This window comes from Carassius carassius, chromosome 9, assembly GCF_963082965.1.
Source record: "Carassius carassius chromosome 9, fCarCar2.1, whole genome shotgun sequence".
Lineage (NCBI taxonomy): Eukaryota > Metazoa > Chordata > Actinopteri > Cypriniformes > Cyprinidae > Carassius > Carassius carassius.
In genome coordinates this window covers 31279127-31351215 of record NC_081763.1, presented here as the reverse complement: position 1 = coordinate 31351215, position 72089 = coordinate 31279127, and the positions used below count along the sequence as shown (strand labels likewise).

The 72089-nt window shown below is 39.1% G+C and overlaps 4 protein-coding genes and 2 long non-coding RNA genes across 6 annotated transcripts; 2 read left to right on the top strand and 4 right to left on the bottom strand.

Annotated features, from left to right (window-relative positions):
• Window positions 1-17440: 17440 nt before the first annotated feature.
• Window positions 17441-20592, top strand: LOC132148684 (uncharacterized). The gene is made up of 7 exons (XM_059557384.1): window positions 17441-17589; window positions 17712-18032; window positions 18134-18442; window positions 18572-18655; window positions 20132-20179; window positions 20294-20374; window positions 20463-20592. The coding sequence occupies exons 1-7, from the start codon at window positions 17529-17531 to the stop codon at window positions 20516-20518; spliced, it is 960 nt and encodes a 319-aa protein (XP_059413367.1). The 5' UTR covers window positions 17441-17528; the 3' UTR covers window positions 20519-20592.
• Window positions 20593-32447: 11855 nt separating this feature from the next.
• Window positions 32448-34770, bottom strand: LOC132149622 (uncharacterized). The gene is made up of 5 exons (XR_009435043.1): window positions 34674-34770; window positions 33265-33514; window positions 32902-33000; window positions 32603-32621; window positions 32448-32493 (listed from the first exon to the last, which is right to left on the bottom strand). It is a non-coding gene; the product is annotated as an uncharacterized LOC132149622 (long non-coding RNA).
• A 1893-nt stretch (window positions 34771-36663) lies between these two features.
• On the bottom strand, window positions 36664-37733 carry LOC132149624 (uncharacterized). The gene is made up of 3 exons (XR_009435045.1): window positions 37653-37733; window positions 37308-37388; window positions 36664-36715 (listed from the first exon to the last, which is right to left on the bottom strand). It is a non-coding gene; the product is annotated as an uncharacterized LOC132149624 (long non-coding RNA).
• Window positions 37734-41363: 3630 nt separating this feature from the next.
• Window positions 41364-44322, bottom strand: LOC132149620 (butyrophilin-like protein 2). The gene is made up of 7 exons (XM_059559011.1): window positions 44019-44322; window positions 43578-43925; window positions 43072-43176; window positions 42867-42962; window positions 42539-42631; window positions 41748-41822; window positions 41364-41654 (listed from the first exon to the last, which is right to left on the bottom strand). Exons 1-7 carry the CDS (start codon window positions 44269-44271, stop codon window positions 41596-41598), a joined length of 1029 nt encoding a protein of 342 aa, XP_059414994.1. The 5' UTR covers window positions 44272-44322; the 3' UTR covers window positions 41364-41595.
• Window positions 44323-49519: 5197 nt separating this feature from the next.
• Window positions 49520-50305, bottom strand: LOC132148683 (dual specificity protein phosphatase 26-like). The gene has a single exon (XM_059557383.1). It carries the CDS (start codon window positions 50303-50305, stop codon window positions 49721-49723), a length of 585 nt encoding a protein of 194 aa, XP_059413366.1. The 3' UTR covers window positions 49520-49720.
• Window positions 50306-53716: 3411 nt separating this feature from the next.
• On the top strand, window positions 53717-57481 carry LOC132148682 (lipopolysaccharide-induced tumor necrosis factor-alpha factor homolog). The gene is made up of 5 exons (XM_059557382.1): window positions 53717-54120; window positions 55002-55034; window positions 55126-55158; window positions 56027-56174; window positions 57087-57481. Exons 1-5 carry the CDS (start codon window positions 53862-53864, stop codon window positions 57190-57192), a joined length of 579 nt encoding a protein of 192 aa, XP_059413365.1. The 5' UTR covers window positions 53717-53861; the 3' UTR covers window positions 57193-57481.
• The last annotated feature ends 14608 nt before the right edge of the window (window positions 57482-72089 follow it).

Below are 72089 nucleotides of genomic sequence, written 5' to 3'. Positions count from 1 at the left end.
CCTAGCATAGAAAAGCACTTCAATTGTCCATTAGCTTAGAAGCCACACCCTTATGTCTGTCATTTCACCACTTATCAAAAACACTTAAAGGCCTCAAAAATAACAGTCGGTTCCAAAATCAGCACCACACAGTTATAGCAATAAAAAATGATTTCTTTAACATGAAAATTATTAGTGATAATTTTTTTTATTTTTTTTTGCAGTTAAAGGATTAAATTTCAGCTTATCAATTCATTAACACTATTCACAGAAGTCATACAATCTTCCCCCAAAAACATTCAAATTTATATTCACAGAATCAAATAATAGTCTCACAATTATAAGAATATCTGAAGGTACCAAAAAAAATATTGTGTTATACATTCAAATCAGTTCAAGTCCCTGTTCGGGCGCCACTTATGTAACGGTGGCATGCCCTTGCAAAAGGATTTTTTAAATTAATTAGGGCGCCAGGTAGAATTAAGGTCTACCACCATAATAATTTATACCGGGATAGCTCGTAAGCCACGAGTTACACAAAACAAATTGTATTAATCTTCACAAAATATCCCACAAGAAAGATTTAGTGTAAATATTTATATTATTCTTTTACAAAACAAACAAAAACCTTTTTCACACAACAGAGGTTACAATAACGAATCACAATGACTTTGATGTAGGTCGAGTGTTGTAGGCTCGCAGTAATCAATAGTCCATGATTTGCAAAGTTTAACTCAAGATATCACACTCATATGCAAAATCGTCACGCTCAAAAATAATCATACAAAACAGGAACAAAAGAAAAGCGCTCGCTCTGAGCGTATCTTGAAAGAGTTAGAATATGTAGTTGTGAATGTTCGTTTGTGTGTGTGTGTGTGTGTGTGTAACGTAAGGTGCGTTTATCACTCACTGACGTGACTGCACAACACCACAGAGGAGACTTTCCAGCTTGAATGGGATGGATTTGGAGTGAGTACCTGAGGTAAGGCTTTAAAACCCGGCAACGCTCGGCAGCTGGTGTCTGAAGGTTCCAAAAATGAGGCGATTAAATCCCTTTTGGCTCGTTCCCTCTGTTGACTGAAAGGCTACCAACTCGTAACCGTGTGCGTTTGGTAAAGTTCCACGTTTGGGCTTGACTTGACTTGACTCATTAGCGTTACTAGTAATGTTCACTTCCACGCAGATCTTTAGTAGCAGATGAAGGATTCATGCAGTGAATGAAAAGAACCGTGAGCTATGACTGTCTGCTGTCGGTCCCCCGCAGTCTTTACGTTTACCATCCCTTTTCTCCATTTCCTTACCGCTTCCTTTTCATACCCTCTGCATCATCCTTTGTCGGTCTCCTGATTCAGTTCATTCATGTGATCGTAATTAAAAGGTGCAGGTTCATCACGAACTTGTCACAATATATATATATATGTATATGCATGTATGTGCATGATTGTGTTTTTGAGAAAAAAAAATATTATGCATGGTTAGTGAAAAACTAAAAATGTTAAAACACTTGAATAAGGCAAAAAAACACATAAAGAACAATGGTTCCCGGGATTTTAGAGAACTGGTAGCTTGTAGCCTAGAATTTTTCTTTCTAAATTATGTGAAAATCATCTTGTTTACTCACTCACAGAAAACAATATATTGATTTAAATTTTCTAAGACACTTTTTGTTGGTAAAAGTCATATGCGAGTAGGCGTCAACTACCATGAATATCATTGTGATTTACACCTGAGAAGACAAAGACCTGCATAATGAGCTGCATAATGAGCCATTCAGTCATCTGTGCCACTGAGAGTAAGGAGTTACAAGAAAGAATGTGAGAACAAAATAAATCTATATAAATCTATATAAATCTGTCGGAAATATTTAAGGAAACCGTAAAGTGACAAATATGGCTGGGGCATAATTTATCAATGTTTGCTCTGAAAATATCTTTGTTTATTTTAACAATCCTGGTCATACGATTCCTTAGCTTTTTTTTTTTTTTTTTTTGTGGATATTATTAGCCTAAATAAGCTGACTAAATACACAATTACTGTAACTGGTTATGTAAGCTGGCTAACTTATTTTACAACTTACCTTACAAAATCTAAACATAGCCTATGGTTTTACTATTGAAATGAATTAATTGATGAATACATTTATTATATAAAAAAAGCAAACAAAAAATGGTTACTGTAATCATGCACAAATTAACCATGGATTTACTACTCTAACCATAGTTTAACAATGGTATTTGTACAACAAATGGTAATCAATACTCCAAAAAAAATTGAGCATTTGCAGCTTGTTTTTGTATTTCGTTGTGTTGCGAGTATTTGCAGCACGTGTGCTGTCAAACTGATGAAGATCTTTTCTTAATTTGCTGGTGCTTTTTCTATTTGAACGCATTTTGTGAAGCTGCAGCGCGTTGAGCTCTCTCGGCCACCGTGCCTTGCCCCTATTTTGAAATCTTCACCCCACAGGTACATACGCAACCATGGCAACGACAATCGCAGAAACAAGCGAAGATGACACACAAGCATTTTCAAACAAAAGTCAACATGGATAGGTTGTGTGAAACAATGCAAAATCAACGTTATGTCACAGCAGGGATCCAATGAGGCACGGAGATAGAACCAATTGCGAGTAAGTCTTTTATTAAGGGCAATCCAAAAGGGTAAACAGTCCAGGCAGAGGTCGATACCAAACAAAACCAAACCAAACATAAACAAACAAGGACACAAGGCAAGAGCACGACAAGATGACGGACATGAATTAACAACGACTCCGTGACACATACTAAGACAGACCGGGTTATATACACAAGGAGAGACAATTGCTAATGGGAAACTGACAGGGTGTGATGATAGGTAATTAGTGACAGCTGGGTGCAATGATTAAGCAGGGACGTGAGGAATGTGATTAATGAAGTGAAAGACACCGTGGGAAAAGAGGACATCTAGTGGACACCCAGGGAACACATCCCAGACACTGTGACAGTACCCTCCCTCTACGGAGTGGCTCCCAGATGCTCCACGACAAGACACAACACAAAGACAAGGAGGGAGGCGGACAGGTGGAGGCTCAGTGGGAGGGACAGAGGGCCAGAAAGGAAACATAGGAAACAGACACCAGAAGTGTAAACACAAAACAGGGAGACCAGGAGGGAGGAGGACCGGAGGAGGTCCAGGGGGAGGGACAGAGGGCCAGGCTAACAGAGGGGAACTGACAGAAAACACAACAGAAAACAAAAAAACATAAGTCCATGAAGGACTTCACGTGGCGCCCACGAGGGCGGAACAGAAGACCACCACAACCATGTGGTCAAGGCGGAAACCCTCCAGGGCGGAGCAGAAGACCACCACAACCGTGTGGTCAAGGCGGAAGCCCTCCAGGGCGGGGAAGACGACCACCACAACCCTGTGGTCAAGGCGGAAGCCCCCCAGGGCGGAGCAAAAGACCACCACACCCCTGTGGTCAAGGCAGAAGCCCCCCAGGGCGGAGCAGAAGGCCACCACACCCCTGTGGTCAAGGCAGAAGCCCCCCAGGGCGGAGCAGAAGGCCACCACAACCTTGTGGTCAAGGCCAGAGTTCCCCAGGGCGGAACAGAAGACCACCACATCCTTGTGGTCGAGGCTGGTGTTCCCCAGGGCGGAGCAGAAGACCACCACCACCATGTGGTCAGGGCGGAAGGCCCCCAGGACAGAGCAGAAGACCACCACCCCCTGTGGTCAAAGCGGAAGCCCTCCAGGGCGGAGCAGAAGCCCACCACTTCCGTGCGGCCGGATCAACGAGAGGACGAGACTCTGGTAATTCCATGGTGTCTCTACTGGACTCCAGAAAATCGGTGCTGGCCTGACACTGCTCATGAAGATCATTGGTGACTTGCCTTTGTTCATGAAGATCAGAGGTGACTTGCCTTTGTTCATGAAGATCAGAGGTGACTTGACTCAGATCATGAAGATCAGAGGTGACTTGACTCAGTCCTTGAAGATCATCGGTGACTTGACTCAGTCCTTGAAGATCATCGGTGACTTGACTCAGTCCTTGAAGATCATCGGTGACTTGACTCAGTCCTTGAAGATCATTGGTGACTTGACTCAGTCCTTGAAGATCACCGGTGCCTTGACTTGACTCTGAAAGGTCAACGGTGACTTGACTTGACTCTGAAAGGTCAACGGTGACTAGCCCTGACTCTGAAAGGTCAACGGTGACTAGCCCTGACTCTGGAGGGTTAACAGTGACTAGACTTGACTCTGGAAGGTCATCTGGAACCCGACTCGACTCTGGAGGGTCATCAATGACTAGCCCTGACTCTGGAAGGTCATCGGTGACTAGCCCTGACTCTGAAGGGTCATCGGTGACTAGCCCTGACTCTGAAGGGTCATCGGTGACTAGCCCTGACTCTGGAGGGTCATCGGTGACTAGCCCTGACTCTGGAGGGTCATCGTGACTAGCCCTGACTCTGGAATGTCATCGGTGACTAGCCCTGACTCTGGAGGGTCATCGGTGACCAGCCCTGACTCTGGAGGGTCATCGGTGACTAGCCCTGACGCTGGAGGGTCATCGGTGTTTAGCCCTGACTCTGGAAGGTAATCGGTGATTAGCCCTGACTCTGGAGAGTTCCCTGGCACCTGACTCGCCTCTGGAGAGTTCCCTGGCACCTAACTCGACTCTGGAGAGTTCCCTGGCACCTGACTCGACTCTGGAGAGTTCACTGGCACCTGACTCGACTCTGGAGGGTCAACTGGCACCTGAATCGACTCCGGAGGGTCAGCTGAGACTCTCATCCTGTGCAGCGGCGCTGGGCAAGCAGCCATCTTGGGCCATGACTCTGGACAGGCGGCCATCTTGTACTGTGGTGCTGGGCTGGTGGCCATCTGGGGTTGTGGCACTGGACTGGCGGCCATCTTGTACTGTGGCGCTGGACCGGTGGCCAATTTGGGTATTGGCGCTGGGTTAGCGGCCATCTTGTGCAGTGGCGCTGGACTGACGGCCATCTTGTGCTGTGGCGCTGGACTGACGGCCATCTGGTGCTGTGGCGCTAGGCTGACGGCCATCTTGGGTTGTGGAGCTGAACCGGTGGCCAATTTGGGCATTGGCGCTGGGCTGGCGGCCATCTTGGGCTGTGGCGCTGGAACGGTGGCCAATTTGGGCATTGGCGCTGGGTTAGCGGCCATCTTGTGCTGTGGCTCTTGGCTGGTAGCCATCCTGGGCAGTGATGCTGGACTGGCGGCCATCTTGGGTTGTGGCGCTTGGCTGGTTGCCATCCTGGGCAGTGGTGCTGGGCTGACGACCACCACGCCAGAAGAGACAGAAGTGGCTGGGGCATCCCACCGAAGCCGATGCTGCAGGTAGCGAACAAATTCCCAGAATTCCAGTGTCTCTAACTGCGCCATCTCCTCCTGAGACACTGGATCATCCAGCCCGCCATTAAAATAGTCCTTGAGGGCCGCATCGTTGTAGCCCATGCCCTCGGCCAGGGACCAGAACACCTGAGCCAGGGCACCCACTTCATTGCCCTCTTGGCGGAGGGCGATCAACCGAAGGTACTTGGTTCGCCGCTCCGCCATCTTGGCTGGGGAACGGAAAAATGACATACCGCTGGTTTCTAGTGTGACGGAGTCATTCTGTCACGGCAGGGATCCAATGAGGCACGGAGATAGAACCAATTGCGAGTAAGTCTTTTATTAAGGGCAATCCAAAAGGGTAAACAGTCCAGGCAGAGGCCGATACCAAACAAAACAAAACCAAACCAAACCAAACATAACAAACAAGGACACAAGGCAAGAGCACGACAAGATGACGGACATGAATTAACAACGACTCCGTGACACATACTAAGACAGACCGGGTTATATACACAAGGAGAGACAATTGCTAATGGGAAACTGACAGGGTGTGATGATAGGTAATTAGTGACAGCTGGGTGCAATAATTAAGCAGGGACGTGAGGAATGTGATTAATGAAGTGAAAGACACCGTGGGAAAAGAGAACATCTAGTGGACACCCAGGGAACACATCCCAGACACTGTGACACGTTACTCACATATCAAAAAGAAACAAATAAACTTCGGCGTCCGATTCGAGCCCTTCCCAATCCTTGAGTTTCTCTCCACCGCTGGAAAGCTGCTTCGATATTTACGCGGGTCCTACCTCTTGCCTGATTGTAAACCCTCTTTTTTATCTGCCATCTCTCTCAATCTGTAGTCGATCTGCTAATATGCTAATTTTGAATAAAAGCATCTGCTAAATGTAAACGTAATGTATTATGCGTCCTGTGCACTCAAATTGAGCGCTCTCTTCTCGCTATGAGGACAAGACACGCCCCGTTACCGGCGATTGGCTACAAGTGTGTTTTGGGACTCGGTCAGACACTGCGGTCAAAAGCGTGTTTCAAAAATCGTTTAGTACACGTTTAAGGAGCGGCTGGCCGGGTCGCCACTACTTAGACTAATGTATATAGCGGAAACTCAGATTAATCCTCTGTTTACCAATAGAGCCTTTCATCGAGACAGTGAGGGGGACAGATCAGGTCACTATGAATTTGGGGGGGTCATGTCTCCCCCGTCCCTAGTGCCATCTGCGCGCCTGTACATTTAGTCAGGAATTATAGTTTGGAAAAAGTATTTGGAAAAAGTCTAACTAGTAAAATGTTTACACGTTATGTGAAAACTAGTACAAGTATATAAATAAATAAAAAGAGACTTAACTCATGTTTATGATCTCTGCTGAATAAAGTGCTTCAATCTTTTTTTTCTGAGGAAATCCATTTCTCAAATCCTCAACCACATCACTTATTTTCATAATTTATGTCTTATTCCTCTCATCGCGAAGCAAACAGTAAAATAAAAACTTGAAGAACAGTCTCGCTGCTTTTTCTTCTGTGTGGGCGTATTCAAGCCGCGCGCTTCAGTTTGAATCTGAATCTCTCATGTATTTTCGTTGAGTATTCACGGAGTTACAGTTCATTTAAATGACGTGTTTGTAAAAGAAGATCAGCGCAGACAAATGCTGCAGACAGCGCACCTTGTTTGTTATCTTTATTTTATAAGTGCACAAAGTTTTGTTGTTATTATGTCTGTATCCAAAAAAAAGTAGACCCTTTACAGATTCGATTGATGTATTGCTCTTATCTGTACGATTAAAACTGAAAGTGTAATTTAAGTTCTTTTCGGGGTTATCAGGAGAAAATGACTCAAAACGCGTATGCTTGGATTAAACAGAGTTGGATTTGATACGTCAGCTCCAATAAGTAGCATCAGTCTATGAGGCGTCTACGTATATTATGTCCATGGAGGTACTTGCATGGCTTTGAGTGTTTGCTCAACTTGGTAATGCATGAGACCCTATTATGAGGAACCTTTTTGGTTCTGCAGCTCAGTGTAAGTAATTTATACATTTTGTAATCCTATATGTTTGTTTTCTGTGTTCAGTTGCATATTTAGATTTTTTTTTTGTATATTTGTTCAGAGGGTTCCCTTTCAACTGCGTCCTCTAGGGGGCGATATGGGGAACACCTCGTCGTGACCCGTGTCTGAAGCATACAATGAAAAAACACCAGCGGTTGGCCAGCGACAGCTTCTTACGTCACTACCGGCGCGACTATAAATAAGCGCTCGGAGAGCATGTCATTATCTTCTTCGTCTTCATTGACTGTTTTGTTTGAAGCGTGCATTCTAAGAGAACGACCACGGTAAGAGCTATCTTTCTCTGTTTATCATAGCATCCAATAGTAAGGCATTTAGACAGTGTGTACATCCGTGTCGGCATTATTTGACACCTGATGACACACACAGTCTTTGCGTCTCTTGTTTGGGCGAAGATCAAGCACGCGATGTCCTTGAGGGGGCGATCTGCGTGCACTGCGAACGTTTTTCGAGGAAAGAGGGACAGCCATCTGCTTCCCGCGGTTCAGGACCCGCCGCTGCTGAGGCACGGAGGAGAATGAGCTCGTGGGGATCGCAGGTGGAGCTCGCTGAGGAGTTTAGAGAGGGACTTTCCCTTTCGCGCTTTTTGGCGGCAGACTAGAGTGAACTTAAGGAGGAAGATGTGTTGTCATTAACCCTTTCTGATACTGAAGTTAGTGCTCTGCTGGGTTCTGCCCAGGAAGAGCAGGAGATGTTTGAGGGTGGCGAAGAAGCTGAGCCTCCTCAATCCTCCTGCCCTGCGTATGTGGAGCTGTTAGAGGTTATGGAACGCGCAACGGCAAAGTTGGACTTGCCATGAAAGCGTGCCAGCAAAGTGACGCCACAAGGTCATCTCGACGAGCGTTATTTGTCTGACCATAGCCCTCCAGCCCAGGTGAGTCCTCCATTCTTGCCTGATTTACATGCAGAAATTGAGAAAGAATGGAAGAGGCCGTTTTCTTCTCGAATCCATCGGTTTCAGCATACGAGTTATGCCAATATCGAGACAATGCGCGAAAACGGCTATGAGAGGATGCCCCCTATGGAAGAGACGCTGGCTAGCTATCTCTCTGTGGGGGAAACATCCTCTCTTAAATCTCCCTCTTTGCCATCTAAGCCCCTCCAGGATACATCCCGCTTAAATGGCAGAGCATACGAAGCAGCAGGTCAGGCTGTGGCTTCGTTGCACACGATGGCAGTGCTTCAGGCTTATCAGGCTGACCTGCTGAAGGACCTGGATGAAGGCGAGGGCCTTTCAGCTGATCAGGTCGCCGAGCTCCCAGACCTCTCTCTTCGTGCTACCAAGCAGGCCGCCTCCGCCTTGGGTAGGTCTATGGCGGCCATGGTGGTAACGGAGAGACATCTGTGGGTGAACCTGGCAGACATTGGGAGGAAAGAAAGGGGCCTTCTTCTCGATGCTCCGGTCTCGCCTTCTGAACTTTCCGGTACCTCCGTTCAGATGGTGGTCGAGAAGTTCAGGAAAGCAAAGGGCGCGCTCAGCTGCCTTTAAATCCTTCATTCCACGAAGGTCCAGGTCCGAGCTGGAACAATATAGGGGTCCTGGCACCTTACTGATGGTCCGGACTAAAAGGAGGCGCCCCTTGAAGGGGGCTCCTATACAAGAGGGTGGGTAAGTAAAAATGTAACCCTTTCTGTATATACTTATGTGTATTAAATTGCTGGTGGTTATGTGTCTACTAAAAAACTCTGTGAGTTTCCTTTACAGTGCTCAGGTATTAGGCGGCCGAGGTCACAGGCTTCTGCGGGATCCTCGCTGATCATCAGAGCTAGCTCAGCACTGCAGGGAATTTCAGGAGGTCACCCTGCGGGGCCTCCTGGCCGCTTAAGTCCCTCAACGGTGGTCCCAGGGTGAACTCCTCTCGCTGAAAGCAGTCACATTCCTGGGCATCTTAATATGGGAACAGACATCCTGTTGAGGCAGGGGCCGAGGCCCGGTGAATGGTGGCTTCACACTGAGGTGATGAAGCAGAGTTGTAGGGGTTGGACAGACTCGGGTGGATCTGTTTGCGACTCATAGAGCATAGCACTGTCCCCTCTGGCTTCCTCTGACTCATCCAGCTCCAATGGGGCTGGACGCCACGGTACAGACATGGCCGAGGCTTCATCTGTACGTTTTTCCCCCGATTGCTCTGCTCCCGGGAGTTCTGGAGAGAGTGCGCCGGGACGGTGTTCGGCTGCTGTTAGTAGTCCCGTTCTGGCCGGGTATGATTTCTGGGCCCGATTTCTCTTTTTGACGGTACTCCATGGGCGGTTCCCATCAGGAGAGATCTCCTCTCGCAGGCGGAGGGTGCGCCCCCGCATGGAGCTTAGAGGCTGTAGGTGTGGTCTCTGAGGAGGCACAACTCTTAGCTTCCGGTCTCTCAACCGAGGTTGTTAAGACCGTTCTCCAATCCAGAGCTCCCTCAATGTTGAGGGAATTCCTGGGTGATTTTCATGGTAGCAAGCAGCGCTCCCCTTTTTCCAAGAAGGGTCGCCTATGAGCGCGCTACTCTAAATTCTGAGTTCTCCTCTCATATGAGACAGAGTTCTCTGTTTTTTTCCCCCAGAGCGCTCAGATTGGGTTGATGACTCTCAAACATACTGTTTTGAGATGCACCATTCCATTTGTGAGAGGCTCGATCAGAGTGCCACGAGAGCCCCTCCTTTGAACAGTATTTCGAAATCCATGTTATGTCACGCGAAGGCTTTGTGCACTTTCTGAAATCCACACTGTGGTAAGTTCGCATGCTAGTGCTCTGCGTTCTTTCTAAAATCCTTCGCGCGGTTGCTTCGTGCCCTTTCTTGAGTTGGTAAAAGCCCCGTTCATCTTGGGCGCCACTCCACCCATGTATCCTCGGATACCTATCTAAACAGGGTGTTACTGCTAGGGATCTGTTGAGACAGAATTTTCAGCAAGCTTATGCGAGAGCAAGCGGTGACCCCTGTGTGACAGGCGAGACCTTGTATAAATACTGGGTTCTTAGCCATATCCCTATAGGAATCCTTCTTGATTCCAAGCCTTGAGCTCTACCCTGGGTCGAGGCCCCAACAGGTAAGTTGGGTATGTAGCCTAGGCCACTGGCCGTAAGGGATAATGTCATGGACAGCTGTCTAAACGTCCCAGGGACGCTTGCTTCGGAAGCAAGCTTCAAACGAAGAAGTAAATGACGTGCTCTCCGGGCGCTTATTTATAGTCGCGCCGGTAGTGACGTCAGAGGCTGTCGCCGACCAACGGGTTGGTGTTTTTTCATTGTATGCTTCAGACACAGGTCACGACAAGGTGTTCCCCATAGTGCCCCCTAGAGGACGCAGTGTATCGTTCCCTACTCAGGGAACCAAGGTTACATTTGTAACCTGAGACGTTTTCTTTAGGCCTCTTTTGACAAACAAAGACACTGCATCTGGACTATGTGATCTTTTTCTACACCTTTGCTTATTTGGACCGATATTTGTTTATGGTTTGGGACACTGTATGTTGAACTTTTGTGGATTTCCAATTGAACTGTCGGAATGTGGTGAGATACTCATTACTTACCTGACTATGTGGGAGTTGTGAGAAATGGACTTTATTTATGATTGAACTCATCTTGTTGTGGTTGGGCTTAAATGCTCTAACAAGATGTGAATTTTCTTTTCTTTGAATGTTTTGTTGATATTGGTGCTGTTATGGGTGTTTGCTCATTATGAGTGTTACAGCATACTGACATACATTTTGAGGTAATAACTTCTCATAGTCACACTGCCTGTTAGGAGCTATAAATACTATTAAAGTGTGAGAATTAACTTGCACTAGTCTACGGATGCTTCAGATCAAAGCCTCAGCGGTCTAACAGGCTCGTCAATGTCAAAATGACTGAGATGGCCAATCAAATCAAAGTAGGCGGGATTTACTGTTCACAGAAGCAGAGCGCGAAGCGTCAGTTTAACAATAAAGACAGCAAGGTAAGATGAAGCTGCAAAGATGAAGCTGCAAATTAGTAAACGTTTATAAATATGTTTACGATAGAAGTGTAAAATAACCGACAGCTATATCCAGTGATGCAAACTACTAAAATTATTGTTCTTTCTCAAATATGGCCATCTGAGAGAGAGAGAGAGAGAGAGAGAGAGAGAGAGAGAGAGAGAGAGAGATGCGTAAATTGTCTGCGTCTGTCTCTCTCTACAAACAATGAAGCTGAGTTTAGTTACTTAAAAAAACAGCGGCTTTACCTCCTCGTTGCTGAGAAATATAATGTAGCGATTCAGTATCATTAATAAAATTTGCATTGGCCTTATCACACACATAAATACAGTGATATTCAGTATGGTCACACTGTATATCTGTTATTCAAGAAACTTTTGAAAAGTTTATAAAACAATTCATGAATAAATCTTCAGAAACTATTTGCATGTCAACCATTTTGCAAAATCAATCCCCTCTGTGAAACGTCCCCCACCCCCACCCCCACCCTTACCATCCCGTTTAGATTAATAATGATAAATAAATAAAATTTTAGTCAAAATCACAAATCTTGACACAATCCTAACAGGATCAAACAAGATCCTACTGGATAAACTAAACGTTTAACAAAATAAACTGAAAAAAATGTATTTTCAGTTTGTCTAGTATTGGGGTAAACTAATTAATCTGAGGTTGCTGAAACGATCCTGTCTATAATGTGGATCAAAGTTTATGTAGATCAAGTTATTCATTGATATTTAACAAAACTATATGCTTTTATAATTTATAAACAATGCTAGCATTTCATTTTTGTCATAGCACATGTTTCCCAACAGCTGTCGTGTCAGAGTCTGTTCTCCTCTGTTCCTGCATGTTAGTGGTTATTGTTATGGTTAGACCGTTTATAGAAAACACAGGAGGAACTGAGTTCAACACAACACACTATCAGTCAGCGCTCGGCTCTCGAGGGAAGATTTAACCTGTTGAGATGTTTACAGAATGAATGTACATTAAAACCACCTGAACTGTTACCACTGAACATCAACCACAAGTGAGGGACTGTTCCTATTACAGTATAAGTGTACTGTACTTTAAATTTAAATAATGTAATTAATTTATTAAATAAATATATCAATAAATAAATGTATCTATTTATTTTGTAAAATTCCATAAAAACACAACATGTATTGTTTAATATATTTCACAGTATCCTCTTTCATAGACTATTATTGTCTCTAATTATCTATTAAATTACACAATTTTTGTCACTTTTTTATTGTAATATAAATCGTAAAAATACTACATCATACTGCAATGTTAACATTTTTAATCATTTTGAAGTACACAGTAAGAGATCAATGATGAAACACTCACCTTTACAAACAAAGATACGTTCATAAAATAACAGCTATATTTTATAAGAGTTTTTATCTTTATAATTGTTTGGTTTACTGTATTTTTATAATAGTTTGGTTTACTGTTTCCTAAAGTCACAACCCATTTAACACAATTAACAATATGATTACATGGTAATATACATGCAATTTATATGATAAAATATATTAATTATTGTGGGGACATCGTGGCCTACTGGTTAGATAGTTTGACTCCTAACCCTAGGGTTGTGGGTTTGAGTCTCGGGCCGGCAATACCACGACTGAGGTGCCCTTTAGCAAGGCACCGAACCCCCAACTGCTCCCCGGGCGCCGCAGCATAAATGATGAACTGCTGTGTGTGTGTTCACGGTGTGTGTGTTCACTGCTGTTTGTGTTGGATGGGTTAAATGCAGAGCAAGAATTCTGAGTATGGGTCACCATACTTAGCTGATTGTCACTTTCACTATTTCACTATAATTATAATGTATTTGCAATAAGAAAGTTAGTAAGCATTCAACTTACCTTCTCGTTTTGTCAGCTTAATTATTTAAAAACAGCAGTCACCATAGGTTAAATCTGTCCTAAGGAAGTTTAGACAGCAAATATTTGTTGTACAAAACAAAACAAGTTTTTTTTTTTATCTGAAAATTCGGTGTCCCCTCCTCCACTGCGAACTTGAATGATTGACACATGACACTGCGCTTCTTAAATTCCCCGCCACGGAAAAGATGAAAGAGCGCCATGAAGTCAATGTGTGGCCAAAACTGTATTGCAATTGTAGTGTTATGCACTGCTATAAACTCAACCGCGGTGCGCGGGGGGCACGTCTGCCTTTTACGCTGGTGACCCATGTTCGAGACCCACTCGGTAAAAACACGAGGTGTGACGGTGAGGACCTGGGGGTTACAAAAGCATAGCCTACATGTGAGCTTTTGTTCTTGTGTAAATTACTCACTAAATGCTAAACTGCAGATAATGTAAGCCACTGGGAGAATAGTGATTCATTGTATTGCTTTAATAGAAAGCCCTATGAAATAATGATAAAGTATTTTTCCAAATCTAAGTTTTGTTATTGTTTTTGTGCCTCGACGGAATTTGGTTCTCTTTTTAATATATTATCTTTATGCTCGGCAGGCCCCCCTGCATAAATGAGGGTCTCTTGGGCTATTTGTGAGTATTGAGCATTAACACTGAACTGTGATTATGTATAATTGCGACTATGTTGCTGTTTTGTCTTGACATTCATCGTGATAGTAACCATTAAGCTGTAATTCTGGCGCACGTTGCTTTTGAGGATTGTGCATTCGTCTTACTTTGCAGGCTGGCTGGCTGTCTCTTTTGGCCGCCGCTTATTGAAGTCCCTTGTTTTGTAAGCATCTTGTACGTTTAGCTTTGGGTAGGCTGTCTAGCTGTCTCTTATAGCCGCCGCCTATTGAATTCCATTGGTTCGTAATCATCCAGCCTGAGAAATTAAGTGGAAAACAAAACACTTTTCAAAACATGGAAACAAAAAACCGCTGAGAAAGGATGCCATTTACTTTAGTATTTAGTCGGTTACTCTATCCCGCTTCTACAGTGAGAGAGCATGGAGTGAGGAACGAGGAGACCAGGACTACACAAACACAGGAGACTTTAAGTCTATCATCCACGGGAAACAGGAAAACACTGGTAGCACAGGTTGACATAAACAAGGATGACATTCAAGAACTGACAAACATTAACTGAATGGACTGTGGCTTTTAAACACAGGATAATCAGGGAGGAACGAGACAAACCTGGAATCAAATGAACGCAATCAACGGGGTGCAAAAACACACAAAACTTGGGACAGAGTCTGACAATACACACACACACACACACACACACACACACACACACATATATATATATATATATATATATAAATCAACCCAAAATGTATTGGTTATACTACAATCACAATAAAAGGGAAGCTGTTTTTTCAACAAGACCACAAAATTAGGAAATTTCATTAACATCAAAATATTTACAGAGAGATAAATTAAACCTGTCACTAGTATCTTTTAAGTTGTTGTGCTTGTAACGTCGTAGATCACATGATAAGGTCAACAAGGTGGATGATGCCTGGATCGCATTCATACTAGATTTGAACGAGATTTGGCTGTAGAGTGCGTACTCTCTAGGTGCTCTTACTTGGTGTACTTATTGAAATTAAGTACCTACTCACTGAGTAGGCAGTTTCGGACGCTAGTTTCTGTCTCCCATTGATTGTCTCCCATGATCCTCGTTTGGTCCATGTGTTTAAGTTACTCCCTTTCTGTTCATTGTTGTTGGGTTTTGAATGTTTAAACCTTGTGTGTCACTGCCTGTCCTGTCTGGATTACCTTCCTATGGATTATTAAAGCCTGTTTATTTGTTGAATCTCATCTTTGTGTCTGTGCCTTCGTTCAAGTTCAAGTCAACTTTATTGTCAATCAACCATTCAACAGTACATTACGCAGCAGACTGAAATTGCGTTTCTCCCATACTCCAATGTGCAATATTAAAACAAGATTTGACACATATAAAATCGAAGGAAGTGCAGGTCGGTTTGGTTTGGCTTTTAGCCTTGCGCTGATGCCCACTCGACTGCCTCGCTTGCTAGGTCTAGCACACCGCTTGCGACTCATGCTAGGTCTCTCTTGCCGCTTGCGTCGCCTCCAGCATCGGCCGGTGTCGGGGGAGGGGGGTGCTTTGCAGGCCTCTGGGTCTTGCTGGTGTAGGATGCCCAGCTCGTTGAGTGCTTTGTGTTCCAGAGCAAACATAACCCTGGAAAGATTTGTAATTTACATTAACATTTAATCATTTAGCAGGCGCTTTTATCCAAAGCGTTTTACAAATGAGAACAATAGAAGCAATAGAAGCAATCAGACCAACAAGAGATCAACAACTTTATACAAGTGCCATGACAAGTCTCAGTTAGTTAATTATCCAGGTTAATAATTACCCTTTTATTCTCCAAACTTTGCATATTATTTCCTTTATACTTACATGTAGGTACTGTATAGGTACACTGTAATTACAAAAAAAAGTTACACTGTAAATTCTGTTTACTTATGCTGTAAAATTTGGGCTGTAACCTAAAGGTTGTTTTTTTATTTTAATTTATTTTTGCCTAAAGTCAGGTCTGGAAGGTGGAAAAAGTGGAGTTTCAAAGATTTTTAAAATGGTGGACAGCAAGTTTGACAGACTATGCCATAATTTGATATTATTGTTCTCATTATGACTGAAGAAAGGAAGTAATGGATAATCTATACCTTTTTGATAACAAACCAGTTTTATCACTAATAACTCAATGACTTTACTTCTAAAATGTAACACAATGAGGGGAACTGCTGAAAGAAAGAAGTGAAACAACAGTAATGCAATAGATAGTGTTCAGAGTAAATGAGTCAGTGTGGCTAACAATATACAGATTTGAAGAACATTTTCACAACCACTGTGACGTCAGAGTCTAGTGTTTCTCCAGGTTAGTGGTTATGGTTATTGTAAGGGTTAAATGGATAGGAAACACAGGAGGAACAGAGTTCAACACAACACTGTTGTCAGCCAGCGCTTGGCTCTAGAGGAGTTTACAGAATGACTGCAAGTTAAACCTGCCTGAACTCTTACTATTGAACATCAACCACAGGTTTCTCTTGAGAGACTGTTCCTAGACATATTAGTAGTGAAATTTTCTTGAATTCGAGTGAATATTGTTGTGGAGAAACTCGGTTTGCTCTCAGAAGAATCAGTCGAGACACTGAGTACTAAATTACAGTCTAAATTAGACTTTATTGCACAAAGACAGCAAAGCCGAGATGCCAGCAGTTAATCTGAAATAGTCTCTTTTAAGGCTACTATTCTCGTACAGTTTTGTTATCACTCATCGTCTAATAAGCATATGGCCAGTTTTTTTTATGTGTGTTACTCCTCTCACCATCTACAGTTATGCTTTAGCTCATTTGGTTCTTCTTTAATTGTGGGATTTTACCTGTTGGTCTGTTTTTAAAAGTAACCTATTATTTAACCCTTTCCAGGAGCCTAGAGGTCTCCAGAGGCAAATGCATTACACTCGAGCTGCCAACAGTTTAAAAATATGTGTGTGCAACATACATATTACTCATCTTCCATACACAGTTACAGCCATGTAGACTATGAAGACTTCAAAATGCATCTGGCTTTCACACACACACACACACACACACACATATATATATATATATATATATATTGTGACGCGTGTCCCGAGGCCTCATCAGCGTCGCCCTGGAAACGCACGAGGAGCACCTGGAAACCTGGTGGCGGCTTATGCACAAGTGAGTGATCACTCCAGAAGACTGGATGCTAACGCTGTTCTCCGTGTTCCCTTGCAGAAAGCTCGTGACCGATCAGCACCCCCCTACGCACGGACACGCCGCACCTGGGACACCACCACGATCAGCGCACCAGCACTTCCCACTCCTGAACACTGAACTCTCTCAAATAAATCCACCCTCCGGGGCCTTACCTTGCACTCCTTGCTGTCGTGTGATTCTTCCCCCCATGACAATATATATATATATATATATATATATATATATATATATATATATATATATATATATATATATAATAAACTTATACAAATGTCTTTTATAGGATAAGTAAAATATTTCATCAATATTTACAAAAGAAGTGTAAAGCAGCACTTACTCATTACGCACTGACATTGAGTCACTATGTAGTAGAATTTCAAAACTCAATCTGTAGATCAGAGGAAGTGAACAAACACAGGAAGAGCTGATAGTATTTAAAGAAAGAGTTGAGATCATATACTGAAGAGAAAGACTGAGAAAAAGAGAAAATGTCTGATGAGTGTCATCTGTGTCTGCTGGGACTGATCTTTCTCTCTTCACTTCTCACAGGTAAACACACTTCTACACGCTCTTTAAACTCCTGTGAAAGAGTTCAGTGTACATATGCACACAATAAAGTTTAATTTATAAATACATAGTATAATTATCTGTCAAATGTTCTTGTGTTTCAGGTGTCAGTGGAGTGGATGATGCTCATGTGTTCATCAGTTCTGGTGGAAATGTCAGTCTGCCCTGTAATAATTATCTTCTTGAATGCAAATCAACTGTATGGATCTATGTCAGATCCAGTTATTCAGAAACAGTTGAACTGATTGCTGAAAGGAAAAAGAAGAAAAACACAGAGATATATGAGAGACTGAGCCTGTGGTCTGACTGCTCTCTGAAAATCAAAAACATCAAAAAAGAAGATTATGGATCTTACATCTGCCAACAATATCTGATTGGACAGCAACTAAAACCTGATGCTCGTGTTTACCTGCATGTTCTTCATGGTAATTTTATGATTATGTGGTCAATTTAAAATGGGCAGATTCTTGATTTAATCTCTCATGCTGATTGAAGAGTGTGTGATGTGTGTTATTTTGTGTTTCAGTCTCATCCTCACAGACTGAGATCAGTGCAGGTCTCTCTGTGACTCTCTCCTGTCAGTTGTATTCATATGATGAAGGCTCTTGTGATAATTTGTTCAGTTCTGAGAGAATTCAGCTGTTCTGGGTGAATCAGGCTGGTGTTAAACTGAATATATCAGACTCCAGATATCAGATATCATCCTCATCAGATCACTGTATCATCACTCTGAATACAACACTCCTGAATGAAGATCACAACAGAGAGTGGAGATGTGAAGTTACTCAGAGAGATCAAGTCAAGAGCTCAGTCACATACACTGTCAAGAGTTCAGGTGAGAAAACATCTCATCAATCAGTCTGTTAGATGTGCTAACATAATACTAATGCTAAAGTTATCTTGTGTGATTGTCATAATCTGCATTTGTCATAATAAAAGCTGAACTAATATTGATCTTTCACAGCTCAAACTGATTCAACAACAGTGATTCCAGTCCACAGCACACACTCTCAGGATCCCTCAACTACAAACACACACACAACTAAAGGTACACCATCACTGTCTTCATCACACCAGTGCTTTACAGCGGCTCTCAGATACTGTTTTCTTCTTAAACCAGTCTCTAGATATAATGAATTCCTCTCTGAAGACATTAAGAGATGGAGTACAGGGAATCACTAACTGTTCATCAGTTTGAGAAACGCTTTATTTGCTGGTTTATTCTGAGCTCAAAAGAGTGTGAGAGACATTAACAAACTGATGCTGTCAGACACTGATTTTGTGTGTACAGTGAGATTGTGACAGGAGCTGAATAACAAAATACTACAGTAAAAGTAAAGTAAAGAAGTTTGTGTTCATACTCAAAGAGCAAAACACACTACGGCATTTAAAAAAAAAAGTAGCTCAACTGTCTGCATACCTGCTAAATTCTGCTGATCTTTACATTGCAGTTTTGTTTAATGCTTACACAAAATTTTTAGAAACTATGGCAACTGGACACACAAACTTAAAGTAATTAGCTACAAACACACATCAAACAGCAGTTGGGTTTCAGTTCTTGCTCAAGGGTTTTAGCAAGGGTCGTGGTATTGAGGTTGGAAGAGAGCGCTGTACAGATCTGGGCCTGTATTCACAAAACACTTGTCTTACCACTAGGAGTTCTCCTAAATAGCAGTAAAAGTTTTTAGCTAGCTTTTTTCTTAAAACCTGTTCACAAAGCTGTTCGCAAAACTTTTACTATGGAATAGACAGAAGTCTAGGCTAAGGGTAAGGGGGCGGTGTCAACCTCATTGCCATGGATGATGTCAGCATACAGGTGCATCTCAATAAATTGGAATATTGTGAAAAAGTTCATTTATTTTAGTAATTCAACTCAAATTTGTTGTGATAGTGAATTGGTGGGTTTTTGTTAAATGTGAGCCAAAATGATCACAATTAAAAGAACCAAAGTCTTAAACTACTTCAGTCTGTGTGCACTGAATTTATTTAATACATGAGTTTCACAAGTTTAGTTGAATTACTGAAATAAATGAACTTTTCCACGACATTCAAATTTATTGTGATGCACCTGTATTATAGCTCACACAGGTCTGGTACATATTCATAATTTTTGTAATGTGAAGTTTAAGTATTTAGGGGGAAGTCGTGGCCTAATGGTTAGAGAGTCGGACTCCCAATCGAAAGGTTGTGAGTTCGAGTCCCGGGCCGGCAGGAATTGTGGGTGGGGGGAGTGCATGTACAGTTCTCTCTCCACCTTCAATACCATGACTTAGGTGCCCTTGAGCAAGGCATCGAACCCCCAACTGCTCCCCGGGCGCCGCAGCATAAATGGCTGCCCACTGCTCCGGGTGTGTGCTCACAGTGTGTGTGTGTGTTCACTGCTCTGTGTGTGTGCATTTCGGATGGGTTAAATGCAGAGCACAAATTCTGAGTATGGGTCACCATACTTGGCTGAATGTCACTTCACTTTCAAAATGTTTCTATGTTCATTATGTTTGAACTGAACTAACAGACATAATCACAGATCCAGGAGAAACTGAAGTCTGTAGGACTGATGGATCATTATTCAGAGGTACCACAGTTCATTAATGCTGAAACAGTCAATCTGAAGAACTTATCATCATTTTATCCCTTTGATTTAATTCACTAAGTCTTGATTCTGTTCATCTTTCCATCTTTCCTGTAGAGATTTTGATCATTCTTAAGACCGCGGTGTTTACTGCTCCTACAGTGATTCTTCTTCAGATCATCTGTGCAAGAAGAGCTGGTGAGTTTTTCAGATGATTCACATTGATCTGGAACAATCTGCACTCATGAGAGCTCAGTAAATGATTTTGTGTTGAATTATTTTGCAGGGAGGAAGGACTCGCATCAGCCAGAGGAAATAGAGATTAATACAATTATAGAATAAAATACTCTGCAAATAACAGCCCAGATTACAGCAAGATTTATCTTCATCTCAATTAATTTTACGATATTTGCAAACAGTTTTGAAGGATATTTTCCAGTTTTCCATACTGTTCTGAATACACAAAATATAATAATAAATCCTTACTTATTATAAGAATGATTGTCTTTCCACCTACATCATGCTGCAACATGTTTTATGTCAGGCATTCATAAATATACATTCACAATTTTGACTTCAAATATTTGCTGAATACTTACTTATTTGAGTCTTTTTCACAGTCTAAAAGTGTAAGAGTAAAGTATTTAAATATAATATTGTGTTAATAACCAGTATCTGGGTAAAAAACAAAATGTTTATGGTAGGCTATTTATTTATTTTATACACAATAAGTTTTAGATTACTAATAATAATAATAATAATAATAATAATAATAATAAAAGGATAATTAACGAAAATTAATCAAACATTGACCAAATAAATAAATAAACCTAACGAAAACATATCTCTTGGCTGGATAACTTTAGCTATAAAATGTTTTTTTTTTACTGCAACCTATTAGATATTACTGCATACGGAAGTTCTAAGCGGCCGTGCATTATTATTTTTTTCCTTCTGGTTTTCTCGTTATAACGACTTAATTTTCTCGTTATCTCGACATAACCAAAGTCATTTTCTCATTATAACGACTTAATTTTCTTGTTATCTCGACATAACAAAAGTCGTTTTCTCGTTATAACGACTTAATTTTCTATTTATCACGACATAACCAAAGTCGTTTTTATCATTATAACGACCTAATTTTCTCGTTATCTCGACATAACCAAAGTTGTTTTCTCGTTATAACGACTTAATTTTCTCGTTATCTCGACATAACCAAAGTCGTTTTCTCATTATAACGACTTAATTTTCTCTCTTTTTTTTTTAAATTGTTTATTTAAAAGGGACAATGCACATTAATTAAATTTTTTTGTTTTACATGTAAAATGTAAATGCGCTAGAGTTAGCTAGAGAGCTAATTTTCATCTGTAGTCCCTTGGCAGGTAGACACAGCATCATAATACAAAAAAAATACATGTAAAACAGAAAACAATTTAACAAAATAGATACATAATAATAAATACAATACAAAGAAGGACAGTAGCTAAGATAAGATAAACCAACTATTAATGATTGCAGTTTTGAGTGTTTTTAATCCATTTCTTAAGTGTAAATTTAAATGATAAATAGCTGGTGCTCTCTCTGAGTTCCATAGGGAGGCAGTTCCAATAATTTGAGGCCCGTACTGAGTAGACTGTTTGGCCAAACTTACTACGTCTATACGGTACAAGACAGTCTCCCCTGGTAACTGCCCTTGTTGCCCTGCCACTGCTGTTCTTCTTTATCTCGACATAACCAAAGTCGTTTTCTCGTTATAACGACTTAATTTTCTCGTTATCTCGACATAACCAAAGTTGTTTTCTCGTTATAACGACTTAATTTTCTCGTTATCTCGACATAACCATAGTCGTTTTCTCATTTTAACGACTTAATTTTCTCGTTATCTCGACATAACCAAAGTTGTTTTCTCATTATAATGACTTAATTTTCTCTTTTTTTATTGTTTATTTAAAAGGGACAATGCACATTAATTAAAATTTTTTGTTTTACACTCGAAATGTAAATGCGCCAGAGTTAGCTAGAGAGCTAATTTTCATCTGTAGTCCCTTGGCCGGTAGACACAGCATCATAATACAAAAAAAATACATGTAAAACAGAAAACAATTTAACAAAATAGATACATAATAATAAATACAATACAAAGAAGGGCAGTAGCTAGGATAAGATATACCAACTATTAATGATTGCAGTTTTGAGTGTTTTTAATCCATTTCTTAAGTGTAAATTTAAATGATAAATAGCTGGTGCTCTCTCTGAGTTCCATAGGGAGGCAGTTCCAATAATTTGAGGCCTGTACTGAGAAGACTGTTTGGCCAAACTTACTATGTTCATACGGTACAACACAGTCTCCCCTGGTAACTGCCCTTGTTGCCCTGCCACTGCTGTTCTTCTTTATCTCGACATAACCAAAGTCGTTTTCTCGTTATAAAGACTTAATTTTCTCGTTATCTCGACATAACGAAAGTCATTTTCTCATTTTATCGACTTAATTTTCTCGTTATCACATCATAAGCAAAGTCGTTTTCTCATTATAACGACTTAATTTTCTCATTATCACGACATAACCAAAGCTGTTTTCTCGTTATAACGTACTCGGTTACTAAACGTAACCTCGGTTCTCTCTAGAAGAGCGAACGAGTACTGCGTCTTAGCTAAGACGCTACGGGAAAAGTCTCTTTTCACGAAATACTGAAGCAAAAAATTATCCTTAATTTTGTATTTTTGTAAAGCGCATTTGCAGCAGTACACAGCCATAGGCGAGACGGCTCGTTCGCTCATTGGCTTGTTTCTGCGGCAGCTGCACAGCCTATCGAGCGCGGGCTGATGCAACATCAGACCAACAAGGGCGCTTCGCGCCCTTCTTGCCACTTCCCGCCGAAACAGGTGTGGCCCAACCTATAAAAGGAGCTCGAAAAGGCTGACTCACCTGATTTATTTCATCGCCGAAGCGAACCAGAGTAAATCGTGCGCACGGCAGAGAACGCAGTACTCGTTCGCTCTTCTAGAGAGAACCGAGGTTACGTTTAGTAACCGAGTACGTTCTCTTACGAGAGCTCTCTCGTACTGCGTCTTAGCTAAGACGCTACGGGAACCCAATGCAAAACGCCGTGCGTGCAGGGATCACACACCAATAAACCTGAAGCAACGCCCAGGATTTACAGTGCACAGTCACCTGAGGGACTCACAGAGAGTCCAGGACAGAAAAGGGAAAAAGCCCTCCGTCCTATATCTAGCAGCATCCGTAGATGCGGCAATATGACATCACACAGCCGAGGCAAGGCCTGACCAATGTGGCAATGCGGGTCTTACGCAATACTGCCCATATAACAGTCGGCAGCGCATAGCGCTCGTGAACTCAGAATTCCCCTCAGGGCCCTGATTCAACTATACCGACAACAGCCTTGCTTGCGGGGACCTCCAGGTTATAGAACCTGATAAATGTAGACGGCGAGGCCCAACCTGCCGCCATACATATATCCTGCAAGGAGATCCCAGTAGACCACGCCCACGACGAGGCGACGCCTCTTGTGGAGTGTGCTCTGACGCCCAACGGGCACTGAAGGCCCCTGGAAGCATAAGCTAACGCTATGGCGTCAACTATCCATCTGGATAGAGTCTGTCTCGAAACAGCCATTCCCTTGAAACGTCCACCGAACGAGACAAACAGCTGCTCCGTCTGCCGAAAGGCAGCAGAGCGAGACACATAAGCTCTTAAAACCCTGACAGGGCAAAGAAAACTCGAGTCTCCATCCTCCCCTGACACCGGCAGGGCAGACAGGGCAATAACCTGAGCCCGAAATGGTGTGTTGAGGGATTTCGGCACATAACCGTGCCTAGATTTGAGTATGACCCTTGAGTCATTGGGCCCAAACTCCAAGCACGACTGGCTCACCGAGAGTGCGTGCAAATCACCCACATGCTTCACAGAAGCGAGAGCCAACAAGAATATGGTCTTGAGCGACAGATGCTGAAGGCTAACCGATTGGATAGGCTCAAAAGGGGGACCCTTCATGGCCTCCAAAACCGCCGCGAGGTCCCACATAGGGACTGACGGAGGTCTGGGAGGATTCAGCCTCCTAGCTCCTCTGAGGAACCGGATGACTAAATCGTTCCTTCCTATTGACTGACCGGACGCCATTTCAGAAAACGCCGCGATGGCCGCCACATAAAACTTTGAGCGTGGATGGGGCTCTGCCCTTATCCAACAGCTCCTGTAGGAAGGGGAGGACCTCCGTCACCTCACAACTAAGGGGTGAATAACCTCGAGCTGTGCACCAGCTGGAGAACACCGACCACTTCGAGGCATACAGACGTCGTGTCGACGGAGCTCTAGCCTGAGTGATGGTATTTAGCACTCCCACTGCGAGATCAGCGGGTAACCGTTGAGCACCCACACATGGAGGGACCACAACTCCGGTTGAGGGTGCCAAATCGAGCCCCTGGCCTGCGAGAGGAGGTCCCTCCTCAACGGTACCGGCCACGGGGCGACATCTGCTAACTGCATCAAATCTGGGAACCATGGTTGGTTCTTCCAAAGAGGTGCTACAAGCAGTATTGAACATCTTGTTTCTCTCACCCGTTCTATCACCTGTGGAAGGAGGGAGACGGGAGGGAACGCATAAAGCGGGCAGCACGGCCATCTCCGTGACAGCGCGCTTTCGTTCTTGGAAAAGAATGCGGGGCAGTGAGCGTTTTCGTGGGACGCAAAGAGGTCCTCCTCCGCTATGCCAAATCTCTCCCACAACAGCCGGACTGTTTGCAGGTGTAGAGACCATTTGCCCGTAGGAACATTGCCTCTGGACAGCCTGTCTGGACCCAGATTCTGCAGTCCAGGCACATGCACTGCTCTCAGCGAGCACACGTTGCGCTGAGCCCAAACCAGGAGGCGTTCCGTCAGCCTGCACAGGTTTCGGGACCCAAGACCGCCCTGGCGATTTACGTAGGACACCACGGACATGTTGTCCACACGGACTACGACGTGGTGATCCTTGATATGGGGACAGTGCGTCAGCGCGTTCTCCACTGCCAGTGTTTCCAGGCAGTTGATATGATGGAGCTTTTCCCGTTCTGACCATAGGCCAAAGGACGGTCTGCCTTCGAGCAGCGCTCCCCATCCCGAAGTGGAGGCGTCCGTCGACATCATTTTCACACTCGGGGAAGTCCCAAGGCTTACACCTGATCGGTACCAGCCGTTCGCTGTCCAAGGTGCTAGAGCCGCAACACAGCTCTGATCGACCTTGAAATGCAGCCGGCCAGATGCCCACGCTCTGCGCGGCACCCGAGCCTTCAGCCAGAACTGCAGGGGGCGCATGCGGAGCAGGCCCAGCACCCCCCTCGCTTTGAGCTTGAGACACAGGCTCTACAGCCCTTTTGCTCAACAGTTTTGATATTTCGGCCCGAAGTATGTGTGCTACTTCTGTTTTGACCGTAGTTCCAAAAAACTGTAGCGAGTAGCCTCTCTTTATAATGCCTAGCACCCAATCCGAAACCCCTGGAAGCGCTGACCATGCATCTGCAAGAATGGCTAAGGGCTGGATGCGAAGCGCGCTCTGTTGACCGGGCAACGGAGCGTACGTGCACGGGCCTCGTTTTTACAGAAGCCACGCGCCGTATGTGACATAGTGTATGTGGGCACTGGGGAGTGGGCACGTTTACTATGTGGCGCGCTCGACCGATCTGTGTCGATCTTACGTGCGCGAGCCCTGTGTGCAGGGTACATGTGGAGATGGGCACTGAGGAGTGGGCATCGTCACTGCATTTATAGCACCATCGGCCGTGGCCGGACGAGCGTGCATGGGTTTTGTTTTTTACAGAATCCACATGACGCGTGTGACATAGTAATTGTGGGCACTGAGGGGTGGGCACGCTTACTATGCAGTGTGCGCGATCGACTTGAGCCGCTTTTATGGGCGCAGGCCCTGTGTGCAGGGCTGTGCTTACATGTGGAGATGGGCACTGAGCAGTGGGCATCGTCACTACATTTATAGCACCATCGGCCGTGGCCGGACGAACGTGCACGGGTTTCATTTTTACAGAAACCACATGACGCGTGTGACATAGTGATTGTGGGCACTGAGGAGTGGGCACGTCTACTATGTAGTGCGCGTGATCGACTTGAGTCGCTTTTATGGGCGCAGGCCCTGTGTGCAGGGCTGTGCTTTTATGTGGAGATGGGCACTGAGCAGTGGGCATCGTCACTACTTTTATAGCACCATCGGCCGTGGCCGGGACACCAGATATTACACCTTTTTCTGGAAATATCTTGGTAGCCGTGATAACGGTTTTCGTGTGCAGGCAAGCGGGCAACCGTACAGGTTTGCGCATTGCAAAAAACGCTGAAACAGTCACAATCTCTGGAACTGAAACAGCGGCTCGCTTAGGTGAGAGCCCGGCCACAGCGGAACTCGTACACCGGAGCTTCGATGAAGCAGCCATCGTGTGTAGTGCCGACGCAGCGTCATGCAGCATGCATAGATGGCTTTCCTAGGATGGCTTCGGGGCTCCCGGCCTCACCGTAATCCTCTGCCGCGGTCCCCGCGGCGCGGGGCGACGGCCGGTAGAGCGAGAACGGGGGTCTCGAGCTGCGTTGCTGATGCTGTTGTGATAACGGCTTTTGTGTGCAGGCAAGCGGGCAACTGTGCAGGCTTGCGCATTGCAGAAAACGCTGAGACAGTCACAATTCCTGGAACTGAAACAGCGGCGCGCTTGGGTGAGAGCTCGGCCACAGCGGAACTCGTACACCTGCGCTTCGATGAAGCAGCCATCGTTAGTAGTGCCGACGCAGCGTCACACAGCAGGCTTTAGATGGCAACACCGCTTTTGCCACCGTCCAGCAGAGGGTGGACAAAGGTGTGTCGCTATTGCCTGTTCAACTGGCGGAAGTGAGTGGTAGTTCCTGTTTTTAGCATCATCAGTGTGGAGAATGCTAGTGAGACAGACGAACGAGTTCTTGCTGAATATGGAGCGTTCCAAGCCTTCGCCACCTCTTCGTGAAGCTCAGGAAGAAATGAGGCGGGCTTTGAGAAGTACGCTCATCCGAAAAGGAAATACCATCCAGCCGGGAACGAGAGGGGGGGCGCTGGTGCAAACCACTCGCGGCCGAGACTCATCGCGGCCAACACGAGCATTCGCCCCGGCTCCTTCTCGATGTCAGCTCATCTGCTGGGCTTCTGAGCAGAAGGCGCGAGATCCTCGGAGCTCGCCCAGCCCTCACTGCCCGAAGCTAGCAGAGAGCGCGTGTCCTCTTCCCCCGACGCGGCCCTGAGATCGACTTCCTCGGACGACGTGCCGGCAAACAGCGGGCGCTGCCCACCGGGAAGCGATGCAGGGGGGGGCGGTGAAGCAGGGCGAACCGGCGAGCTCGGTTGAGCTGAAGACGGTTCCGGAATCCGCTGGAAGCGATGCTTTTACGGCGCCTCAGCGCAGCGGAGAATGCAGACTCAGAGAAAAAGGCCAGGCGAGGCACTATAGACCTGAATATAACTGATGGGGTGTTGAATACTGTATGTCCACTTTACTGTACGCGTTTGGGATAGAATAGTGCAGTATTGTTCATTACTGACCTTTAATTAATTCATAAATTTTAGATGCTTGAATCAATGTGATTATTTTGTGTATTAAGTTCTTGCTAGATACATGAGTTTCACCAACGCGTTCTGTGTCCTAAAATTACTGCTTATCAAAACCAAGGTTGACGTCGCTGTATTGTGTTTGCACCTATATCTTTATTTGTGCTTCTTTGAGGCACATGATTGTTAGTTAATCAGCGGGGATGTTCTGTTTATCTACAGTAGGAAGGGGATTTAACGACGTAGCTATTTGTGATGTGCCTCTTTTCCTTATTATTAATCATATTGATGAGAAATGTGATGTATATGTAAAGGGTATATGCTAATTTAATTCAGTGTTGTTCTATAGTGTTGTAATCTTTTGTTTTCTCTACACATACACACGTATCCGCTCTTTTCAAACTGAAGCTTGTAATGCACATGATTTCTGTCAAGGCATGTAATGACTACTAAAATTACAAATTATATAAAATTTTATATCAAATAAAGGGAAAATTAAAAGTGATCTTAATCCAAGCAGCTCTAAAAGATCTTAGAATAGTTCTGCATCCTTCTGCAGGCGCTCCGCCTGTGTTTCTGGTGTTGTTGCTTTGACCATTTAAACATGTTAATTACAAAAACAAAAAGTTTGGTGTACTGTCTCTGGAAATATCAACAGTGATTGATAAGCCTTTATTTATGTATTGTAGAAATATAGGCTACAGTAAGAGCGACTGGTTGTCTATCAGATGCATGTCAAAGTTGAGTTTGTGACTTTAGCAACAGTAGGTAAAACTGTCATTATGTCGAGATCACGAGAAAATTAAGTCGTTATAACAAGAAAACGACTTTGGTTATGTCGAGATAACGATAAATGTTCACAGCTATTTTTTTTTTTTATTACAATTTAAACCATCTATATCTTTACCGTATGAGTTTGTCAAGGTTTTTATAACATTCTGGATCTTATTGTCTGATACTGTTGTTAAATCAAAAACAGGTTCTGCTGAGTTAACAGAGTTAAGTTCTCTATATCTGATAGCAAATTTATCAGTCAATCTCTGAACTGAGTCAGCAAAATGATTATTAAAAGTATCTATAATTTCTTCAGGTTTATTAAGTATTCTTCCTTCAAGATTTATTTCTGAACATTTAGTACATGATTTAGATTCTTTCTTAGTTAGTTTGCCACACCTTTTTGCCAGTTCCTTTAGCCTAATTTAAAATATTAATAAAATAGTGTGCCTTAGCCTGCCGTAATGTCTTAACCACCTTGTTTCTTAAGCTATTAAACAGAAGTCGATCCTGTCGTAAACCAGATTTTATAGCTTTTTTTTTTTTGAACATTAGCACACGTTTTCATGAGCATCCATACCTCTTCCAAAATCCTTGGTAGGTTATTCTTTCTATGAACATTTAAGCACTTTTTCCAAATCTTCAGTAGATAAAAGCGATACCCAGTCAATCTGTCCAAACTCTTCTTCAAACGCACTCGTAACCTTTTTTGGTATTCTTTACGTATATCCACTTCTTTAAAAAAGTTTTTAAAGTGATCATTGAATGAAATATCGGATGAGGGTGGTCTATACACTGCAACTATAATAAAAGACATTTGCGGAGATAGTGTAATTAAAACAGCAATACATTCAAATTCATTAGAACACGCAACATAAATAAGAAGCCAGTCATTACAAGAGACATGACAAAGAAACATTATCTAAAGTTTCACAGTGAATAAAGTTAATCTTCTCATGAATCTTCACCTTCAAAACCAGGAGATTAAACTGTGAGATTCCTCATAGACAGTAAAAGATTGCTTGCGAGCTTCTCCTCCTGTCCATATGGTAATTTCTCTACTGTGCGACAGAGAGTCGCAGGATATGTCGCAATAGTTAGCCTATTTTTACAAAAGCTGCTTCTACTGGGCCACAACGTAAGATACAAGGTAATGGGACATATTATAAATTTTCGTGTTTCTTTAGAAATAATGAATGGACAAATGGAGTCTTTAAACGCCTCAGATGTAAAGTTATTCGCTGTCAAAGTGATGCCAAAATGAATGGGAGTCAATGGAATGCTAACAGCAGGTGGGGGTCCGCTAGCCAATGGCGGCACCCAGGGGTGCTTCAAAAAAATATGAAACCCTGTCCCCCTGCCTGGATCAGTGAGCTGCGTCTAGGACCGATGATGTCACTTCAAGGGAGGCATGTTGTACACGTCCCCGTCCCTTGATCCCAACCCCGCGTCAAAACAGTGCCACAAAGAGAGACATGAAATACTTTTGAATAAAATGAAATACTTGTTTATTAATGAAGAAACAAAGTTACGTTTAAAGTTATATTTTCCTTATTTTTTTATTTGCAATGCCAAATGGACAATTAATGGATTGGCATATCCGACTTTATTATGGACAATGATTTGATTTATTCAAGGTAAAGCACACATCAGAAACAGACTACTAAATTCCATCTGCGTCCCTACACATGGTATACAGCAATATTAAAACCATCAAACAATCCAAATGCCCTTAAAGAGCAGCGGCAGCAGTTCCCACCAGCATTCACTGCCACCAGACGTTCAGCGATATCTCTGTGTGTCTGTAGTGCTGAAAGACTGTAGTGCTGCTGATATTCAGATTAACAACATCCTTAATCACATGATCTGGTTTAAATATTAGAAACATGATGACTGGGAAAGATGATAGCAAACAATCCAGGTGTAGCGTTTACTAAATCCTGACTGAAAAGATCCTCACAGAGGAAGCGGAAATGAAAGACAGTGTCAGTGAAGGTGGTTGTGAATGTGTGTTAGTTACAGGATCAGAGAATGACACTGTTCCTCTGTCACAGTCCAGATACACTCTCACACACTCAAGCTTCTGTTTAACAGGAACGCCAGACAACATCATACAATCCATACACACACACCAGACATCAGAGAAAACACGTCCCTTTCTGTGCACTGTAAAACCTTTTGACTAAACCAATTGCCTTGGCTTAAACCATGCAAGTTTTAAAACTCTGCAGTAAAGTACAGTAATTAAGTGCTGATTGAGCATTAGTGATGAACAGCTGCTGTTAACAAACAAATTCACTGAAGGAAAGAGAAATGCATGAACTGACATAAATGTATATTTTCTTTAAGTGAACTCACCTGAATTAAGTTCAGATTACTCATTACTAAAACTTAAACTAAACTCAAACTTCCTCAAACAGTTTGAGTTAACATTATTTGTTGTGTTTTTAAGGCAATCTGTTTACTCATATGTTCGAGTTACATGACTTGTCTCGTTTTAAGTTTTATTTAAACAACAGTTTCACCACAAAGGTTCAGATTGGAGGACAGGGGTGACGGAGGTCCAACAAATGGTTTTGCACTGAGGCTCATAAGATAATGTCATGTATCATACATAGTTCAATCAGGACCACTTCCGTCAAGTATGTTTATGACAATTATATTGCATACAGTTAAGTGTTGGCGGTATGGTTATGTTCTGGGCAACACTCCACACGCCTGTCCATGCAGCCATGCTTGGGCAGAGCAGGGAGAGCAGCAAGACAAACCCCCCTGGGGTACAGAACAGAACCATTATAAGCATATATAATTACAATTCACAATTACATGAGTTCTAAACAAAATGTGATAGAGACTGCTTCCAATGAAGAGATTGTAAAGAAAGAACAAAGTTAGATCGGATTACAGGTTCAGTTGGTGGAGTTGGGGTTGGAGGAGGGACTTAATTGCAAGCAGCGATGCGATGGAAGAGACACTGAAGAATGGGAATTTAAATAGACTGCAGGTGATAGGTGTCAAGATTGGATTGGTACACGTCCACACGACCACAAACGTGGTCTGACTGAATTAACTCTATGCTCAATTACTGTGTAATGATGATGAAAACTGAAGACAAGAGAAACTGTTATAATAAATCTGTGCTTACTTAGCCTGTCACTCAAACCAGAAACCCTTACCTTCACTCAAGAATATATATATATATATATATATATATATATATATATATATACACATATATATAGTACAGACCAAAAGTTTGGACACACCTTCTTATTCAAAGAGTTTTCTTTATTTTTATGACTATGAAAATTGTAGATTCACACTGAAGGCATCAAAACTATGAATTATATATGGAATTATATACATAACAAAAAAGTGTGAAACAACTGAAAATATGTCATATTGTAGGTTCTTCAAAGTAGCCACCTTTTTCTTTGATTACTGCTTTGCACACTCTTGGCATTCTCTTGATGAGCTTCAAGAGGTAGTCACCTGAAATGGTCTTGCAACAGTCTTGAAGGAGTTCCCCGAGAGATGCTTAGCACTTGTTGGCCCTTTTGCCTTCTGTCTGCGGTCCAGCTCACCCCTAAACCATCTGGATTGGGTTCAGGTCCGGTGACTGTGGAGGCCAGGTCATCTGGCGCAGCACCCCACCACTCTCCTTCTTGGTCAAATAGCCCTTGATGCCTTCAGTGAAAATAAAGAAAACTCTTTGAATGAGAAGGTGTGTCCAAACTTTTGGTCTGTACTGTATATATATATATTTTGGAGGCTTCATTAGAAAGCACTCTCAACATTTATTATTATTGAACTGCATGTACACATATGAATGATAGAAATTAAGACACTTTTCACACTTCTCATTTGTTTTAAATGTTACATAAATATTCGGGTTGTATATATTATTACATATATAATTATTACATTACCATGAGTTGAACTCTTTGATCTAAGTTCCCTTGATTGTGTTTAGATCTGTATTTTAAAACAGAATTACAGATTAAACATTGATACATACACAGCTGAATGTTCTGCATATTTACACATACAGTACAAACTGTGCTGAATAAAAATCTGAACTTACCCAGTTATAACATTCCTCACTATGTGACAGGAGACATTACGGGGAAAGTTGTTTAAAATGTTAATGATCAATTGAATCAAATTATTGAAGTCATAATCACAGCAAATAAATCAGATTCTATAAGTATTTTGAACAGAGATTTGATGGCTTTTGACCAATTTTTGACCGAATGTTCCTTGAGTTTAGATATGAATATTTTTCTCTGTGTCACTATACTGTCAATTTTGCCTTATCATCATTGGCTTATTATCACAGTGCAGAAGCAAAAAAAAAAAAAAAAAAGTTATAGAGACACTTACAGTAAGCATGCATTTGTAAAATCAGCCAACACAAGACAAAAACACTTTCAGAAGGGAAGACAATGACTCTCATATCCTTCATGACACGCTCACCATTTCCTAAGAATTAAAAGAATAACAAAGAAGAGAAAGAAACAGGACATTTGAAAGCAAATTGGTAAAGCAATATTTAATATTTGTGAAATGTTTTCCTGCTGTGCTTTGTTCATTTTCAGATTGGTTTCCACCTTATATAAAATAGTGTTATGTTAAAAGATTCTATAATATCTATAAACGGCTATACACACATACACAAATGCATATACTGTATGCAAATATGGAAATACAAACAATTATTTTCAGAAATGATAGATATTCACTTACGTGCTTTCAGGATCAGTTCTGCTGTCAGTGTAACAGAGTTCAACAAAACAAGACCAACTGCTCCAAACATGAACATGATTTCATTACAGAGGCACTATAACACACAGATACAAAAAACAAACATCAAACAGTGTTTTATTTAACAGACAATAACTAGTAGAATTTAGCAGTCAATAACTACATGTATTTGATCCTTGTTGACTCGTCTCAGTCTGCCGTCGTCGTCTCTGGACTCTTGAACGTTCTTCCTCTGTTAAAACAAAACAAAAAGTCAAATGGATGAGCAGAGAATGTGGATTTAGTAATAAAAAATACAGTGACAACATGTTTCTTTATTGAACTAATGGCTGAAGATGGATAAATGAAAAAAGACCAACCTTTGAAAAAAAATAAATAAAATAAAAATAATAATAATAATGGATTTACAGAAATCATTGCACTTTTAAGGTGATATATGGCAAAAACATTACTGTGTGTTACAAACTCTGTATAAACTCTACATTCCCTAACGAATGCAAAGGACTACACATCTAATTAAAAAATGTAAAAAAAAAAAAAAAAATGTTTGTGAAAAAGAGGTAAGCTTGTTTTTTTAACAAGAACATGATCTAAATTTCAAGTAGCACAGCAAAGTGTCTGAATACTTTTGCAAATGTGCCATTTTTAAAATACATTTTAATACATTACAAAATACATTACAAAAGCCAACAAATAAAATTAGCAGCACTATGCACTTTTTATTTGCCTAAACAGTGAAATAAAACATAAAAAAAAACATGGCCACGTTTTAAACTAACAAAAATATTCATAACATATTATCTAGTATCTACTGACGTGTACTACATGTTCAAATAGAATTTTGAACATTCTTAAAAAGAAAATTATAATATATAAGCCTTTAATTATTATTTTTTTTAATAAAAGGATCAGTCATAATGATACATTTAAATTAATCTGATCACGAATTCATGTAAGGTTTATGGAGCTAATCACAAAATTGTAGGGGGGCTGAGTAGTCATTGATACTTTCAGACATCACAGTTCAGTCTCCTGTTTATTGCAAAACTCACCCTCATACTCATGTACAAGTGACAATTAAGAAATTAAAACAATGTACTGTTCAGGAAGCGCATAAGGAGTACAGTATATCTGTATAACTTAATTTCCCTTAATATGAACTAAATTAACTAAGAAATGAGTTATACATTTTTCTTACAAACAGCATTGATTTAGTGTAAAAGTGTAAAATTTCTCATTGATTCATTTTTACATTTTCATATTTAAGACATATCACAGATATCTAATTTCTACATCTTAGTACCATATTGTCATGGACTTTTATAATTATATTATGGAGTAATAAAAGACAATGCATGCACACAAGCATGGTAATGATGATATGATAATACCTTTCAACATACGTTTCAGCACAGATGTCTCAAAGACCACAGCTATCTTCAGCACTTCGAGAAAAAAAATGACACACATCCATTCCATGTACTCTGCAATTAAAAAAGACACTTTACATGTCTTACAATGTCTTGACACGTATCAATATTTTACAAAACAAAATGTTGTATGTACTCTAAGTTTAGCAATTATATAGCTATAATCACAAATTATATGGTGCTGGTCATATAATTAGAATATCATCAAAAAGTTGATTTATTTCACTAATTCCATTGAAAAAATGAAACTTAAATATTATATTCATTCATTAAACACAGACTGATATATTTCACATGTTTATTTCTTTTAATTTTGTTGATTAGAACAGACTACTAAGGAAAATCCCAAATTCAGTATCTCAGAAAATTTGAATATTGTGAAAAGGTTCAATATTGAAGACACCTGGTGCCATACTTTAATCAGCTAATTAACTCAAAACACCTGCAAAGTCTTTAAATGGTTCCTCAGTCTAGTTCTGTAGGCTACACAATCATGGGGAAGACTGCTGACTTGACAGTTGTCCAAAAGACGACCATTGACACCTTGCACAAGGAGGGCAAGACACAAAAGGTCATTGTAAAAGGCTGGGTGTTCACAGAGCTCTGTGTCCAAGCACATTAATAGAGAGGCGAAAGGAAGGAAAAGATGTGGTGGAAAAAAAGTTTACAAGCAACAGGGATAACTGCACCCTGGACAGGGATTGTGAAACAAAACCCATTCAAAAATGTTGGGGAGATTCACAAAGAGTGGACTGCAGCTGGGGTCAGTGCTTCAAGAACCACTACACACAGACGTATACAAGACATGGGTTTCAGCTTCGCATTCCTTGTGTCAAGCCACTCTTGAACAACAGACAGCGTCAGAAGCGTCTCGCTTCAAAAAGGACTGGACTGCTGCTGAGTGGTCCAAAGTTATGTTCTCTGATGAAAGTAAATTTTGCATTTACTTTGGAAATCAGGGTGCCAGAGTCTGGAGGAAGAGAGGAAGAGGCACACAATCCACGTTGCTTGAGGTCCAGTGTAAAGTTTCCACAGTCAGTGATGGTTTGGGGTGCCATGTCATCTGCTGGTGTTGGTCCACTGTGTTTTCTGAGGTCCAAGGTCAATGCAGCCGTATACCAGGAAGTTTTAGAGCACTTCATGCTTCCTGCTGCTGACCAACTTTATGGAGATGCAGATTTCATTTTCCAACAGGACTTGGCACCTGCACACAATGCCAAAGCTTTCAGTACCTGGTTTAAGGACCATGGTATCCCTGTTCTTAATTGGCCAGTAAACTCACCTGACCTTAACCCAATAGAAAATCTATGGGGTATTGTGAAGAGGAAGATGCGATATGCCAGACTCAAGAATGCAGAAGAGCTGAAGGCCACTATCAGAGCAAGCTGGGCTCTCATAACACCTGAGCAGTGCCACAGACTGATCGACTCCAAACCTCGCCGCATTACTGCAGTAATTCAGACAAAAGGAGCCCCATCTAAGTATTGAGTGCTGTACATACTCATACTTTTCATTTTCATTCTTTTTAGTTGGCCAAGATTTCTAAAAATCCTTTCTTTGTATTGGTCTTAAGTAATATTCTAATTTTCTGAGATATTGAATTTGGGATTTTCTTTAGTTGTCAATTATAATCATCAAAATTAAAAGAAATAAACATTTGAAATATATCAGTCTGTGTGTAATGAATGAATATAATATACAAGTTTCATTTTTTGAATGGAATTAGTGAAATAAATCAACATATCTATATATATATCTATATATATCTATATATATATATATATATATATAGATATAGATATAGATATAGATATAGATATCTATATCTATATATATATATATATATATATATATATATATATATATATATATATATATATATATATATAAGACAGCATACCTTTCTCTCTCTCCAATATGACTAGGTGAGCATAAATCACTAGGATTTGTGAGGAGTGTTACTATTATTATCCACAATATTGTTATCCATCTGCGCTGAAGACCTGTGAAAGAAATGATGACCTTCTGCTTTAGCTTTCACAAGTTACATACAAGAACTGAAAATTTAGAAAGCTAGCATGAAATAAAAATGTAACCTATAATGTTCTCAATACATGTTATTTGTTTTCTCTGCGAACAATTAATTCACTCACTTTTCAGAATACAATCAACAACCAAAGGATAAAAATCAAGTCATGTCCAGTATTTATATAATATAATATAATATAATATAATATAATATAATATAATATAATATAATATAATATAATATAATATAATATAATATAATATAATATAATATAATATAATATAATATAATATAATATACACACATTTTATTTCCACACCGTGTTGTTGATGTCTTTCTGCGGTTGAAACACTGACTGAGCAATTACATGAGGCATGAGATGTTCAGTCATGTTTATTTCCATTAAACTAGTAGGAAGGAATGATCGGGTTCACTCGTGCTCCACTCTGTACAGATCTGCAGGGCGTTTCTGAACCGTCCCAGGAGCGGCTCTCAAAGGTGTTTAAGCAATCTTTCATCATCTTTTCAAAACAATCAGAATGTACTGCACTTTAAAATGTACTTACATTCAAATCTTGCTTGCAGAAGAGATAAAAGTGGTATACAGCACAGCATCAGTGATTGAACAAATACCACAATAACAAACTCTATCATAAGAAAATAAGAGTCAATTAGTTTCCCATTCAAACAAAACAGTCAATAATATTTCATTAAAACACATCATATCATTGATCTAAACGTTTCAATGTTAAAATCACTGAAATAAGAGTATCAGAGGTGTTTTTCTTGTGGATCTATTATTGAAATAATTGAGTCAATTTACATATCAATCTAAAAATACAGTAGTTATGCATTAAGGTGAAATTTATCACAGAAAAAAAAGTTTAATAATTATGAAGGGATCTATTTACCTGAAGAGGGAAATCCAAATGAGAACATCAACTGGAAAAACTGGGAAAAAGACAACAAAAATGACAACATAAAAAATATAAAGTCATCAAAACCTAAAAAAAAGAAAGAAAAAAAGAATGAAAGCAAGTATGAATGGAAAAATTTGAAATACAGGAATCAAATACAAATTATCATGATGTGGGACTGTGGTCTGCTGATTGGTCAACTTAAATGTCTCCAGTCTCTTTTGGCTTAGTCACATGATGTTAACCCATTTGTAATGTGTGTTTTTTTTTTTGTTTTTTTTTAATTTTTTTATCAGGACAATACATATTAACAATAGTACGCCTGTAACATGCTAAAGTTAGCCAATGGCTAATTTTCATCTGTAGTCCTGTTTACCAGTTGTACATTGGCATTCTAAGGAAAGTACAATTTTAAAAGTTTGCATGTACAAACACCTATATTTGTCTGCTACAGCATAGCTGCATTAGACGAGAATTGTGAAAATGTAAAATCTCACTACAATAAGTTCTAAAAATCAACATAATTATACACACAGGCATTAGCAGGGTCTTACAATAATACGGTAATTACGGTTAACAACATCAATCAAAAACAAAAAAAAAGAAAAGACACAAATTCACAACTGTAACACAAATGGGCAAAAGCAAAACTTTATTGTTGACAAGTCTGATTACTAATAAGCCAACGTTTCAGATGTGATCAAAAAAGGCTATATGTGTTGATATCTGTGATTGATGACGGAATGGTGTTCCACTCCTGAGAAGACCTAACGGAGATGGCGGATTTCTGACACATGTGATCATGTATCACACACATACAAACACACACACACACACACATAGGCCACTTTATTAGGTACACCTTGCTAGTGCTGGGTTGGACCCCCTTTTTCCTTTATAACTGCTTTAATTCTTTGGGCCCTATTTTAACGATCTAAATGCAAAGTGTAAAGCATATGGCACATGTGCACACAGGGTGTGTCCAAATCCACTTTTGCTATTTTAACGATGGAAAAACGGTTGGCGCGCCCAGGCGCATGGTCTAAACGGGTTGTCCCTATTCTCTTAATGAGTAATGGGTGTTTTTTTTGGGCGTAACTTGCAATAAACCAATCAGAGTCTCATCTTCCATTCCCTTTAAGAGCCAGTTGCTCTCGTGTCATGACAGTTTTCCTATTTACACGGCGGAATTTGGCAAACGCAAAGACAGAATGCATCTCTGAGATGAAACGGAGCTGCTCGTATGCGAGCAAATAGATAGCCTAATTCTTACACATGCGATGGCTATCCATTATGACAAGTAGGCATATATATATATATATATATATATATATATATATATATATAATTAGCCTACAAAAAATTTGTATGCATTGCAATCCTTTAATTTTTAATATTTGGCATGTTTGTTTGCTGCTTTGCATCCCTGTCTTTAATAAGCAGCGAGCAGAGGCATCGTGCCCATTCGAAGTGAGGGGGCACGTGCCCCCTCAGATTTCTGAGCCAAGTGGATTTTAAATGCAGCTTCCAAACGAAAAAAAAAAAATTGCAGAATAATATTTTTTATATATTTGATACAATCACAGCGGTGTGATTAGATCGTTCAGTGCACAGGATCAGCTGCTAAATTCAAATCTGCGTTCGCTGGCTGGCGCTGAGCCAGAGACAGACGCGTTCGTACAACGCTTCATGATAACCAATCAGAAACTATTCTGTTGCGCTTATGGATGCAATGGCCAATCAGAGACGTCCAGAAGAGTCATCACTGAAATGCGGTGTTTTGTTCACTTGCTCGCTGACTGAATTATTTAGCGAATTCTCTCATCAGAAACAACAAAAAGTGCAAATGTGCGTACGAATGTAAGTAAGATATTCGTTTCATAATGTAAAGTGCTTCAGTGATTTTAATGGGAGTTTTTGAGAGTGCCTGAACTCTGGCTAGACTGAATGAAAATGTTTTTTGATAATGTAAATGTTCTTTACTCTCTGTGAAATGAAAGTGTTAAAATCTTACAATATTGTTATTAAAATTTACATTAAATGCAAATTCAGTCGTATTAAAAATATTTTATGGCATGATATGGCGCTTAAGTAAAAAGTCAGGTTTTTATGTGTAGTTAATAGATTACACTACATTTCCATATATTGATCAAATAGCAATCTATAAAGGTGCAAAACGCGTTTACCTACACATATTGGAATTGTTTTGAATAAAAAGGAAAAAAAATAATAAAAAAATAAGCCTATATCAGTTATACAGTGCTTTCGTAGAATGACTTATACCCCCGACCCCAACCCCCCCAAGGTTTTGGAAACATTCATCAGAGACTTTGGTCCATATTGACATGTTAGCATCACACAATTGCTGCAGATTTGTCGGCTGCACATCCATGATGTGAATCTCCCATTCCACCACATCCCAAGGCTGCTCTATTGGATTGAGATCTGGTGACTGTGGAGGCCATTTGAGTAAAGTGAACTCCTATTCATTTTTAAGAAACCTGTCTGAGATCATCTGAGCTTTCTGACATGGTGCATTATCCTGCTTGAAGTAGCCATCAGAAGATGGGTCCATTGTAGTCATAAAGGGATGGACATGGTCAGCAACAATACTCAGGTAGGCTGTGGTGTTTAAACAATGATCAATTGGTACTAAGGAGCCCAAAGTGTACCAAGAACATATCCCACACACCATTACACTACCATTCTGAACCATTGAGACAAGGAAAGGTCCATGCTTTCATGTTCTTTACAACAAATTCTAACCCTACTATCTGAATGTCGCAGCAGAAATCGAGACTCATCAGACCAGGCAATGTTTTTGCAGCCTTCTATTGTCCAATTTTGGTGATCCTGTGTGAACTTCCTGTTTCCTGTTCTTAGCTGACAGGAGCGGCACCCGGTGTGGTCTTCTGCTGCTATAGCCCATTTGTTTCAGGATTTGACATGTTGTGCGTTCAGAGATGGTGTTCTCCATACCTTGGTTGTAATGAGTGGTTATTTGAGTTACTGTTGCCTTTCTATCGTCTCTAACCAGTCGGCACATTCTTCTCTGACCTCTGACATCAACAAGGCATTTCTGTCCAGACTTCTGCCACTCGATATTTTCTCTTTTTTGGACCATCCTCTGTAAACCCTAGAGATGGTTGTGTGTGAAAATCCCAGTAGATCAGCAGTTTTTGAAATACTCAGACCAGCCCGTCTGGCACCAATATCCATTCGACATTCACTAAAATCCCTTTTCTTCCACATTCTGATGCTCAGTTTGAACTTCAGCAAGTCATCTTCACCACATCTAGATGCCTAAATGCATTGAGTTGCTGCCATGTGATTGGCTGATTATCAATTTGTGTTACCAAGCAACTGAACAGGTGTACCTAATAAAGTGGCCAGTGGGTGTATATATTATCATAAGCTTTGTTAATTTACATTTTTAAACATAATAAATCTGTGTTTAGCCTGCCACTCAAATTATACAGAAACCCTTACCTTTACTCAGGAAAAGACTAGACAGCACAACAATTCCAAAGCAAATTCCTGAGGATATACTTTGTTTATTGTCTGTATCATGTGGACGAATTCTCCAGCCATATGCAAAAACAACTATAGAAAGAGATAATAAAACTAAATTAAATATCACACAAGATACATGATGTCCTGTGCAAGAACATATGTAAACATGGTGAACTGAATAGTGTTTTTCAGTCAATTGTCATTGAAGCCATACCAGTTTAATCTGAACCAGGGAAAGAGGAGATCACATGTACATTATGATAATTAATGAAAGTTAGGGCAACAGTATGCGTGCAATAAAGTATAAATTATAAAAGGATGTAATCTGATGATTTTGAAATGAAGAATGTATTAGACACTTGTAAGTTCTGTCTGTCTTTCAGTCAGTTTGAGTATTCAGGGTTGCTGACTTCAGAGTTCATGTTTACAGGATTTTAAAGACGGAGTGGATAAGATTTAATAGCTGAATTCTGGACAAATCTACTGAAGTTAGCAAAACAGGTGACATTAATAAAATACTTTATATGTCAGAATAATAAACATGGCTTCTGTTGTGTGAAATGTGGATGTACGCACCTGAATAAACAATGACTGTGAGAATAGCATATTCTTTTGTTATTCTGAAAAACCTGATCCATGATTTTTGATTGTCTGTGGAAAGAAGGGGTTTAATACATAAAATGTATATATATTTGTTAAAGTAGTAATGCACTGCATTGTACTATATTATGTTAGTCCTGTCCTGATTGACTAAATTATGCTGTTCTCTGTTGACAGATATATCACATATTCTTACACCCAAGATTAAATACTGAAGCATGTTTGTGCACCACCATGCAGACAAATAGATCCCAAGGATACTTTATTACTAGATTTTTTAGACATGCATTAAAAAGATGAAATAAAAAAAAACATGTTCATTTTAAATACTTATCAACATACTCATACTTTACAAAAACATATTTTTATTACCCTTTTTTTTTCAAACAAGACTCATGGCTTTACTTAATGTAGTCTGTCACAATAACAGTATGTTCAACTGCTTCTGAATTTTGGGTTAGGTTGGGGGTTGAACAATGCTTTTTTGAATGTTTGTTTGTTTTTTCCACCAAAAACTACAACTTTCTTGACACATACATTATTGTTGCCAAGAACATATTCAGAAAATAAACTTGACTTTGTGGTTTGAAAAAACTAAAACAATAATAAGTCATTGTACTTCAGTATTTGACCCTTTACTGTATTTAACAGCAATACAATTAATAACTAAGAATATTATAATGCTAAGACTTAATACTGCATGTTACCATCAATATGCATTTACTGATCTCCTTAAAAAACGAAATAGACTTTAAATCCTAACATACCTTGAAGACACTTCAAATAGCGCAAAGCCCACATCAACATTACAGGTCTCAGAAGATAAAGAGCAGAGCAGGTGACCGTCTCAAGCAGAGATCCTGGAAAAGAATATTTAATTATGGAATTTAGGTCATAAATGACACAAATGTGTGACAAAAAAATTAGAAACCATTACATACTACACACAAACACAACGCACCAACATGTGAGTCAGGGATGAGAAACATTATTATGAACAGAAGACCAACACAATCTACAATATTATTAAGATTATATTAATATTATTTTTTATATTTACAAATATAACTAAGGACACTAAACTACTGCTCTCACCTTCAGTAAAGCCCCAAAGCATGAAGGCAAATAGCATACAGATGTTTGGACAAAAGACCAGAGAAACCTGAAGATTCATGATTATGCTGCTGGTGACTGAGAGAAGATGCAGAATAAATCACAATTAAATTAATAAAACACTTACAGTGAAATAGACAGTTAAATCACAAAAATAGGAACAATTCCCTTCGGAGCACAGTCCTACCTGTGTTCTTATATCTGCAGTAGATCAGAGAGCAGAGCAGAAGCACAGCTCCAGATCCAGCAGCAAAACAGAAAAATAACACAGCTATGTGCCAAGAAGAGAAACCTGTGAAACACAAACATCAGGAATAACTGCACAGAATCAACTTGGTGTATTTAGTCATTGTTTCTTATAGTGGAATAATCAGGAGGTTTGCAATTTAATCTTTAAATTAATTCCTACAGCTATCAGCAGCAGCTAGTTAAATGTTAAAATATATTGGTTCTTTACTTTTTAAATCTTTAAATAGAAACTTTTTTTAAACTGGTATAAATAGTAAAAAACAGCAGCTCATACACCAAAATGCAAATAAATAATGACAGATAATGTTCATACCATATGCAAAGCAGTTTATTCATATGATTTGTGGGCAGAGTTAATGAAATATGCCACTGCCAAAAATTTTGTCTATTTAGATATAGCACAAATAAATGTTCTTTTACTATTTGTTTTGTTTGTCGACTCACCCAGTTGCTCCAGTTCTACAGTTACATTGGCTGAAAGTCCTCCAGCAAACACTTGACACATGTAAACTCCTTTATCCTCAGTTCTGACACTCTTCAGTCTGAGAGAGAAATTTCCTTTGGGGATTTCAGCAGTGAAGAACTCAACTCTGTCTCTGTATTGCTCATCTGATGAATCTGGTAAAGTCTTATTGTTTTGGAAGAACAGAACCAGAATATCTCCATCGGTTCTTATCCATGAAACCTCAATGTGTTCAGGTTTAATGTGAGAGTCTACAGAGCAGTTCAGAGTGACGTCCTCACCATCATGTGCAGATATAGACCGATCTGATCCTGATACTAGCAAACACTCTGAGAGAATAAAAAATATTTAAATTTCATTACATAATATACATCCAATGTGATTTATATTTTCAGCAGAGAATTCAGGTGACTCTCACTCACCATGTTTTATCTGAACCACAGTTTCACCAGAATCCTGCTGACTGTAAACTCTACATGTGTATCGTCCCTCATCTTCAGCTCTCAGGTTGTCCAGACAGAGAGAGAAGTTTCCATGTTGAATCTGATCAGTAAAGAAATGAGCTCTATCATGATAATCCTGCTGCTGGACCTCTGGTCGACTCTCACCATCTTGATACAGATGAACCAGTGTCTCTGAGTCTGTTCTTATCCATTCCACCCTCAGATCCCCCATTAATAAGAGTTCATCAATGTAACAGAGCAAAACCACTAAAGATCCCAGAAGAGCAACCACAGGACCAGCAGGACCATGCACAATGAATGCTGAAAACAGAGAGAGAAATTAAAGCTTGTTTTACAGTTTATTTTTAATGTATATGGATGCAAACTTACTGAGATCATAAGTGACATATTAAAGCATTTATGGTGGTTTTCCTTAAAAAAAAAAAAATAAACATATGAAAGAGTTCGACTTTTTTCACAAACTAACCGTTCATGATATGATGCCACATTTACTTTTACTTCCTTTATGAAAAATGTTTTAAAGCTGGTCAAATCATGTAACAAGGAAATACAACCTGAAAAAAACAGAAGGCATGGCAGCAAAATTACGTTTCATTAACAAGGTTCGGGAGGAGCACGATCAGAAAATCCACCAATTTGGCACAGGTGCATATCATGTAGCTAACCATCGTAACTAGCACAACACGTGTATACTGTATATATGCAGCCTTCCAACCTCTGTCCTATGACAGTTTTTCAGCATTTGGTTTTGCTCCTTTGGCCATATCAGAGCCAAATATTTTCTGTACAACGACAAGACCTGTACTGGGTATTTTTTGTATCCTCCGTTGCAACTTGCAAGCCCTAGGCTTACTCCTTTTCCACCAGACACTGCCGACGAGCTCCAGGCTTTATCACAGCCACCGCAATGCTCGACCAGCCACACACTCTCCAAAATGAGGATTAGCCTTGCCTCCACCGGCGAGACTTCCAACTTCTTCCCTTATATCCCTGTATTATTCGGCCATGCAAATATATAATCTGATCGGAAAGTGGATTTGTTATGTTTTATATGTTTTAGCTTACCTCAAGGGCATTCAAGATGTAGGTGCCTTTGTTTCCGCAGTAGTTTCCATTTTGATATTTTTAGGTCAAACCATTCTTGTCTGTTACTCGTATAATGGAGGTCTATGGTCTCCACCTCAAAGAGCATGCACAGAGAAGTCCAAATTAAACAATTCCCCATCGTAAGTACACATTGATGACCTAAGACACGAAACGAGCGGTTTGTGTAAGAAAACGAACAGTATTTATATCGTTTTTACCTCTTGTACACAACCACATCCAACTGATCTTAGGACGCGAGTGTTTCCTGATGTGACGTTAGCGCACGGTCTGGCTTAGTCTGCACAATCGCGGAAAGCGCCGGAAAAATGCCTTCATCTCAGGCTTTTCCTCTCGTTTCTAATGACCTTTTTTTTCTTTTCAATGGCCTCCTGCTCCCATAGAAGATGATTTAAACGTCAGGCTGCCTCTGCTGACAATTGCAGCCCATGCTTCTCTTCCTCATAGCTCCCTACTTCATTTAAAATTACATTGTCTTCCAGATCAAGTTCCGGCTCTCCTCGAGCTTCAAGATGCAGCAAGTTTGGGTCGTGCCACAGATTCAGACGCTTCTCACACAGCACTGCCTCCTCCTCTCAGCCAATCACTGAAGCACCTTCAGCTGCTGCGCTGCATGCAACATCGCCCACTGGCGTGGCTTCTCAACCTCCATTTCTTTCCACTCTATCTCTGGCTCTAGATGCTAGCGTGAGGCTGCTTCCTCTAGTCGCTCAAGCTCAGCCACCTTACTTTTAACATTCCACTTTTCCTTTTCCCCATCAATGGTCAAGTAGGGCATTTTCAACCAGCAACGCAAGCATACTGGCCTCCTCCCTTATTTCTATCTTTCTCTTCCTCTTCCTATGGGCTTTCCCAAGCACTAGGGGATAATCCGTGCATGAGGCTGCCTCCACAAATGGTTATGGCCCCTCCTTATCTTCCTTCTAACTTCTACCCAAACTAAACCACAGTATACTCTATTCTCAGCGGCCCCTCTACCTACTCCACTGAATCCTGCCACTCTGGAACCGCATCCTGTACCTAATACCATCAATTCTCAGATTTTCACAGAAATTCCTAGATTTTATGTTATTTTTTTCTTATGTCCAACTCTATGTCCAACGGAACGTTCAATCTAAATCCACGTTGGTCAGCTCTCAAAAAATCAGATAGAGGCCCTCGGTTGTTGGTCATCAGTCACTTTTAAACGTTACATCATGTATGAGTAAGTCCACATAAAGGCAGTCCATGAAGCCCTGATCAGTAAAAAAAATACAAAATAAAGTAAAAAAAAAAGGGGGCTCCCCCTCCCAGGCCCCCTTCGGTCATTGTGAGAGCCCTCCATCCGACACATCAAATCACACCTAGTATCCAGTTGCAAGGGGGACTCTCCTGTCTGGTGCAGCAGAGCGCAGCTCCCTTCGGACTCAGTGAGAATCTCTCCATCAGTCATGTTTCATTGCTTATTCAGCATCAAACAGTGCTCTCCAGTCTGGTTCAGCAGAGTTGCAGGTCCCCTTCAGATGCTGTGAGAGGCCTCCAAGGCATAAAACTAGTTGCTCTGCGCCTTCTCTCTTCTCAGCATGCATATTTTGGAGGGGCAACTAAATTTAGCTCTCTGGCTGCTGTCCTATTCCTTTTAAGCTTCTTTTGGGGAGTTCTTCGGGTTCGGGCTATGTTTCCGGCCTGGAGCCCTCCCCCAGGACAGCACGCCAAAATATGCTTACTATTTGCTATCAGATTAGACGTAAAGGTGAACTTGTGAACCAGACAGGTAGATTCAATCTTTTTCTGTAAAGCTACAGTACTAGAACAAGAACTATAATTTCCATAACATATGGGTAATTTATGAAGTAGTCTGGAATTGTGAATGGTCACAGTGCAATATAGTTTACTGACATTATAAATTGCACACCATGCCAGGGGCAGAAATTCTGGGTAACACTTTAGAATAATGGTCCATTAGTTAATGTTAGTTAACTACTTTAGTTAACATGATCTAAGCAAGAACAATCCTTCTACAGCATTTATTAATCTTAGTTGATGTTAATTTCAACATTTACTAAATGCATTATTTAAATCAAAAGTTTTGCTTGTTAACATTAGTTAATGCACTCTGAATTAGCATGAACTAACAATGAATAACTATATTTTCATTAACTAACATTAACAAAGATGAATAAATACAGTAATAAATGTATTGTTCATTGTTTGTTCATGTTAATTAATGAATTAACTAACATTAACTAATGGACCATTATTCAAGTGTTACCAAATTCAGAAAATCTTCCACTATATGAAATGAGAAATAAACCAGAATAAGAGCTGTGGATAGAAATCTAAATCAACTGCTGAAAGCTAAAAACATCAAGCAGAATCATTGAGCAAAATCACTAGTTAAACAGGAAAGATTCAGTTTAAGCTGCTTTTAATATTTACTAATTATATTGATGCATTGATCATAATCATTACTGAAGTGGGATACATGATGATGCTTTTTCATTACCATCAGGTACAAATACTACATTAAAGAAATACATATGTAGGCACAAACTCATTTTAAGCCTCTATAGCAAAAAAAAAAAAAAAAAAAAAAAAAAAACCAAAATAAAGTAGTTTTTTTCCCAAACATTAAATGATACTGTTGCAGAGAATAAAATGGGACATAATTAATCATACAAATTGTATGCTGTGTAATTTGAAGAAAATAATCTGAGAAATATACATACCTTCAGCTATTACTGGAATTATACCCACAAATATACACATAAACAGGTCCATGTTCGTTTGAAATTATAAATATGTCTTTGGACTGTCAAAGGTTTGCTAGCGATAATGAGCATGAAGGTAATGTTTAAACCTGTAATGCTTTACTGCTGGATGCTTTACCACAAGTTTAGAACATATTTGCTTCTTAAAACAATCATTACATTACATTGCATTTACGCATTTAGCAGACGCTTTTATCCAAAGCGACTTACAGTGCATTCAAGCTAACAATTTTACCTAACACGTGTTCCCTGGGAATTGAACTCACAACCTTGCGTTTGCAATGCTCTATACAACTTGAGCTACAGGAACACTATCAGACCATTTTCTGTACATACAATATTCTGTATTTTGTGCAATACTTTATTATATCTTTATAGGGGGGGAATGTGTTAAGTCTTCATGTAGACAAGAAGCAAAAAAGTGTGTATTCCTCTTAGTAAACTTTAATAACCACCATGAACAAGCAGGATAACGTACATGCACATGCTCAGCATACTTTTTTACTCTTCTCACTTATTTCCTATGGATATATCTAACTCAAGAAGCTTGAGTGCCATCTAGTGGTGCATTAATGTAAGGACACCACAAAAAGGATTCAAGTTTATTTAAAGTGATCATTCGTTTAGTATCACGTTGCCCTATAGCAGTGCATGTTTCCATGCCTATATAAGTGGCTAGGTTGGTCATTAAAGTCATTAAATAGCCTTTTGTTGGCTTTTCACCTAAATTGAAACAGTAACAGACATTCTGAGGTGAGTGTACGATGAATACATTACTGCCCTAGGCCTCAGGAAATGATTTGTAAATAACGACGACCAAGGACTGTTGAGAAGATTAAGTATTATATCAAGCGAGGTTAGCCAAATAATTTGATTGTAAAAATATTAAGCATTGAAATTAAATGGAAAGTTGATGTTACCCACGATGTCACACAGAGATGTGTCTAACACAACTCTGTCCCAACTTTTTTGGAGTATGTTGCAGCCATCAAGATCAACAATTGTTTATATTTATAGAATACAATTTATTTGGCAAGCAAGAACTTTGGAAATCTTTTCTTTGTACTTTATTCAACTAAATAAATGTTAAAGAGAATTAACAAATCAGACTCTAAAATGTATTGCCTTTTACGAAGCATCTCAACTTTCTTTCATCCCAACTTTTCTGATTTAGGGTCGGATTAGAAGTTTCTGTTTTAATGTTCAGAAATCTTACTTTACTTGGATTTGATAAATTTATTAAATTAAAACATTTTTCAAGTTCAAATTTACTCGCTAATATCTCATGGATAATCTTTCGATTCAATTCAATTCAATTCAATTCAGTTCAATTCAGTTCAATTCAGTTCAATTCAGTTCAATTCAGTTCAGTTCAATTCAATTCAATTCAATTCAATTTATGCATTTAGCAGATGCTTTTATCCACAGCGACTTACAGTGCATTCAGGCTAAAATGTTTTACCTAACATTAATTAAACTTGCATTTAAATACAAAAACATATTGAGTTTGAATGGCCCCCTTAAGCATTCCTTCTCAATTTAATGAAAGCATGCACATCATTCTCTATGGTATTCAATATTTCAGTGAGTGGACACATGGAACGTATATGAACATTTAACAGTGAATAAGGAATTACACACATTTCTAGAGGTCCTGATGTAATAAGGCATTTCTACTGAGCGCAAAAGGACACCTGGAATAAACTTACTGTATCTAAAGATGCTCTGCTCTCATTTTCTGCAATACCAACACATTAGGTAAAGGTCTGGGCCAAAATGGTTGAAATTTAGATGCTAAAGGTGGCTTTATGTTACATTTCGGCTGGTACAGAGTATGCTATCCAGACCGCTGAGCTGATGTAGGAAACCACGGTTCGGTGTGAAGCCACGGTGGTCCTTCACGGTCTTGATGGCCTCCACTGAAGTCATGTTCTGCCAAATCATGAGGTAGGCCAGCACCAACGTAGCAGATCTGCTCAGCCCGACAGCACAATGCACAAGAACCGTTCCTCCAGAACTAAGGGCTCTGTGAATGAACTTGGCCGCTGGGTAGAAGTTGATGCTCATGTCGAAAGAGGGTAAGTCGTGGGCCTCAATGCCGTGATATGTGATGTTCATGCCAGTGTAACACTCTGCACCACCTCTCCATTTGCTCTTTTTAGCACAGTTGAGGATGTGTGTGATCCCAAGCTTGACAAGTTCTTTACGGTTTGAGGCAATTTCTTGATCACCTATGTAGAGTCTTGGCCACACTTCATCTGCATGATTACAGGTGGTTTTCCCAGTGTACAGCAGACGCTCAAGTTCAGCAACATTTAGTCCAGGAGAGTCCTTTCTGCTGGGAGATCTGGAATTACTCCATGACCGTAACAGTCTGGACATGAAAGCCATCTGGACTGGCCTTCGGTGGAGCTATAAAATAAAACTATACTCTGTGTTCTGTATTGGACACAAATCCTGTGTGGAGTCCTTTGGTTTCCTTGTCTTTCTCGTGTATTGCAGAAGCACTCTGTCTACTTGAGGAACACAGATGCATGTGATTAGCACGCGACACCTGAGCTGCATTCAGACGAAAACATCCATGTGCTGCTTACTGCAAGATCTATAGTCTATACTGTCTCTACGAGTTCAACTGTTCTTCCAACAGTCTCTCAAACGAGTTCTTCATGTTATATGCTTTTGTTTTCCTTACCATTGGTGTCCTTTCATCGAGGTACAGTTAAACTTTTATACTATATCACTTTGACTAAGGTTTACATATGTTGTACTTGTAAATTATCTTTTGAATATGAATATGAAGAAGTTTGACCTTTCAATGAATACAAAATATATATTGATATCTTCTGTGTGCAGACTGGATAGCTCTGTATGACTATTTCAGAAAATATACTGTGGATGAGCACAATCAACACTGATGGGTAGATCTGGGTAGAGTATTGATTATTATCTTCAATCATCTTTGTAATTTCTTTGGTTATTTTTTTGTTATTTACACACAGGTGTTCTCCATCTTTTTATTTCTTGTAGCTCGTGAGAGATGGGGCGGCGTTTTGCTTGATGTCGACCTGTGTATGCAGATGGCTGAATTGCATTGACATTACACTGAGATCTGATCACAATGCATCCTCGACTACCTCTGGACCAGGACACGCTGACTGGAAAACAATCCGTTCAGAAATGTGTTTATACTTTTCAGTGTGTATGTGGACAGCATCCGGATACAGGTTGCATGTTAATGCCAAGTTTAAACACAGCAAATGATGCTGTCTACACTGGACACAGCGCGGAGTGACACCACAAATCCCTGCTGCCGCGTTCTATTTATGAAGTAATATAAACTGTCTTTCTGTGGCTCAGTGGTAGAGCTTTGGTAAAAAAAAAAATAATAATAATTTTTTGCCTGAATGCACTGTAAGTCGCTTTGGATAAAAGTGTCTGCTAAGTGCATAAATGTAAATGATGTGCTGACACAAATTTCAAATGATTTTCAATGGTTGCTTTGTCGCGTTCAGTGTAGAAAGGCTTCAGCTGATGCGACGATGTGAAAGTTGTCGTGTGGTGCCGCGCTTCATCAGCTAAAGTCTGTCTACACTAGGACAATGGTGAATGATTTGCAGATCCCCAGTACCACTGACAAACATATAGTTTTGTAAAATGTTTGGTAAGTACTGCCACTCCAAGAGTATGTGCGATCGTCTCTAGGCCCAACCATAATGTGAACAGCTCCAAGTAGAGTGTCACGATGTGAAATCGAGGTCAATTACGACATGGCAGGAACGCAGCATAATATTGGGTTGAACAATCAGTGGAAAATGAATTTTTCTAGCTGTTTATTCGAGATGGTTCTTTGTTTATTTATTTTTCAATCAAGACAAATTCTTGTTTCATTTATTTATTTATTTTTTTGTAACAATACATATTCAAAACAAACAACAAATGAGTAGTTAGATGAAGCTGTGACTGAGTGTGGGATCATGGGAGTTGTGGTGTTCATCCCCACAGCCGATGCAATCCGACGGGACTCAGGCAGAAATCATGTTCATGGATGAGCTTATGATTTATTAATGTAAAGAATGAAGCAGGGTAACTTTGTGCAGCATTGGTCTGCTAACTACCTCATTCAACTACCTCTTCAGTCACTTATTTATTCTTATTTTATTTATTTAGCATATTTATTTATTTTGTGGATTACCATTTGTATAACCACAATTATACAAATGCCATGGTTAAGCTATGATTAGTATAGCAAAACCTGGGTTAATTTGTGGTTACTATGATTTAACTACAACTGCAATTATTTTTGGTTTTATTTGTGGTTCATTTTCATAAGAGCAGTATTCCAGTGTTTAAAATGGTTGAATGAATGTGCGGTAACTGCCTTAAAGAAATTATATTAAACATTTAATTAATTTTAAACAGTAACTCACTGACAGTCTGTCTGTCTGTCTGTCTGTCTGTCTAGACCCAAAATCACATAAGTGTGAAAATAGCTATACTAATACACATAAAGGCTATAAAGAAAATCCAAATGGTAAGATCACTGATCACTTCTTTTAGTAATTCTGTCATCAACAAGTTTGTTAATGCAAAGATATTCAAACATCTCTTGTATGCAGCAAATCTAATGGCACGACAAGGCTCAAGAAAACCAAACTAATGCATATAAGCATGAAAACACAACCTCAGAAGATAATTTATAGCCAAATTTAACAAAACCCAGTGGTGTGCAGTACAGAAGAAGCACAAAATAAACAACAAACAAGCCAAAAAGCAGATGACACACACTTTGAAGTCATGTATTCACTAGTATATGCATTTCAAAACTGTCAACCTAAATCAGGTCTGACTGATTGAATTTTTGAATTGAATTGATTTTTTCAGCCACCAAAAAATAATCTCAGAGATAGAAGTCATTATCAGAAGCATATTTGGTTTGAATCTGGTTTTAAATCTCCTCCCTTATTGCTTCCTTTCTTCACCCTCCTCTAGAACTCATTCACACCCATTTCTTCTATTTCTGAACTCAGTTTCATCGGGTCTCCAAGGAAATACATCAACCAACCTCAAATCTCACTGACCGCGTGTTTCTGTAGGTAAGTTGATCTGGAAGCAGATTTAATCAGTGAGAGAGAGATGAAGATGAAGCTCCAGAAGAGAGATATCGGTGAAAACTTTGGTGGTTTTGAGCCAAGGCAATAAGATATAATCTAATGAGTTAACAGATAAGACAGTTAGACTATATTCATTTCAATGATTCGGTGGTGCATTGTCAGTTATTCCTCATATAATTATACACCGTTTTATGTTAAAATTGAAAATGCATTCAGTGGCTGAGATCTTTGTTTGTATATTGTTTGTGTGAATGGCAAAAGAGGCTTATTAGTCTATAACATTGCCCTGCATCATATTTGCTGAACAAAATTAAATACTTATTTCTTACTAATTTTGTGGTGCTGATTCCAGAAATCCATCTAGTGCATCACACGTTTTCACAAAATATGATGCATTTCATAGCTTTTGTAAAGAGAGGAAGTATTATACATATATTAGTTTTGTCATTAGGGGTCTCAACAACCTTTCATAATTGCAAATGTAAACAAGGTGAAAATTCTGTGTTTAGAAATAACTCAATTTGATTTTCAAATGGAAGAGGGGAGCTCTTCAGCTTGGTTTTTACAAGCTATACGTCATATGTCTTCAGTTCCTGATCTAGATGATGCGGTGGAAAATGAAGGTCTGTTTCCATGACCAAAAGGAAAATCAGTGCAAAATACTCCACAAACAGAGCATTTCCATGTCGGAATGACATTTGGATGGACTGTAGAGATTTGAATAAGTCATTTTTTTTGCTGCCATTTGCATAGGGACTCAAGTAGTCCACACACCTAATGCGACAGTGAGCTTCATTTTCTGTGTGCTTCTGTTCAGTTTTTTTAAGGAACTAAGAATGGATAAGACCGGAGAAGCTGATATGGATGATCTGGAAACAGTGGAATATCTGGAGGATATGGAGGACATGGAGGATATAGAGGCTTTGAAAGCCACTGAAGCTCTTGAATCTGCTCCACCTTACCCAGGCCATCCAGCAGATTACGTAGGAAGAGAAATGACCCACAACCAAGGATACAATTCATCTCCATATCCCAATATTCATATGGGATACACCTCATACCCAGAGCCGGGAGTTAATCCAAACTTTCAGGGAGGTATGTTTCTTTTGATAAACTTGGTTCATTCCATAACCTCTCATGTAGTATACTGACCCATACTGACCCAGAGATGATTTTTAATAGGAGGATATAACAGCGTCTCCCCAAAAATGATATATATTTTTTTTTACTTTTTGAGCCCCCCCCCCCCCCCCCACCTTGTTACATTTGAGGTGTTACTGCTGACAAGAAATTGCTTGTAAATGTCTCATCATGCAATGTTTTTACCAGATATTGACTACATTAGAATAATTAATATTAATTAATAATATTTAATATATATTATATATGTACACGCATTAAAATAATACTAATACAACCATGCCCCCTTATTGAGAAGAAAATAATCTGTGGTGTCTGTGAATAAAAGCCAGTTGTACACATAATAGATCTGAACTGAGTTTAAACACACACATTGTGGTAACTTATTATTATTCATGAGGAGGCGTGGCCATTACATTCTTAAAACAAGCACTTGATTCATCGCTTGATCATATCAAACACACAAAAATGTGAACCTTCATGCTCTACTGGTGTTAAAGACTAGTTCACACACTTAATCTAAAAACTGCTTTGTAATGTTTGAAATGTTGGCATTTGTTGAGGAAATAGGTTTTAGGATCTGAATATGCAAAGCATCTTTTTCTTGTTTCTACTCGTTGATGGGCAATATATGTCTAGTCAGAACAATATATATGGCTTCATTGTTTTCTATTATTATTATAATCATTTCTTTTCACAAATTAAAATATAATTCTGGGCAGATGATATTCAAGTGCATTTTGACAAATGAGGTTTATTATTGATAAAATTAGGTAAACCAAATTTTATGTACTGTCAGTGTTAACTTTTACTTTTTTCAAAATCTGTTTCTAAAGCTCCAAATCAAGGGATATATCCTCAGGTTAACAGTAAGTTGCGGTTTCAAACAGTAGAAAATCTCCTTATGAATACTATATGTATAGTCAATCACTGACAATCTTTATAAATGTTTTTCTGAAGGTCCAAACCCTGGGATGTATCCTCAAGCTAACAGTACGTTATAGTTTTTAACTATCAATCTCAAACAGTTATTTCAGTAGATAATATTCCAAATGACTGTCTATTGTCAATAACTAATATCAGTGCAATAACACCCTTTATAAATCTTTCTTTATAGCTCCAAACCCTGGGATGTATCCTAAAACTACCAGTAAGTTACAATTTTCGACTATTGAGCTAACCCAGTAGACAAGCTTCAAAAACAACAAAAAATTACATTTCTGGTATAATTTATTCAATTCGTGTGTTGTTCTAAACCCCTATAAAATTAGTTAATATACTGTATATATTTACTATGTGTGTGTGTGTGTGTGTGTGTGTCTCCACTGAAAGTCCAGGCAACTAAAACTTAGAAGATCTGAAAAAGAAAATAACATTGTTAGACAAATCAATATGAATGGAGCAGTTTAATCCAAATGTTGTGAATAGAGGTGCTTTCTTTATTGAATGAACACCTGTTAAGTTTTTATTTATATCCTTTTTGAATTATGAAGTGATTGTATCTCTTCCCAAGACTTATAGTAGATTAAACCACTCCATTCTATGTACAACGCCTTTATGACTTTTTTTTGGATCATGTTTTGTTTACCTGTTTTTGTTTACATGTTTTGTTATTAACTTGTGTTTTGAAGATCAAAGTCTTAATTGTTTGGAACAACAAGTAAATGATGCCAGAATGTTCATTTTGGGGTGAACTAACCCTGCTAAAAAAACACTCCATTGGTTATATGAGGAATTCAACTTTATATCTCAGTCTTCCAAAAGCCATTCTTCTGCCTTATATTCAAATAATGACATATAAAGAAAGAAAAGCAGCTTTTCATTTTATTTGGATCATGCAATGTGTTTCTGTGCATTACAGCTGTAACAACCACAGTGATGCACCCCAGCTTGCGTGATTTACCCGCTCAAACCATGTGCCCTCACTGTAAGCACCAGGTGATCACTATTACAGATCACTACTCCGGTCTCATGGCCTGGATGGCCTGTGGCTGCCTTGCCCTCATCGGGTAAAATTCCTCTTTACACCTTGATCATTTCATTGAACTTACTACACACTCTTGAAAATAGAAGATCGTTATTGGCATCAACTGTTCCATGAAGAACCTTTAACATCCATGGAACCTTTTCATTGCACAAAAGGTTCTTTCTAGTAGAAAAAAGTCTACCAAAAAAAAGGGGTTTTCTTAAGAGCTGTTCACTGAAAGGTTGTTTCAGGAACCAAAAATGGTTTCTTATATTGCATCACTGCGAAAACAACCTTTCAGAAGCCGGAACCTTTATTTTTAAAAGTCTTATGTTTCTTTACACAGCCAAGTAATAATCCAGTGTAAAGTTGTATAAAAGCTAGACTAAATTATGCCAGCTCTGATTTGCCTTAACCCTAAGTATCAAAGTATAAAGTAGTGATTGTTGTGTAAATGCATTTATCATCCTCTGAGCAGCATTAAACAGTCTGTGTAAAGACACCTAAATACCACATCAGAAGCGCTTCTGTGCCACCTCTGCAATGTAAATTTGACATTTGTCACCCTTTTCAGACAAAATACACCATAAAACTGATTTATTTAAAGGTTAAAAAAAAAAAAAAAAATATTTGAGTAGCTTTTACAATAAAATATTAAGTATTTCTTCTTAGAAATGTCAAGTTTAATTCAGTTGGTTACTTGCTGTTTCTTTGTTAATTAATTGTAAATTTTAGTAGTGAGTTAAAAATGCTTCTATGCCAATTTTAAATTTTATTTTATTTATTTATTTGATTTTATTTTCAGTGTAGGATTGCAGTTGAGAGTTTCATTGGGACATGTAAATGTACATAAAAAAGTGATGCAAATCCTATCCTTTTGTCTGACACTAAGAAGCAGTTAGTGAAAGTCTACAGGACAGACAGTGATCGACTGATTCTCATGTCTTCTTGGCAGGTGCTGGCCCTGTTGTCTAGCACCTTTCTGGATGGATTCGTGTAAAGATGTGGAGCATCGCTGCCCAAACTGCAACAACATCTTGTCTTTCTACAAGCGTCTGTGATCTGGATTCAAACATGTCCCTCTTGGTCTTTGATTTGAATGGGATCTAATGGGTATAAGACAAAGGAACGTGTCTGAATTTTATTTCACACCATACTAATTCCAACACAGGTTTCTAAAAAAAAATATTTCAAATAATTATGCCACTATTACGACACATGTAGTAAGAATATATAGTAAGTACATTGTATGAAATATTTATGAATATAAATATTGTATGAAATAGAATACTTAAAACTGTTGTAAAAACTTCTGTCAGAACTCATGCCTGTAAATGCAGTTCGCAGTTATGTCAGCGATATTGTAGAGTATTAACATTTTAATGTATCTTTAATATGACAGAGTTTTGATGTCAGTCTGATTTTAAGGTCAATAAATGTTTAACATTTACAAGCTCTAATGCAACATTATATTACTATGGTAAATAATTCTACTAATCACCTTTTAACCTCAACATTTCACAATTAGCCTCACTTAAATAAAGACTTTCAGGGTTAACAGCTGTTATTATCATTAAATGAAGTTAGCTATGGTTTGAGAAATCAGACTTAAAATAGAGATGTAAGAATTTTGGAACAACTGTTTCAGTGAGGATTCATATGTAAATCTTAATTTTATTTGTACATCATTTGTTCCTGTAATCTAGTGACTAGTGACAATAATATGTCAGCAATGTAGTATCTAAAATCAATTTACATTCTATATATATATATAAATTATATACAGCTGTGTGCCTGCAATCTATACAAGAACCAATAGAGTGTGTAGTAGGCCACCTTAAAAATAATTTCCGTCTGTTGAGTGTGTGTGTGTGTGTGTGTGTGTGTGTGTGACACATTTTATTTCAATTGCACTGCTAAAATGTTATGTCTCATCTTGCTGAGTGTTGTTATTAAACTAATTATTAACTTAAACTAAAATTATTGAAAAAATTGTATTTGAAATGAAGCTGAAATAAAATATAAAAAATGATGAAAACTAAAATGAACAAAAATTTGAAATTATGTCATGCCAGCTAATAAAAAAATAAATTACTAATGTTTTAATTTGAATAAAATCACTGAGTTGAAAATAAGTTCAAGTAATAAAATCACTAAAACTGAATTAATTATTAATCACTGAAATATTTAACTAATAATCTAAATAAAATTACAAAAGCACATAACAAAATGACAAAAACTCAAAAAGAAAGCTGATTGTAAATATTAATATATATGGCAATAGTGAATAACAAAAGCAAAGCAGCAACTCTTATATTAAACAGCGTTTGTGCAAATGACACACATGCAAAGCACTGATTTTTCATTTAACAATGCCATTTTAAACCAGGTGGGTTTTGCTCAAATTCAGATACTTTGAAGAGAGTCCAGACTTGATCTTGAGACTTTCACATACTTACTTTCTTTAAAATAGCATGATGAGCCCAAAGTATGTATAAAAGACTACAAGCAAACAAGAATGAATTTCCTTTGCTTTGAAGGATGCGGCGCGTGCACACAGACCATATATTTAATACAATTAAATAATTAACTTCAGTCTGTTGTGGTTTAAAAATCATAATAGGCAATATTGTGATTTCAGTTCTATTTCAATTAACTGACTGCCAAGAATGTATGTAATATTGCAAAATAAATGACTACGATTTCAATACTGGCTCTGTAGTATAACTGTATTAGTCTGGACTTTAAAATGAGCTTCACATCATCAGCTTTGAATTGAACCTGCTGACTAAAAAGTCTTCAAATAACAAACTACGAGAATGATAAAAAAAAATCAAGTATTGTATTTTTTATCATCACTCTTCTATTTTCATTATTGCTCTGCTATTTTGGTGCCCCATAAAACCATTATGATGGAGTCAGTGAAAGAGAAATGGCGGGGAGAGACTGTGTGTGTTTGAGCCACAAGGGGAATGGTGGCCACCACTCTGCCGCTTGCAATACTAATTAATCAAACTGTCTCAGGCAGAGAGGTGTAGAATGGCATGAGGTGGTAGAGATTATTGTACCAGCAGACTTACATCGCTGAACCACATGAACCCAGTGAACCAGACTCACTAAAGATGGAGCGCAGGTGGCATTAAAGCAGATAAACAGGAACGTTTAATGCCCTAACACACTTAAGAGGTACTGTATCCCAAGTGAGAACAACAAAGACTTCTAAGTTTCCCTATAGAAGATCCTTTTTGAAACATATTTAAAATCTATACTTTTAAAAATAAAAAAATTCTTCATCCGTATCGATGGTTAAAGATTATTTTTGTAGTTGTAAAGATTATTAGAATATTAAAAAGTTGTTAAAAAAATGGTTCTTTCAAGAACTGTTAAATTAAAGGTTGTCTGAGGAACAAAGAATGCTTCTTCTGTGGCATCACTGTGAAAAAACCCTTTTAGAACCTTTATTTGTTTTTAAAAAAAGTACACAGACAACAGCAACCACTCACATTTTCAGAGGCTTTTGCTCTAGAAGTTATTCCTTCTCCTGAGAAATAGATTCCAGTAATCTGACGTGCCTCTCATAGAGAAGAAATCTCCAAATGTGCTCAGATTTGCCATGACAAAATGTCAGAGATCTCAGAACCCAAATACTTCTCATCAAATGTTTCTGAGATCAAATTAAAATTTCTTCAAAGAGTAAGTTGTAGTAACTCGATTAAACTGTCTGGTTAACTGGAATAGGAGAGTTTGTGGTGATCAAAATTAGAGAACAGTAACCACTGTAGCACAAAAGAAGTGCAGATACATTTTTGGATTTGTAGAGGACATCACTAATTTCTCACTCTGTGCTGGTGTGATCTTGGTCCACTCTTCTTCCTGTAGTGGCTTTCTTAGCCACAACTTTGCCACCAAGGATTTTCCAGAGATTTTCAGTTGTGTTTAGATCAGGACTCTGGGCTGTCCATTTCATTATTTCAGTGTTTTCAGCTTCAAGGAACTGCTTTACCTGTTTTGCAGTGTGGCTGAAGTGTGCAGTGAGAAAATTGCAGGCTTACTGGGAGATGCTTGCTGGGAAGGAGCTGCATGTTGCTTGCATGTAACGGTATAAGAGATCAATTCCTGCAGAAAACATCGCCCAAACCATGACACTTTGACACCAAACATAATGTTTCCCATCTGACCCAAATAAATCCAGCTTGTTATCATCACTAAAGTGAACTGACCAGTTCTCCTCTCTCCATACAACATGCTCCTCAGCAAAAGTTAGAAGTCAGTTTGACTTCTCTTAAACATGCTGAGACACAACTATACCCTGTTCACTGCTGAACTGATGAGCAATTCCAGCTGCAGTGCTGAAGCGATTCCCCATTGAGATTCTCAGCATCATCCTGACTTCTCTTGCATTTGTCTTATGTGGACGACCAGCCTTTTTGGCAGTCTAGAATGTATTAGTGTCATCTTAGAGCCACCTGCCATGTTGCAATCTCAATGAAAATTAGAGGAAATGCTGCCAGTTAAACAGGGTCTTTCATACGATCAAGGAAATTAGTACCAGGTGCCAGATTAACACCAATAACTTGGAGGTATCTTCAAAGTTTTTTATACTGCACTTCGGAATACAATTATTTCATGAAATATGCTTAAAAAACTGTCCTTCTACTCCTGTTAGGATAACTTAAAATAGGACAGTGTCCTTGAAATTTAGGAATTTGTCGATTGTTCTTTAATTTTGATCTCCATATTGGCAATGACTGCACTAATCCCAGTGACTTAGTATTCATGTTACTTGTTCATTAAACGTTAAATAAATCACATTTAGCATGTTCTATGACAGCTGTGGATTTGAATTGAAAAAGATCAAGTGGACTGGTTGCTGGCCCACAAATCCACTAGTTGGAGCAATTTCATAATGTTTTATTTGTTTGTTACAAATTATTATAGGGGTCCTATTTTGCTAAATCACAAATAAACAAGTAAAGAAAGTACTTCTGGCCAAATTTGAGGAAAAACATCTAAGGCAAAAGTACCTCAATGAATCAGAACCGTTAAGTCTCCTAAGCTATGAAAGGTGCACATATGAGAAATAAATGTTCCTCCAGGCGAGCTCACAGGTGTCCATCTGCTAAAAATGTTCATTCAGACAGGTGCTGAGGGCTCACCACGGGGAACAGAAGGGAAAGGCGACCCGTCTGAATGATATCCCGTCAATGAACATCCATTTGTGTCTCCCAATTCAGAAAATGAATCAAAGGAAAAGCTGGAGGGGAAGACATTCAGGGCTCTGTTTCGAGCTCCAAATCTGTCTGACAAACCCCACCGCACTTGTAGGAAAGACAAAAGCAAAAACAGCCCATTTGTCTTTCATTAGTGATGTTTGCCAAGTTAACCATCACTATTAATATTGCTCATAGCAAGAATTTGAACATAAGCATTTAAAGAAATATGCATTTTGCACCAATATACCAAGCTTGATTGGATATGCAAGCTAAAACGTCAACAACAGAAGACATGTGAGGTGTCAAAACATTATTATTATTATTATAAGTAAAAACATTGTTTTTCATGCACTAGTCCATTTTGACAATTTGTGCTGTTTTGCTACCATAGCTTGTCGTCTTTTCAGACTAGTGAAAAAAATATCTAAAATGCACTTTTAAGTGTTTATTTTATAAAAATGTTTGTGTCTGTAAATTTCAATTACAAAACATACCTTTAAAGGTAATTTATCAAATTAAGCTTTTTTTAACCTTTAACTAATATATCAACAAAATGAAACAAGAACCTGGCTTTATCAAATGTTCAGATTACTGTTCTGCAATGCTATGCAAATTAGCGCACATTAAATTAGTTAATGTCGTATTTGTGTCTATTGATTTCAATTGTAATACATATCTTTAAAGGAGTTTTTTTCTCATACAAAACCTGTGAAATCTAAAAACTTTTAACTCTGATATAAACAAAATGAGCTTAGAAAAAAAAAGAAAAGTTAGGTTTTATCGAATGCTAAGTTTCTGTCCTGAAAATGTATGCAAATTAGTGTATATTTACATAGATAATACCCAATTTGCATATTTACACATAACATTTCAGAAAACTTGTTATACAAAACAATTGTTTTAATCTGCTGCGATTAAGGAACTGGAGAAAGCTGATATCTATTCGTTATTTTTTTTAATTATTATTTATTTATTTTTACCATGTAGGGTCTTGAGTTAAGCATTGATTGGCTTATTTATTTTGCTTATACTACATATAGTTTAATATTTGCATGCAGTGTTGGGTGATAAGAAAGGAAGATAAGAAAGTAAAGTGAGGTTCCAGAATATGGCATACAGTAAGGAAATGAAAGTGACCTGCCACTGCTCTCTTCCCTTTTAATAAATATCATGTCCTCTTATTCCTCCATCCCTCACTCTGTCTTTGATGTTAAACCGGACCTCGAAAACAAGGATCCTTTGAAAAAAAGCCTTTCATGCCTGGCAAGTGTCAGATATAATCACTCTATAATAAAGCCTTATCATTTCATCCCTCAAAGTGTTGCATTGCTGGGGCCTCGCGTGTGGCCAGAGGGGCCCCCGGCTCAAAGAAAGCCCCCCGAGGGACATGAAACGCTGCGTAGGGAGCTGCACTGTTTTAACTGTAACATCCTCACATGTGGGAGGCAGTGACCTTTAGCTTGTTCCTTTCATAGAGAGGCAACACAGAGGTCTACTGCAACTGAAAACAACCACCACATGAAAACACACACACAATACTAATACCTTCACATACTGTACTGTACTCGTGCTGAGATAATATTATGCATGACGGAAATGACATTCATACCCAACCATCTATGCTTATTTATATACACAAATTAAATTAACAACGCTCCACCAACTGTTTATGTAATTTTTCATTTGCACATTTTGTAGTGCATTGCATTAATGCATATTGAAAAAAAAAAAATATGTCAAATACTAAATTCTGTAAAAAAGTTGTTGCTATGGTGCAGTGCTGGGTAGTAACTGATTTCCTGTAATCTGGATTGAGATTCAAAAAAAAGAACTTGTAATTAGATTATATTACATTTTAATTTACTTGTAAACAGACTACAGTTACTTTTTTATTGATTACATAATTACATATTATTCACACAATAGCAATAAATTATATTTAAAAAAATGATTGGTTCTCCCTAAATCTTCTTTTCATCTTTTACATTTTACTTAAAGTAGCCTGCTGCTTAAGGAGCCAAATAACAAAGAAACTAAAAATGGTTATAAGACCAAAACACAACACAAACATTTCAACAAGCTCAGTTCTCTATTTAGGCTCTCTAGTCTAGATGATGGTTTCAGAACCACATTCAATATCAGTCTGTGGGATTTTACACCTGCTACTGAATAACACTAGCAGGTAGCAAATCATCCAGCCATTTCATTCTGAAGCAATCTGACCATCCAAACCTAGAGAGATCAAGTTTAAGGGTTTGAAAATGAGATATAATCAGAGGAGAGCCCTGAAAAGTAAATAAAGCTGCTTCTATAACCTTGCGGCTCTGACCTCTTTAATGCCTCATTCTGAACACCATTAAAGCAGATGATCTGATGTGAAAGACAACGGCAAATAGAAGAAGTGAGAGAAGAGATTAGTCAAAGATGAATGCAAATACAGCTTGTAATTAAGGGATAATGTGGACTTTGAGATAATATTTTCCTGGGATTAGATCTGATTTACAGACTTTCATTACATCAAAGTTTTACTTACTAGAGTGTCTTACGGTTTTCCCGTGTTGGGTTACTTTAACACTATTGCCCAATGTTGTTGTTTTTTAATCCGGGGTTAAAGTAAGGGGGGATGGGGGCACGATAGCTAGTTTTGATCAGCAATTGGGCTTGTCTTTTTCGCATACCTGGCAACCCTGTTACTAACATTTCACAAATACTAATCAACAACAGAATTTTCGTCCTTTCACACTGCACACGGCAGTTTTTTTTTTTTTTACTTCAATTAAAGCAATGTTTCACATTTTTTAATTTCTGTTTGTCATAATTTTTTAACCCTTGTATTTTGGGACATTATATTGTATATACAGTAGTTTGAAATAATGAGGTATTAGGGGACATTCACACAGAATAATGCTGCTTTGCAAATAAAAACGCGAGACACAGCATTTAAGAAAGCTATTTTCAGTGGTACAGTGTGAAACCTGAATACACAGGATTAACAAACAGAGTGAAACATGGAAAAAATAACCCATAATACAGGGTTTAGAATGACTTGGGGTAAACAAATGCACATAAGAAAGCCTGTCAAATGTACTCGGTTTAGTCTCTCTTTGAAGGTTTTGGTGGCCTCTGCTCAGGTTCAGTAAATGTCAGCTTTACTTTGTTGTCTTGTTGTTTTGTAGATGCATCCTCAGATTAAGCAGTTTTTGTCCAAGGTGTTAAAACACTGTGTTTATTCAGTCACAGCTCTCACAGATCAAGGCTGCAGGGAGAGAGACGAGCAGGACAGATCCAGAGAGAGACAGAATACATTAAATAGTCATTAATATCACACTAGCTAGCATTAAAGGGAGATGTGAGGAGATAAATGGTTTTATAAACACTTTTGAAGGTTTAGGGATTAAGGTTTGATGCTCCTCCTTTTCAATAAAGGGAAATAAAAGCTGTCAGCCTTCCTGAGGTTTTTGAGGCTTTTGAAAGACTAGTATTAATGAGAGAAGCAGATGGGAAAGTGATTGAAGTGCAAAGCTCATCGTGATCATGTCACATGGATTCAACAAAACCGAGCTCTTAATTTCTCTCTGCATATTCATGGAGTGTTTTGCTTTTGAAATTGATATGTGATTCAGGGAGAGCCCTGGAAATACCTAAATATGCACCGGCACAACCATGAGGAGGTTGAGGAATTGATGTGCAGTTGCTATGTCTGACAAATGCCTAATGTGTCTTTTGAAACAACAGCTCTGGTCACTGTCATGATGACGTTGCATTTAAAAAGACAAAGTCCCAACAAATGCAGGCTATGTGCTCAACACATTATAAATATTCATTAAAATCCCGGTCATCTCACAATGCGGAAAAAAAATCAATTCCATGAGTTCACATTATCTATCCATTTCTTTCTTTAATCAAGTAGTCCAGCAGGGGCTTGAAAAGATTTCATTATTTACATTCACATCTATGCATTTGGCAAATGCTTTTATCCAAAGCAGGGATAGGCAACTGGTGGCAGTGTCATTTAGTACGACCCACTGGATCATATTAGACACAAATTATCAATTTTGAAACATTTGAAAATCAAGTCACGTTAAGATTGCTTTCAGTTTATGATGTTAATACTACCTCCAACCAGGAGAGGTCACTAGTTTCCAGCTTAGATTATTTTCAGCATAGTAGGAAGTGCACTCTAATGTAAACATTCACTAACATTAGCAAATAATAAATTAATAACAGCATTTTCCAGGTAAGATGGTAAACAGATTATCTTTTTTACCAAGTTCAAAGGGGTTTGGATTGTTTGGAAATCTGTATCTTATTTAAATCGCCATCACACCACTTGCCTCAGATTTCAAAGGTATAATTCATAGTCAGCAAAAAAGCGTTTTGCCAAATACATTACAGAAACATTTGCACTGAACAATGTTCTTATTACGATTTCCGCGGGTCCTTAAAACATTTTCAGTTAAATTGTTTACATTTAAGGTCATGAAAACTCTTAAATGGTACAAACATTCTGAATTATAAGAGGTCTTTGGGGACAGAAAGACAAGAATTTGCTAAATGGATTAATATCATGATTAAACTTCAAAAGGCTACGATTTCAGTGAATAAACTTGAGCGCTGCATGTCAGCTTTCTATTAGTCTCAGCCTCAGACTTCACATCCACGGACCATTGGCTGAACATCTGATGCATATGGCACACAAAAGTGGAAACGCTTCAGGAGTGTCAAAGTCGTTATCGGATTGGTTGAATTAAAAGAAAGCCATCGTGTTTACAACTGTGACAACGAATGCTTATCTGGATCAACTAAATGCTGAATTTTCAAAAGTATGTGAAATATTTTACGTTCGCGGCAAAGAATCTTTAAAATACATCCAAGAGTTTTACACACCGGTCTGTTATTGTGGCGACATTTCCACATCTCGAAACATGACGATGAATGAAACAACCTGTGATTGGTTGTTTCACATGTCGGTCAAACAGCCTCATGGATGGACCTTGGCCAATAAAAGCTGCCACAGATTTCAGACCTTCTGTCTGAACACGAGACTAGCTTTGTATAGACTGCAGTTACCGGGGAAACCGCTATATTTCTAGAGTTCCGAAAGTGAAACCTGCTGACATAGAATGAATTTGCTTTTTCAATAAGTCCACCTGCTAATTTTGCTACATATTTTTAAATGTGAGCCAGTGGATCGACAAAAAGCGAATGCATTTTTAAAATCTAAAAAAAAATTAAGACACTAAGATATATTTATATGTTTTTTTATAGAATAATTAATTGATAATTTATATATTAGTGGTGGGCATAGATTAATTTTTTTAATCTAGATTAATCTCACTGTGATCTTGAAATTCTTGATTAATCTAGATTAAAATGGCTCATTCGAATTCTGCCGAAGGTATTCAGAATATGTGTGTTACCCAAATAAAATTGACAAACAGTAAGTCTTTGAGAAGGGGTTTATCAAGCTAGGTGGTGCATTAGAAAAGGGGCTCATCTCCTGTTTCCAAAATGCATCACAAAGTGCTTGAAAAAGCTGTAAACTAATTCCACATTGCACAAGGTGCAAACAACCTTACGCCTGTTTCACACATACTCCGTCTGCAGTGCGTATGTGTTGCATATTTTTTATTGCACCCATGTTAACGGATTCCAGTTGCGTTCCAGGAGCGTTGCGTCTGCAGCAGTGCAGCGATTGTTTATGTAACGAGTAGCGAACTGCAAACGCGTCCTGTGTGAAAGCACATCGAGTCCGTGCTGCACCACATACGTAACGCACACGGACTGCATACGCACTGCAGACGGAGTATGTGTGAAACAGGCGTGAACAGGGCCATAGCTGGGGTTAGCGGGGACGCGGTGAAGGTTGTACCAGTGGGCCCTGTTTGAAATTGTTTCATTTGTATGTTCGTTTATTTTTATTTATTTGTGCTATTTACACAGTGTGTAGGTTTTTTTTTTTCAAGTTTGTAGGTGTCAAGGTACAGAAACCAAATAATTAAATGTAAAATAGCACTGGATAGTCTTCAATGTAAAAATGAAATATACAATCAAACCTACATTTATTCAGACACCTTCAACATTTCTCACATTATTACAGTTTTGCTATATATATATATCAAAAATTATATCTGGTGTCTGAATAATTTTTGGTTTGACTGTTAAAACTACAAAGTAATTCAGTCAAGAGCAGTGAGTGATTTTCTTTCATTTTCTTGGATTAACATTACAGCAGTCAGTAGCTAAATTAGGCGCGGTCACTTTAAGAGACGATGAACGCATCCAATATAATACACATCCCATTTTTTTCCTCAACTGTTTACTTTCACTTAAGAAATAACTGACAGTTTTTTCGAGCATAATTTCCAAGGTGGATATTTTGACATATTTTGTATGTATTTGTCGGCACAACAGCAAAAATAAGCAAATTCGATGTTCACGTGTTTTGAGACGCCTTTCTCTGCGTGAGCCCTTAACACCAGAATACCTCAGTGCTGAATTGGGCTCTTTCACATCTTTTTGTTTGTTCAAACTGCGATTTGTATTTGTTCGTTCAGGTGCAGGAGGGACTTCGAGGAGAACTTCGCAGAAGAGAGCTCGGTTCAATGTCGCTGTCCGTGATCCGCGGCTCTCGATCTCTCTCGTGCGCACCGAACACAGCGCGCGAGTAACCAGCTACTCTTTTCAGCTTTTCCGCGTCTTGTGTTTGGATGCTTTAATGTTTAAATCGACAAGCGGTAAGGCTTAAAACATGTGAAAAAGATAGGCTTTCGTGACGATGCGCAGCAGTGGCCCGTCAACTGTCCTGAGCATCTTTTTAGGCTGGCCTCAGCCAGTCGGTTATATAAAATATCAAGGTGAAAGTCATCATAGGTTGATTAGTATAGACCCAGCTCCCAACCCAACTTTGAGAATAAATTAACGGCGATATTTTTTTAACGCCTGATAAGAGTCTCACGTTTATGCAGCACGTTAACTCCGATAATGGCCCACCACTAATATATATATATATATATATATATATATATATAATTCAATTAAATTCAATTTTATTTGTATAGCACTTTTAAAGATACAAATCGTTGCAAAGCAACTTTACAGAAAACTTTCTGTAGTAGCTTTTCAGTGGTGACTGTCAGTTTATGTACATATGGCAGCATTAAGCTATAGAGGCTAATGAATCGGAAATATCGCACATTCCTAGAAAACAGATTACTTCCGTATTGAAAACTAATGTGAATAAAAGTTGCATTCGTGCCATATTGTAATTACCGTGATTATGAGATACCAACTTCTAAAAAGCATTCACGTCTTCATAGAACTTATAAATAGCCAACAACAACCTCAGATTAATTAGGCACTATGCACTGATGCGATTGTTCCAAGTCCAAGAGTGTGAACCCTGTTTAAAAAACAAACAAACAAAACGGCATATGCTGGTTAGGTATGTTTTGAAGCATGGCAGCTGGTTTGAGCTGGTCCTTAGTTGGTCATGAGCTAGTTTAAGCTGGTCCTGATCTGGTTATAATAATGTCACATGTTGTCATCATGAAATTACAGTAAATACGACATGATGTGAATGCAGCATACGTCCATGGATGCGTCCGAAAATGGAAGAATGCTGCCTTCTGAGAACACATTTCAGGCATCAAGGCACATTTGTTTCCAAAGTTAGCTTAACTTCCTGCCTCCTGAGATACTTTCATCTGATTGATGTTTGAAGGAAGCATAGATGTACCCTTTGCTGCTTTGATAGCCCACAATCCTGTGTTCCATTCCAAGATGGTTGAGCTAAAAAAAATAAAGATGGCATCTGAAAGTTGCATATGATGGTCAGTTTGTGTGTAAAGGGTGTAAATGGTGTGTTTCTAACCAAGTTTTTGCACTTTTCAAATTATTATTTTATTTAAAGAGAGACATCAGTATTATGGTGATTAAATTTTCACTTAGTAATGATCAAAACTCGATCTATTTTGTTAGATCATTAAACTGTTTTGCTGCCTCAGAAGCCTGTCCGAAATCAGTTTTGTTAGGCGCCTTTGTGCGCAAACACTGCCAAATGCAATGTCATTGCCTGTAAAGGCAGCAAGTCAGCTGCTTCGGTTTTCGAATGCAGCCCGCATTTCAAAGCAAGAATAAAAAGACAACAACAAAAAAGTTTCTCATTTATCTTAAATGGGTTCATATGCAGCTTTTTCTAAGGATATCATGTTGCATTTTTCTTCAGAACATTTTGTAGATACATGTGGAAACGTGGTGCTACATTTGACCAAACAAGATATGCAGTGTAATTAAATTACCTACTTTTTGGCTCAACATTTGCTGGCCTGTAAAGCCTTAAAATGCTGCCTACATAGGTGGCTCACTAGGTTTTGCAGCAGAGCACAAGTATCACTCCGGGATTCTGACAGGCTCAGACATGTGTCTGTTTTTTGAGCGATTGGGGAAGTCGTGGCCTAATGGTTAGAGAGTCTGACTCCCAATCGAAGGGGTTGTGAGTTCGAGTCTCGGGCCGGCAGGAATTGTGGGTGGGGGGAGTGCATGTACAGTTCTCTCTCCACCTTCAATACCACGACTTAAGTGCCCCTGAGCAAGGCATCGAACCCCAAACTGCTCCCCGGGCGCCGCAGCATAAATGGCTGCCCATTACTCTGGGTGTGTGTTCACAGTGTGTGTGTTCACTGCTCTGTGTGTGTGCACTTTGGATTGGTTAAATGCAGAGCACGAATTCTGAGTATGGGTCACCATACTTGGCTGAATGTCACGTCACTTTTTAAACTTGAGATATTGAGTGAGAAAGTCTTCACTCTGATGAATCTTCACACTACTTACACAGTAACAGGTGTGATGCTGTTCTCCTCACTTTCTAGTTCAGATTCACCAACTTTTGTCATTTTCTACTTTCAGGAATTCTAGTTTATTTCTTTACTGAATGTTTTCAACCCACACCTTTTACTTTCAAGGATGAACACAGCTGAAGGAGAGAGACCACAGGGAACTGAAACGCTATGTGTGAACTCCTTCACCCCTATACCAAAATCAAACATCAAATTTAACAGTTATGGTATGCATACCAGGCTGCTATTAGAGATTGTGATTCATTTTTAATACAGTCTGTCACTTCGAGCTGAGCTGATGGATAATGTTGTTAGAGATGGAATCTCTTTCTATGTCCTTCTGTAATGAACTCGTGCCATAAACGTGAAGCTTTATTAGAGTGATCCAATATGATCTCATCTAGTGATTAATAGTCAAATCACTGTTAAATTAATAAATTCATACCAGTTATTATTGTTTTTAAAGATCTGTTCTGCAGTCAAAGAAGCAAGGGATATCAGTAAAGTAGATCACTGAGTGCAGAGCGTTGTGTGAGTGTGTGTGTGTATGTGTGTTTGTGTGTGTGTGTGCTTTATAGCCTCAGGCCTGTGTGTGAACTTGAGGAAAGACCTGCCATTCTGTCACTCTCAGTAATCAATGCAAGTCACTGAGCTATATTTTATTAAACCGCCATATTCTCTCTATCACTTCACACTCATTTACTGGGCTTCAGGAAAATGACTTTACGAGAAGGACGGCATGGAGAAAATCAGGCTTTTCCCTTCCACATCACTAATATGACTGATCAAGTATGCAAAGTAAACAGGTGCCACAGAAATGCACTCTGTGACCCACAGCAATGGAGAGCACGTGCTTTCTATCAATGTCATACAATCACTTTGACTGTTATCTAAATGATTATTTATGCAAAAAGAATCATATGAAAATAAGGTACTGTGAAATTGCTATGAGCTTACGTTTTACAACAAGGTTATTCATATATGTTGAACATTTAACTTGTTGTTCGTATAATTACTGCATATTATTGATGCTGTTACACTGTGCTAAAGACATAAATCCTCAAATAAAGTCCTCAAATCATGCATCATGTTGAGGAGAGGTGTGATGTAACTTTGTTGTGTGATCTGATTGCTCTTGTTCTACAAACCCGATTCCAAAAAAGTTGGGACACTGTACAAATTGTGAGTAAAAACAGAATGCAATGATGTGGAAGTTTCAAATTTCAATATTTTATTCAGAATACAACATAGATGACATATCGAATGTTTAAACTGAGAAAATGTATAATTTGAAGGGAAAAATAAGTTGATTTTGTCATCAACACATCTCAAAAAAGTTGGAACAAGCTTGCAGGCCGGCCATTTCAGTACCGGGATCCTTCTTCTATGCAGAAATTGATGTTGTAATTGATGCAGTATGTGGTCTGGCATTGTCATGTTGTAAAATGCAAGGTCTTCCCTGAAAGAGACGACGTCTGGATGGGAGAATATGTTGTTCTAGAACTCGGATATACCTTTCAGCACCTCCGTGAAGTTGGCACCCCATAAAAGGAAATAAAATCCAAAACTAAGCCATTCGTTTTTGCTGATTTGTGCCGTAAAAACAAACGTTTGTGCTGGTTTTGTTGTTGAGATATTGAACATAATTTTTTTGGTCGTGTTACGTCACTTTCCACCCCATGTCGTTCAAATCGCTCCAAGTCGGTGTCATTCGTTTGTGCTTGGTATGTGCTGGTTTGTGCCGTTAAAACAAACAGTCTATCTATTTTCCCTTCGCAGATATAAACATTTTAATTCGGGAGCTGTGACGTCACTCTCCACCCCATTTAGTCTAAATCGTACTTAAACTGTGTCTTTCATTTGTGCTCGATTTGTGCCCATTTGTGCTGTTAAAATTAACATTCTATC

Coding starts and splice junctions, on each gene's coding strand:
- LOC132148684 (XM_059557384.1), top strand. CDS start 17,529: ATGTCTGATGAGTGTCATCTGTGTCTGCTGGGACTGATCTTTCTCTCT. Junction 17,590..17,711: donor TCTCTCTTCACTTCTCACAG/GTAAACACACTT, acceptor CTTGTGTTTCAG/GTGTCAGTGGAGTGGATGAT. Junction 20,375..20,462: donor CATCTGTGCAAGAAGAGCTG/GTGAGTTTTTCA, acceptor ATTATTTTGCAG/GGAGGAAGGACTCGCATCAG.
- LOC132149620 (XM_059559011.1), bottom strand. CDS start 44,271: ATGGGGGATCTGAGGGTGGAATGGATAAGAACAGACTCAGAGACACTG. Junction 43,177..43,577: donor TGTAGAACTGGAGCAACTGG/GTGAGTCGACAA, acceptor TGTGTTTCACAG/GTTTCTCTTCTTGGCACATA. Junction 42,963..43,071: donor CTGCAGATATAAGAACACAG/GTAGGACTGTGC, acceptor ATCTTCTCTCAG/TCACCAGCAGCATAATCATG.
- LOC132148683 (XM_059557383.1), bottom strand. CDS start 50,305: ATGGCTTTCATGTCCAGACTGTTACGGTCATGGAGTAATTCCAGATCT.
- LOC132148682 (XM_059557382.1), top strand. CDS start 53,862: ATGGATAAGACCGGAGAAGCTGATATGGATGATCTGGAAACAGTGGAA. Junction 54,121..55,001: donor TAATCCAAACTTTCAGGGAG/GTATGTTTCTTT, acceptor CTGTTTCTAAAG/CTCCAAATCAAGGGATATAT. Junction 55,159..56,026: donor GATGTATCCTCAAGCTAACA/GTACGTTATAGT, acceptor TGTGCATTACAG/CTGTAACAACCACAGTGATG.